General features: G+C 39.4%; 1 protein-coding gene and 2 long non-coding RNA genes across 3 annotated transcripts in view; 1 reads left to right on the top strand and 2 right to left on the bottom strand.

Annotated features, from left to right (window-relative positions):
• The window catches only part of LOC141600691 (uncharacterized), a 1,056-nt gene extending 442 nt beyond the window's left edge, over positions 1-614 (bottom strand). The window contains exon 1 of the mRNA XM_074420935.1: positions 1-614. This exon is cut by the window's left edge and continues 442 nt beyond it. Within this exon, the coding sequence (XP_074277036.1) occupies positions 1-614 (614 nt within the window).
• Positions 615-37,728: 37,114 nt separating this feature from the next.
• On the bottom strand, positions 37,729-40,008 carry LOC141602493 (uncharacterized). Its single transcript, XR_012524476.1, has 3 exons — positions 39,898-40,008; positions 39,693-39,800; positions 37,729-37,911 (listed from the first exon to the last, which is right to left on the bottom strand). It is a non-coding gene; the product is annotated as an uncharacterized LOC141602493 (long non-coding RNA).
• Positions 40,009-51,845: 11,837 nt separating this feature from the next.
• LOC141602492 (uncharacterized) lies at positions 51,846-56,448 on the top strand. The gene is made up of 3 exons (XR_012524475.1): positions 51,846-51,903; positions 52,001-52,109; positions 56,256-56,448. It is a non-coding gene; the product is annotated as an uncharacterized LOC141602492 (long non-coding RNA).
• Positions 56,449-72,089: the final 15,641 nt, after the last annotated feature.

Here is a 72,089-nt window from a genome sequence, read left to right as displayed (position 1 = left end):
AGAATTTGTGAACGAGCAGTATCAAAAAGATCGTCTAAACCCATTAAAAAATCACGTACCCGATCCTTTTCACGGCGAGACTCAAAAAGACTTACCCAATCGCAAGGACATACCTTGCATGAGCAGGAAGGGAGAGCATCGTGCTCGATCAGTTCGTCCCAGAGACTTGTGAGACGGCCGTAGTAGAGCATTAGAGTTTCGTTTGGACCTTGACGACACGCACTGATTTCAGCCTTTAAGCGATAGATACGTGCTTCGTTTTCTTGACTAAAGCGTTGTCGGATATTGTCCCAAACCAGTTTGGCCTCGGGACGATAAGAAATCGATTTGGCTAATTCAGTAGCAATGGAACTATAGATCCACGCTGTAACAAGGGCGTTGGTGGAGCGCCAGATCTTGAATTCTTCAGCCGTATCCGACGGTTTGGTTATTGTCCCGTCGATGTAGCCCAACTTATCTTTAGCGAGTAGGGCGAGACGGAATGAACGAGACCATTCGTCATAATTATTTCCATTGAAGGTAATATGAGTGATTTTGGTACCCGGATTCTCGAGTTGGACAACCGAGACAGAGGATTGAGAGGTTTGTGATGTGGATTGAGAGGCAGTTGCCATAGTGAAAGAAGAAGGATGCACGATTAGACGGAGATTAGAATTGTCTGGTTCCTGATACCATATTGTAAATTACAGAGAATATTGACTGATGAGATATTGTATTCACTTGTGTTTATGCGTTTGATACAGGCAAAATATATATACATAGGTTTACAAAGAAATAAGGAAAGAATTGCTAACAGCTATAAAATATGCTAACTATGGTAAATATACATTCTTGGCCAAATATACAAAGTAGCCGTTTGGTGTAAGATCATGGAGATCATATTATCTTAAGACGAATAATATTTCTTTTTTTAAAGGAGACCAACTTAGCTGCTATAGTGCTATGTATATACAAGGAGGTGCTTAGTATTTACAGAATTACAGTAGTATCTCACATGAGTTAATTTTAGTAATGACGTGCTTATAATCAGGATGGTGAAACCTTATAGTAAAATCAATATCAATATATATATAACTAAAAGAGACTTTTTTTTAAACTTTCCTATATTAGGGAAAAAACAAATATACCTCGGATTTACTATCTCACGCCTTATTTATTTTTGAGCATATGCATATTTTTTTCTAAACTCATTAAAGTTTATGATCTATCCCTTTAGAATCTACAAATAACTCGTTACAATCTACAAATACTATTTCTTCGTGGACATGGGTCATAAATAACAAGGCAACCTTCATTTCAACGACTAAACTCCACTCTTCAAAATTTATTTTTCAATAATAATCTTTAACAATAAGTCTCCCTTGTGACAGTCACAAGCTTGATTGCGGTAATGTTTACCAATAAGATTTGCGTCATTGCGTGATTGCGGTATATGACTTGTTACTTGTAGTGTCGAGTTGTGGACACACACAATTATATCATGCACGATAATGTGATACTAATTTAAATGGGTATAGGGCTGTAGGACAATCATTAATCATGATACTTAATCATGTGGCTAAAGCAGCACACTTCTGTATAATTTGTTCTCACTAGTCAATAGTATGACATTCTCCTCATTTTTGATACATGTAATATTGTAATCTCATAGGACTATATAAAAACAATTACAGTAATAAATTTTATACTTCTTTTGTTATGCCCAATTCGTTACGTCTTATTGACTGTTTCCGTCATTTATCTACATTTTTTTTTTTTTTTTTTTTTTTTTTTTTTTTTTTTTTTGCGAATGAGGGGCAAAGTCCCGAAAATTAACTACTAGCTATTACACGGAGAATAGCTACCCAAAAAAATCCTCCCTAAGGATGGATCTCAGCTCATTCGTCGGACTATCCAGGTTGGTAGAAATGGTACTCGCGTTAACTCCTCGATTAGCTAAATGGTCAGCCTGCCTATTTGCTACTCTATATGTATGTTCCAGCTTGACCCTCCAGTGGTCTTCCTGCATTAATTCTCGGCACCTTTTGGCAATAACTTTAAACTGTTGCCAACGAGCTGATCTTCGTTGATTAGATTTACACACAAGGAATTCTCCATGTTGATAATAAGTCTCGTAATATGTATCGACTTTGCCTTTTCTAATCCCGCGAGGAGTGCGAGGAGCTCAACCTTCATCGAGGTGCAATTACCACATGAGAAGTAGTATGCAGTAATAAAATTACATGTCTCATCTCGGAAGATACCACGACCTCCTGCTGGACCCGAGTTGCCCTTTGAGGCACCGTCAGTGTTCAATAAAATCCAATTATGCGGGGGTGGAAGCCACCGAATAAAGATGTCCGTGTTCGACATACGAGGCATTGGCATAAATAAATCGAAACGATCAAATGCTTTTTTTTGACATTTCGAATTGTTGATAGAGAAAAGGTCGGGGATTTGTCGGGTTCTCATTCTCTCGTCCAAAGATGATATTATTTCGCTATATCCACCAACAGGTTATGGCGAAATAGATTGGCCAATCCACCTCCATTGTTAACACATCAGTACTTTCACTCTTAGACAACCATTCCGAAAAAGACGAATTATAAAAAGAGGGGTTTGAAGCATCGATATCTACAAGGCTCCAAATATGGCATGAAATCGGACATGAGCGAAGAAGATGGTCCGTTGTTTCTTCTTCTATTTTACATCTTGGAAACAAAGGATTATCTCCCATATTTTTTCTAACTCTATTAACATTCACCATTATTCTTTCATGAGCTACTAACCATAAGAACTTACAGATTCGTTGCTCGACCGGTAAACGCCAAATAGTACACCGTATTATAGGTTCCAGAGCATTTGAAATATCATCCCCTTGCAAGAAACCCAACGCATATTTAATAGTGAATTTTTCCGTTGACGTTCCAGCCCAATAAAATGTATCTTCAAGGTCGGGATCATTAATAAGAGAAATGGAGGCTATTTTCTGCAAGCAAGTCAGAAAATGTATCCTACTTTCATTCGAAATTATCACTCCACATCTCGCTAACCGTCGCTCCCATAATGGCATCCGGTATTGGAACAATGTTATGCTCAGACAAGCAAATCCCGTCTACCCATGCATGATCCCAAAATAAAGTGCGTCGTCCATTACCCACCGCAGTTGCCGTACCTCGTACTATAGTCTTAGCTTGTGACGATATTCCGGCCCATACATTAGACATATTACTCTTAGCTTGAAAAATGTCAATATCGCACCGATTATTGCAATATTTAGCTCGTAATAACCGGGACCAAAGGCTAGTGGGCTCGAATAATGCTCTCCACCCTAGTTTTTGGTGAGGAAAGCTGCATTAGCTTGTCTCGCAGATAAGATACCATGTCCCCCAAGCGATTTTGGCTTTTGGATATTTTCCCAGAATATGAGATGTACCGACTTCTCCTCCCCATAAAAAAACATCGGGATTTTATATCAATGGGCCACATACCTATTTTGGAATTTTAGCCGATTGCATACTATGATCGGCGATAGCCGACAGTGTAAATTGGACTAAAGTAGATCTGCTAGCTAAGGAAAGGCATTTAGTAGACCATCCTGCAAGTCGCTTATTAATATTATCCTCTAAGTGTGTGAATGTCTATCAAGTAACACAACCATTTATAGTAGGCATATCGAGGTAGGTCCCTAAATCATCCGTCTCTTCGAAACCCAGCGCAACACTAACCGCATTTCTGGTCTCCATACCCGTATTTTTAGAGAAGAAAACTCGATATTTAGTAGCACTAATCTTTTCCCCTAAGGCTTTACAGAAATTATCAAGCACATATTTAATAACCAAGGCTTGCTCTTCTGATGCTTCCCCGAAAATTACCATATCATCCGCGAAGAAAAGATTAGTAATTTCGGGAGCATCCCGACAAAGGATAATCGGCTTCCAATTATTATTACGAACTTCTAAGTTTATGGCTTGTTGTAATTTTTCCAAACACATGTAAAAAAGATAGGACGATAAAGGGTCACCTTGACGGACGCCTTGAGATGGAGTGAACTGTTCCGTTAGCTCACCATTCCAAAGGATGCACATACGGGGCAAAGTAACACACTCCATAATTACGTCAATAAGAAGCTATGGGAAATCCATGTCGCGAAGTGTGGCGTGAATGAAGTCCCAACGGAGCCTATCGTACGCTTTTTCTAAGTCAATTTCTATAGCCATTAAGCCGGAGTGACCCTTCTTTCTATTCATAGAATGAATAGCTTCTTGAAAAACCACGATGTTATCTGGCGACCCGGGACGAACCCACTTTGTATCCCGAAATAACATGAGGTAACACTTTCTTAACCCGATTAGCAAGAGACTTACTAATAATTTTGTACGCTACATTACATAAGCTAATCGGACGGAATTGAGTAATCAATTCTGGAGAGAGAAGAACGAGATGAGTATGATTTAACCCCTCCGGCATCCCTTTTCCTTCGAGTGCTTTTATAACCATGTCACATGCAGAAGATGCAATAAGAGGCCACTTTTTCTGATAAAACAAAGCTTGAAAACCGTCTGGGCCTGGAGCTTTTAACGATCACATATGATTAATGACTTGCTCAATTTCAGCGGTATAAAACGGTCTTATTAGCCACTCCCAATCTTTGTCGTTGAAGTCTTGAATAAATCCCAAGGGATATTCTCCAATACACGTTTTATCATCAGTATAAAGATTTCTCAAGTAAACGACAATAATTTTCTTAAAATGATATGCTTTAAATGCGGACGTTTGGGTCACACTATTGAGGCTTGTACAAAGGATGGTGCTAAGTGTCACGTCTTGATTTATTTGAGCACGAAAAGACGTGTGCCACTCTGCCAAGTACACGTTATGGACGAGTCAGGCAACCCTTCACGAACAAGTATCACTACGGAAATAATATTGAAAGAACGATATAATACGAAACTAATAAAGTGCGGAATAATCGTAGAATATCGATAAAGAAAATGTATTATTATTATTGAGAATGGGAAAATATAAATATAATTACAAGAGTTTCTATACATAGATTTTGTAGAAGGAAAAATGATTTGTAGAGAGAAGAGATTGTGGAAAAATGAAGGCAAATGCCTTCTTATATAGGCAAGGGGAAGTGGCGGTTGGGAGTTAAGGGGTGCGAGAGACACCTCTTGGTGCATTTGGCGGGAGGAACCAAGGAAAAGGGGCCTTGGTGTCCCTTGGTGTTGGCGGGAAGAAAAGGGAGGGAGGAACCATTGGTTCCTCTCCAAAATGGCGCCAAAATGGAGGTGTCTAAGGGGGGTGTATGTGTGTTTGTGAGAGAAAGGGATAAGGATGAATGTGGGTGTAACACATCACCATCTCATGTGCCTCTCATGTGCCGCCACCCTTGCTATCTAGTGTGGACTGGGGGTGGACTAGGTGGTGAGCTGCCTTAGTGACCCCCGAGTACTTGTAAGCTGACTTCCACTTCTCATGAGCTAAGTGAACTTGAGTGAGCTAGTCGTGAGATGAGTGAACTAGCGTTGAGCTGCATATAGTTGCCTTGAGCTTGCTTGAGCTTGCTTTGAGCTTTGATTTGTGTTTGTATGCGGATGTTGAGCTACCCGAGCGTTGCTAGGCCATGAAGCTTGCTCATATAACCTCAAAATGGCTAAGAAAAAAGTGACGGGTGACATAAGGATTCAAGCATGATGCTAGATAATCAGAGTCAGTCACAAGGAGTCGGTCGAAAACAGCACAATGTGACCTCGATAGAGGTCGGTCTCCGTCCAGAAGAAAAAGACAACTTTGGCGATTGGATGGTGGTTAAAAATTCACCTAGAAGAAAAGTGCAAAGATCCCCTGCTCCGCAGGTCTCAAATCCGAGTAAGGAAGGTAATATTTCCAGCTTTGGTCAAAGTTTGAAAAACTCGGGCTTGAGATTCGAGATACTTTCAATAAATCTCGAATCTTCTGATAATTCTAATATTATTCCTCTAATTACCATTAATAGTGTTCCGGGTGTAATTCCGAAGCAGTTATTTGTTACCACTCGTAGCTTGTAGAATGACGTCTTTGATCGAATCCTCCTCTTCGCCTCTCCTGAAATAATGAACAAACTGAGGGCTCGGCTTTGGCCGAGCGTACTCACTCCGACGCTCAAGTCAGTGAACTTAAAGAGATAAGTTGCGTGTTACTTGGGGAAGTATATGTTGTAGAGAGATAAGGAAGATATTACCAAATTATGAGGTATTTAGGTTATATTGTGGATCCTTTCCTCAATGAGGGTTGAGGAGTATTTATAGACTTTCACCTTTTGTCACGTAGTGGCCAAGTGGCTAGCAGGTGAAAAGACCGTTCTACCCTCGGCCGATGGACCCATGCCGGGCCGGCCGAAGGGTCTTGGATGTGAGTACGCGGATATGTGACCCAGCTGCTAGTTGCCTGGCCGAGACCCAAGTGACAGGCCGACAGGTTGCGTCGGCTAGGCTGTCCAAGGTGTTGACTTGCTTTGGATATCTTTGACCTTGCTCAATATGTTGACTCGGTCAGCGGGTGCAGAATATGCCCCATCAATTTGCCCCCAGCGTAGTCTATGCCGTGGTATGGGCTCCGATGTATGTTGAGCGTATATTCTGCGCAAGTAAAAATTTTCTGCCCCAGCTTCGTCTACCTCGGCTTGGTTCTGCTTAGGCCGTACTATATCCCCCCTCCACATGGATGTGTAATGGACATCAGATGTGGAGAAAAAAATAATGTTGGCTGAGACCGAGGTTGTGAGTGCCGTGTGCTTCTGATTGCCCCCAGTCGGTGCTGTCTAGCTCGGTTGATCAGCGGGCCGTTTGGCAAGTAGATACCAAGGGTCGTGTTGAAGAAGATGCGTCGATTGGCATTCTGCCAAGGAGCGTGTTGAGGAAGTTTCGTAACTGTTTGTCGATTGACATTCCATGGCTGCATGCTTGACACGTGGCTCGGCGTTGATTGGTTGACGTTTCATGGGCTTTGCCCTGATTGGTCTGTCTTCGTTGGCTTTGCTCTATAAATAGAGCAATATGCCTCTTAATTTTCGCACAAATTTCATTTTCAAAAATTTTATTCTTTCTTAGATTTTCAAGGGTTTCTTTCTTTTCAAATCTTCAGAATCGTTAATTCGGCATAGCACTTTTTCTTCAAGGTAAACAATCAAATTTTTCAACTCTTATTTGTTAAGTATTTGTTGTTATGTCTTCTGCTGACGCTGGACCTAGTAACCCTGCGCCGGGGGGCTCCCTGTCGCGTCTCGTTGAAGAGGAGGCGCTGGCTGCCGTTCCGATAAGGTCTGGGGGTCCCAGGTCTCCTTCTCCCGAAGTTGATCCACAAGTTTTGGAGGAATGGGAGGATGATGATGATGAGGTGACTAATTCCGGTGGTGAGGATGTTGGTGATGATGGTGAGGCGACACCTTCTGTCGTACAGAGGCCGCTTGTTATGCATCACGGCGAGGCCTGCTCGACCGGTCCTGATAGCGCTTGGATAAGTAAGTTTGCTAGCAGATCCGGCTCTGAGCTTTTTGAACACCATTACTCCTTTGGCAGGGAGTAAAGAATTGTTGTCCCTCGGGAGGGTCAGTCGGTCTGTTGTCCTCCCGAGGGCCATATCGGTGTGTACATCAGACACCTGGAGTATGGGCTCCGGTTTCCTCTGAATGTACACGTTGCCGCCATTATTAAGGCTATGAACGTCACCGTGGCCCAACTGCATCCGTTGGCCATCAGGACGATTGTGAGCTTTGTATGGGTTTGTTTTTTTAGAGGGAGGTTCCAACGGTTAACTTATTCCGCCGGCTTCATCACCTGCGGCAATTCACCCAGGGTGGCATGGGGTGGTACAGCGTGCAGACGGAGCCGGGTTTCATTACCGTTTCCAAGTTGACTTCTTGTAAGGACTGGAAGGGACGGTGGGTATACGTCGAGGTGCCAGAGGACTATCCACTGCCGCGAACATTCCAGAGCCGCGTCAACTTGCGATGCGAGAATAGGGGGAGCGTGAGAAATACGTCTCCCGGAAACACGTTAAGATGGATGCCGCGAAGGTCTATCTTGAGGAGGACGAAAAACGGGCGATGGGGCTGTTTGTGGCTGAGAAGGATGGCACGCCGAAGGAATGGATGCCCCCGACGCAGATCATTCTTCAGTACGAGCCGCTATGCCGCGTTGGCCTCATACCGGCCCTTAACCAGGGTGAGTAGGGTCGGTGTGAGGCCCACCTTGCTGTTATGCTTCTGTTCGAGCTTTGTTTTACTTCTTTTATTTAACTCTTGTCTGGTTTCTTGCAGACCGGTTTGGCCCGGAGCTGTCTGAGGAGGTCTTGAAGAGGTTGGGGCTTGATAAGGACGAGAACGTTGTTCAGCGGCACCCTAAGGCTGATACGCGTGATCGCAGACCGGCCCCCCATGACCTAATGGAGGAGAAATTGAAGGTGCTGGACGTGACGGCGGCTCAAGCAAGGGTAGCTGGTAATGTACCGCGCCGGACACGAAAAACGACGTCCACGGCGGCGGCTCCGTCAACCCCGGCTCAGCCTTCTATCCCCGTGATCCAAAAACAGCCGGTGGTCATCGATGTTGAGGACGAGGTCACTGTTGTGAAGGCTCCTCCTTCGAAGAAGAGAAAAGGACCAATGTCTGCTGCCACCGTCACCGAGGTAGGGGAGGAGACGGACTCAGCCGACCCTTCTTTTAAGAAGGTCCAGACCGGTACGGATCTAACCCACGGCTCGGACTTAGGTGGTTCATTAAGCATTCCTGATGATAGGCTATCCGACATGTCCATGACTATTGACATGGATGCTTTGTCTGAATTTTTTGTAGATCAGCCGTTGTCCGCCGTCGCCCTCACTGAGCAGCAAGTGGGGAAGAAACCTGTGCAGACTGGTGATCAGAACGTCACCGTTGATTCTTCATCCCAGAAGGCTTCCCCTGCCCAGCTTGTGGCGGAAGGCACGAGGTTGGTCAAGAGGCTGGCGAGGTGGAACGAGCTGGCCGGTGCTCATATTATAGAGCAGGAGAAGGCCGTGGCTCAATCCACTCCTGAGCTTGAAAGGCTTAGGCTTGAGCTCTCCGCCACTAAGAAGGTGGCCGGGAAGGCGAAACTAGACCTCCTCGATGAGCGGAGGCTTAGGGAGGATGCCGAGAAGGCGCTCTTGGCTGAGAGAGCCAAGGCCGAGTCTGATGCTGCTAAGTCGTTGGAGGAGAGAGCCAAATTGCAGAGTGCTTTCGACGCCGCCGTTCTTAAGAGGGAGGAATGAAAGTCTGTACATTTAACCGAGACAAAGGCGCACAAGAGCACAAAGGTTGTCCTTGCCCAGAGGGAGGAGGACATTGAGATGCTGCAAACTGAGGTCATCCCTAAAATGTGTGCCCAGTACCGGGACCAAGCTGAAGAGGCTAGCAGGGAGGCAATAAAGAAGCTCGTTCCTGAAGGCTCCTTCCCATGGGAAGAATTTGACCGGCATCTGGATGAGATGGCCGATGCTTCAGAGAAAGCAGCTGCGGAGAATGCGGAGGCAGCGAAGGCTGCTCAGGTAACTGAGGCCAAGGCGGCCTACGATGCAAAAGTGAAGGAGGCCGAAGAGGAGGCTGAAAGGGTAAGGGCGTGTGAAGCTGCCAAGCCTTCTTCTGGGTCGGCCACCAAGGATGATGCTGCTGCCGCTGGTGGAGGGCAGCAACAAGCATAGGGAGACGGGCGGTCGTCACCAGACTCACCTGGCATCTCGGATAGCTTTAGCTGTTCGGGGGCCAACTATTGAGCCTTTTCTCCCTGCCATAAATTTTGGCGCTTTCAGTTCTCATGTCTGTAACCTTTTGCTGTACCTTACTTTTTTTGTAAAACTTTGGTAGGTTGAGTTTGGGCCACCTTCATTGGGACGACCGTCGAATCCTTTCTTTGTATTGCCTGCAAATATTTTAATAAGAGTTTGTTTATTTTGCCCCCGGCTTGGCCGAGGTTTTTATCTCATATTTCTCTGAGTTGTCTTCATGCGTTATTAGTTGAGACTTTCGGTTTGTCCGAGGCAATTTAGAATGCGTATCTCAACTGTATTTAACGTCTTTTTAAACATGTTGGCATGTTGGTCGCTTCCTCTTTCACTCTCGGTCAAGCCGAGGCGTCCGATTTGCGCTTCCCAACCGCCGTTGTGAACATGTTAGCGTATCGACCGTTGTGTCCCCTGCCAGGCCTTTGGTTGGCCGAGGCGGCTAGAGGTTACGGCTCGACAGCGTTCGTATCTGTAGACATATTGATCGCTTCCTCTGCCAGACCTTCGGTTGGCCGAGGCGGCTAGAATTGCGTCTCAACTGTACTTATACGTTCCTAAGGCATGTTGGTCGCTTTCGCGAGTATCAACTGCGCAGGTAGTGACTGCCGTGGCGTCTACTTCTTGGGGTGACTGCCCGGCTTGGGCCGTGGCGTCTACCTCAATATGGCTACGGAGGGGATAAACACTTTGATGGAAAACTTAGATCATTTTTTTTTTATAAGGAATAATCATGCGTTGGGGTGTCCACAACGGTTTCGGACATCTCCACCGCTACACAAAGTGTTTCCTGAGAAAATCTGTGGTCCAGTGGCATCCTCCATGTCCTTTGTGCTCCCCCCCCGGTCCGGATGGGCGTTACTGGATTACTCTTATCCGTTGAAAAACGGATTTTCTATCCGTCCCCTCGGAGCTCGTTCCTGGGTCTCCAGCTACATACTTGCTGAGGCTCCCCTTTTGGATTAGCTCCTCGATGGCGTTCTTCAGATGCCGACAGTCGTCGGTCTTATGGCCGGGCTGGCCGTGGTAATCACAAAATTGGCTTGTGTCGCCTTCCGCCTTTGTCTTGGAGGGTCTTGCCCACTTCTGCCCTTCGTTTTTGCTCAAGGGAAAGACCTCGGCTGGTGATTTAACCAGGGGGGTTAGATTGCCGTACCGCCTCGCAGTGTATGGTCCGGAAGTCCCCCCGGCGCCCGCCGAGTTCTGCTTTCTATTATCTTTCTCAGGCCGTGACCTATTATTGTCACGGCGTCCTTCGTCTCTATTATCCTGGTGGCTGCTCCTCTCTGGGCGCCCGGTTTCGCGGTCGCTTACCCAGGTCTTGTGATAGTCCTCCACCTTTACGGCTTGGTCGGCCATCTTCCTGGCGGTGTCCAGGTTGAGGTCTTCACACTTGATGAGGTCATTTTTGAAGTCGCCTCTCGGTAGTTCCTTCATCAGTGCGAAGGCCGCCAGTTCGGTGTTCAGCTCTCGGATCTGTTGAACCTTAGCATCAAATCTCTTGACGTAACTCCGGAGGGACTCGTCATCCCCCTGTCGGATGGTCAGGAGATCTGATCTTTCCACGGCTCTTCTCTTGTTGCAAGAGTACTGGGCTATGAAGCTATCTCTTAGGTCGACATAGCAGTATATCGACCCATTGGGTAGCCCCTTGTACCAACTCTGGGCCATTTCATGGAGAGTTGTTGGGAAGACTCGGCACCACACCTCATCGGGTTGCTCCCACACCGACATATACGACTCAAAGGCCTCGACATGGTCGGTGGGGTCGCTATCCCCTTTGTATGATATGGCCGGCAGCTTCAGCTTAGGTGGCACCGGGACTTCGAGGACAAAGGCGTTGAGGGGCTGTCTGACCACGTGCCGAATGACACGCGGCGATCGGCTCCTCGCAATCCTGGTCCGGCTTCTCTCTCCATGACGGGGAGGGCTTCTTGTTCTTCGACTTTGTAAAGTCGGGCTTCTTTCTTCATTTCTTCGGGGGTGACCTCGTTGGTGCCGCGGCGACACTGTCCTCCCGCGAGTGTGGGAAGGACTTTGGTCACTCACTGACAACACGGGCACCGCTGGCGTTTTGGTACGCCCGACCTCTAGCATTGCTCCGGTTAGGTTGTTCTGAGTCACCTTCTGGGCCCTGGTCTCCTGTGTGGGTGCCGCTGCTCTTGTCGTCGTGACAGTGGGAGCCGGCGTGCTACCCAATAGGTCCAGGAATAGTTTCAATTTTGCGGCATCGACCACATGTCCCATGACAGTGACTTGGTCGGTGGGCAGCGGTGTATCTTGTTCTGTTGGCATCCCGTACGCCATGTCAGTGACTTGGCCGGTGGGGGACTGCCTGGTTGCAGAGTTGTGGAATGCGTCATCCTGGTAGAATGCGATTTCGTCGGTCACTATTACCTCTGGTTGTTTCGACATCTTCTTAGCTTGTTGGGTGGGTTTTTGTTTTTTTTTTGTTTGGGAATGAATGTGACTAGCTTCTAGTATCTTCTCCCCACAGACGGCGCCAATTGTTCCGGGTGTAATTCCGAAGCAGTTATTTGTTACCACACGTAGCTTGTAGAATGACGTCTTTGATCGAATCCTCCTCTTCGCCTCTCCTAAAACAATGAACAAACTGAGGGCTCGGCTTTGGCCGAGCGTACTCACTCCGACGCTCAAGTCAGTGAACTTAAAGAGATAAGTTGCGTGTTACTTGGCGAAGTATATGTTGTAGAGAGATAAGGAAGATATTACCAGATTATGAGGTATTTAGGTTATATTGTGGATCCTTTCCTCAATGAGGGTTGAGGAGTATTTATAGACTTTCACCTTTTGTCACGTAGTGGCCAAGTGGCCAAGTGGCTAGCAGGTGGAAAGACCGTTCTACCTTCGGCTGATGGACCCATGCCGGGCCGGCCGAAGGGTCTTGGATGTGAGTACGCGGATATGTGACCCGGCTGACTAGTTGCCTGGCCGAGACCCAAGTGACAGGCCGACAGGTTGCGTCGGCTAGGCTGTCCAAGGTGTTGACTTGCTTTGGATATCTTTGACCTTGCTCAATATGTTGACTCGGTCAGCGGGTGCAGAATATGCCCCATCAAATAGCGCTAGTAATTCTACTACCAATGTGGACTTAACCCCACGAAATATCGCTCAAAACCCAAAAATCAAGCAAAAGATTACTCTTCTGAATAGACGTACTAACAAACTTATCTCGCAATCTAATTTTTCCAAAAATTCCACCAAATATGCTAAAAAGATAATACTATCCAACCCATTTCTAATCCTAATGATATAAAAAAATCGTAATTTATTTTCGCAGTACATTTTTTACTCATTTCACTACTTTTTATCTCCTATTTTCCATTTGTCTACACCTCCCAAAAAAATGTGAAACCTAATTCTCTCAATTGTTCACTACCACCTTTTCACAAAATAAACCAACTCTTTTCCATTGGATGATAATTTAAGTGTTGAACAAGTATTTAATTCGCTGATTGTTTTATTATAATGAAAATAATCGTTCTCACTCTTTCAATGCTTTTTTTTCTAATTGATTTGGTTTTTATGTTAAAATTACTTTAGGGTTTATTTTAATTTATAATGGAGGGATGGTGGTTGTTGATGGCGGCCTGCCGCGTCGCCGACAAGAGTGGTGGGCGTCGCTGGTGAGAGGAGCGGGATATAGGTTCCGGTTCTCGGGGAGGGTGTGGGGATAGGTGATTGCCGGTGGCCCCTCGACGGAGATAGGTGTGTGAAGAAGAGGACGGGGTTGTGCGTGAGGTTTGGGTTATGCGTGGGAGGTAGGACTAGTGGAACGCGGTTGTGCGTGCACCGGTGACCGGCGCGATGGTGGTGGTGTTGGTGTTGGCGGTAATCGGTAGTATTTGCCTATTTGGTGGTGGTATATTCATATTGGTGTTGGTAACAGGAACATGTATCGTGTAGTATCTGCTATTGGTGGTAGCAATTTGGAAGATGAGTAGTAACTAGTACGCCCCTTTGTTCATAATTTGTGATTTCATATAGATTTCTCCCCCTTTTTTTTCTTTTTAATTCATGTACTACCTAGTACATTTATCCGGCAAATTTATTAGATGCAATATTGTAAAAGTAATTTAGCAATGCATTAAATGTGTGTAAAAATAATTTATCAACGAAGTACATAATGTAGGACCTAATTACATGTGTTTATCAAAATAATTTATCAATGCAGTACATGAAATTAGAGGAGAATGCGTCAGGTAAAGTAGAGAGAATAGATTAGAGAGAAACTAGAGAGCGAAAGTGAGAGGGAAATGAGAGGAGTATAATTGTCAACAGTGTACTATAATGAGTAAAACGTATACTGCGAAAATCAGCACCCTAAAAAATATTCCCATTAATAATAATCAAGCCCTTAGAGATATTTTCAATCTTCCCATAGTTACAAAAAATTTAAAAAATACTGCTTCTTCCATTATTGCTCCCAATTCAACGATTGATATCACACATACAGGAACGAGTAGCAGAGCGCCCTAATGAACCCACACCCGTACTTCTATCTAGACCACCCCTTACCTAAGCCCCGATGCCTCCCTCAAAACCCCAGATCAAAGTGGTACCGCCAACAACGAAAGTGACGATATCAACCTGGCCGGAGATAGCTGCCCCATACTTGGGAATAATGATATCAGAATGTGCAGTGTAATGCCTAAGGGTTTAGACAAATACATCAAACAAACCAGCAAACCAAAGATAGTTTCTCAGGAATGCAATAAATTTGTGCTATTTATTAAAATTATCAAATGACCTTCAAAAATCATGAAACTTGGCAGTAATTAACTTTAATATAAGACCTAACTCTGAGCAGAATTCCAGGATTTTTAAGGGACTCAAAGTATTTTTAAGACTCAACTGAACAGAATAACAGACACCGCTGACTGTGAATGAAGCAGTTCTGAAAGAGTGATTGAAAAGAAAGGATCTTTGGATATAATTATCAACTAGAAACTCACAGAATACTCACAGGGAGTTAAGTTAATAATTTGGGAGGACTTACGCCAAGAATTTCCATAGATTAACACAGGAAAAACTCAACTGAAGCAAACAGCAAAGCCAAACAAACCACAGACCCATCACAGGAAAGTTTAGACTCTACTAACAGGTACTTAATCAATAACCACAGTCTAAGCCCATGTTATTATCAAGCCTGACTCTAATCTACAGACTAAGCACAAGATTAAGAGGTTTAAATTTGAGAGAATTCTCAGGTTTCATTCATAAAATCAGCTGTGTTACAACAGTCTGAGTTGAGGTCCTTATATAGGCCCTTTTAGGTTACAAACTTGAAAGGAAAATACATCCAAGGGTCAGGATCCTTACTCACATGCTAGTAAGAGTCCAAATACAATATTACAACGGTTTAAAAGCTCTTAATTGTAAACTGGAATGAAAACAAAAGAGAAATGCAGGTGACAGTGACAGGTTGTTGTCCTTTGTTGCATTGCTGACTTTTCTGTTGAATGTAAGCACTTGAGGACAAAATGATTTGCTCCTTGGCATCAGAGTTGGCTCTAGGTTATACCTGGTAAACAGTGAGACAAGCCAAAAGTTCCTTGAGTGCTTTTTCCTCATGGTTTAGCCAGAAATGGAAAGGTTGCTTTTTGTTGTTTGTCATTTGCTGCATTTCTGTCCAGCTTGAATTTCTAGGACTTGCATTGTGGTTTACCCTTGAACCCCTAGGACTTTTCTGAGCCTAATTTAGTGGACAACCAGCTGGCCATAGTGGCAGCTGGTGGTTGGGCTTGTACTCATACTTATTGACCATTAAACTTAGCTCAACTGGACTGGTTCCTGAGAATGGTGTGGTGTTGCCTTGACTTGCTTGCTGATCTGAGGTGGCCTGGTCAGTGGCTCCTGCTACAACCTCCCCTGGTTGAACATGGCTTGTTTTGACTTTGGCATTTGTTTTGAAGGATTGTACAAATTCGTTGAGCAATATAGAAGGGTATTATTGTTATAAAATTAATTCTTCAAAGCCAGTTCTTTTTCTCGAAGCATGATTTCTTATGGTGCAATGTGCTTATATGAAATGTCACAGAAAGTGGATCAAGGATTCAGGGGGTAGATGAATGGAGTATGAGAGATCTTGAGGGAAAAATGCAGTAACTATAAGAAAAAAGGAGAGAAAATTTTTCATTACATTTGCAGCCGTTGATTCCTTACTAGAGCACGTGGCACAATCTGGAAGAAGGTACTGGACCCTCTAGTTCCCCGGGAACTTGAGAGGATCCGCTCGCGTATGGAGGAGGGGGTGTAAAGTCTAGCATTTAAAGAGTGGATGGTAGAAGAAAGCAGCATGTGGTATATAATTTAAAAAAGAAAAAAAATACATCTTATGATTCTTAACAACACAAAGACGGAAAAGATGGCTCAGGTCGACCTTACTAATAAACAGATAAAGTTTGGGTCCTTGTCGCTAAAAAAACTGAAAGTTTAGACCCTTCTTGTAGGGTTGACTCCTAGAAAAACAAATCCTAGAATTCATATCTAGGGACGTCAGTAAATATTTTCTCCTATAATAAGACATTATACTATACGTCTATACCTGTTTAATCAATATGGGTGTGTGCTTATTTTATTTTTTGGTTTTTTATTAGTGATAACTTTTTTACATTTTGAATCTCAGGTGTGTACGTGTGCTGGTCTGCTGTAGTACGATTGCTCCCAAATTTTGGGTTGCGATTCGTAGTTGCCGATTCATCTATTTTTGGATATCAGGTACCACAAATGAAATAATTCTCTGTTCTCTCTTCTTCTCTTCTTTTGTTCAGTTTCCTATTGGAGTTTTTCATGTTTGTGATCAACTTCGGTGATTCTCGTTTTATGTCCATTTTCTTTAATTAATTAAGTCATGTTCACTTATTTATCTAGCTACTTAAACATACAAAAACTCACATGACCTCACCAATTCAAGCCACTGCATCTAGAAAGAAAGATAGTTGTACCACAACCACAAAATTTCCAATCCAGAACCACCACTTTTTCTCCTTCTAATACTACTGAACAAGTACCTGCTGCTACAAAATCAAATCCTATTTGGAGAGAATCTTCAATTAGACCATCATTGCGACAGACTACCACTTCTCCTCAAACCAATAATTTGATGTCAAAATCTTCATTGCCCTTTGTTACTAATCAAGCGCACACTGCCAACTTCTCATCTGCTGCATTATCCCAAGTTTTAATTGCTACACAAGCAGCTAGTACAAAGGCTACACAGGCTGCTACTTCTCAAACCATTAAGTTGAAGTCAAAATCTTCATTGCCCTTTGCTACTAATCGAGCGCACACTACCAACTTCTCATCTGCTACATCATCCCAAGTTTTAACTCTTACTGAACGAGTATTTACTGCTACAAAATCAAACCCTATTTGGAGAGAATCTTCAATTAGACCATCATTGGGACAGACTACTACTTCTCCTCAAACTAATAATTTGAAGTCAAAATCTTCATTGCCTTTGCTACTAATCGAGCGCATACTGCCAACTTCTCATCTGCTCCATCATCCCAAGTTTTAACTGCTACATAAGCAGCTAGTACACAGGCTGCTACTTCTTCTCAAACCAATAAGTTGAAGTCATTATTGCCCTTTGCTACTAATCATCTGCACACTGCCAACTTCTCATCTGCTACATCATCATGTCCATCTACAAAAGTTAAAACTGCTACACAAGCTGCTAGTACACAGGCTGCTACTTCGCCTCAAACCAATCATTTGAAGTCCAAATCTTCATTATAGATAAGGTTATGACTGTAGGTGAATTTCTTTATTTTACGCAATCTATTAAAGACTATATATATTTCACTCTTCTTATTTACTAAATTTGCTTATTTTCCGATGGTTTTGCATCCACTTGAATTATTCATTGTCTATTTTTGTTCTCTTTTTAAGAGTTTTGTGATCTTATTTGTTCTTTACATATCATCAATCCATTTGTGATGGATTGTTGACAGATAAGGAAGGAAACTATAAGACGGTCAGTGATGCTATTCAACTGCATGATGTTTGGCATGTTGATGGTACTAAGTACTTTGTGACGTTTAATGAGTTTTATCAGCCACTCAAAATGGCAGGACATATTCTTCTTAGATTTATCGGCCATGTTGCGAAAATCTATCACATTCTATTAACGAATTAGATTGGCGCCATGTTAGTGCACAATTGAAAGTTGACATCGTAAAGCTAATTCGAGTATGTTTTTAGTATATGCGGATAGTTTGGATTCTTATTTTTGTCTTAATTGACAATATAATAATTCTTAATAGTTTATTTTAAGTATCTTCTTTACTTCTCCTTTTCAAGGATCCTTTTGTCATACCTGATGGAGAGTTATTTGACCAAGCAATTATCAAGCGGACGGGTAATAGCGTGAGGCAATATAGATATCACTTGAAGAAGATGTTTTTTAAACCAAGGACTAAGACCAAAGAACAGATATGAAGCAGTGCCTGATGACCAAAAAATGACGACACAGTTCACTCAAGTGTTTAGTACGTCAAAAGCTACGACTGAAGTTATAGACATGGCAAAATCAGTCTTGAACATGAACATGGCTAGTACATAGGTATACTTAATTTTTTTACTTCTCTGTTTTATTTGATAGAGGGTATGCTATTTTCCTCTATGGTGCTCGAATGATGCCGGATCATTTAATTTGTAAAGCTATTCTGCCAGATTTTAGCTTCTAATATGTTCTGATGAGTTTCGTTTCAGATGACCCGTTTAGTGTTTCTCCATACTATACCATGGCCGAGAGCCTTGCTTTTTTTATTACGGTGTGAGTGTGAGTGTGAATGCCGCTTAAATGCGTAATGCCTTGCTTTGTTTATTATAGTATCTCTGCATACCAAGCATTAAACATCATAGATTCATAGTATATTATTACTACAGTATATACTACCACTGCAAGTATGAGTTAACCCTGCACTGTTGCACATGTAATTGGAGCCGGTCATCAGAAACTGGAGCTATGAAAGTGAAAGTAAAATGTGACCTATCCAACCCCCCCCCCCCCCCCCCCCCCATCATAGTACTACTCAATTATTTGTCACATAACTAAGACCATATATGAGCCTTTATGTGCAAAGAATCAATCATGTAGTGTCGTTTATTAATTATAGCATTCTTTAGAACATATAACATAATAAAAATATAAACTTTTGCCTTTTAAATGCTGAAGTAGATTATAAAAAGCCATATTCCTAGTTTGATTATTGCTTTATGTTATTCATGGCTTTAGTGTATATGTAGTATATACTTATCAAATATATTCATATAAATTATATTTTGTTTGTCTGTTATAGATTTCAGATTCATCAGATGGTGACGACCCGTCTTCATATGTTGATTGAATCCCTTTGACATTTTGCCTACATGATTGAAGCCCCAATGACGTTCAAATTACTAAGTGTCCTTGTCTAGCTAGTTACGTAGCATTATTTATGATTTTTTTGGACAACTTTATGTTACGTTGGATTTTACTATCATTCGAATTCCTTATGATATTTTTGATTTTGTCGTACTATAGAGTCCGTACTAGTTAAATTGTCAATGCTATAGTATTTGTGACGGAGACGATATATGTATCAAGTTTACGATTATTTATAAAAGTACGTAGGTGCATACTACTTCATTATATATTGCATTATGTTTTTTCATAGTATAGCTAGTAGTACTACTAATTAACCTCTACGATTTTATAAAGAAATCAAATTCTCAAAAATATAATAGCCGACATTATACCGTGAGTGTCTCATCGAGTGACACATAAAAGCATCAATAGTCGCTTAAGACGCTTAAAAGCGTCAAATTTGTTGACAAACAAAAGCGTCAATAGTTAATGATGACGCTTAAAAGCGTCAAATTTATTGACAAATAAAAGCATCAATAGTCAATGAAGACGCTAAAAAGCGTCAAACTTGTTGACCCAAAAAAGCGTCGACGTTCATTGAAGACGCTTAAAAGCAACAAATTTATTGACAACTAAAAGCGTCAATAATCCACGAAGACGCTTAAAAGCGTCATAGTTGTTGACAAAAAAAAGCGTCAAAAAATAACGGCCCAAAAATTAACGCTTTTATAAAGCGTCAATAAACAAAAAATTGACGCTTTAAAGCGTCAAAAAACGCTTGAAAAAGCGTCATTAATGCATGGTATGTGTAGTAGTGCTTCCCTTCAGCATCATCATAATATGGACTTAGGTCACCCACATTGAAAGTGAAAGATTATTGATCCATATTACACTCTCTAATAAAATAAATTTATCTCATAAATTGTTGTTTATGTGATCTATGTAACATGCATGCTAATATGAAAGCATAAAAACAAAGTATAAGGAAAAACAATTTCCTTACATTGAATATAAGGTAAAATGGGCACAAATTAGTTCTCCTTACTAATTTGTTCTTGAGCTAAAATAATGTGGATGATCCTCCTTGAAAAACCTTCAACTAGAAAGTCTCCTCCAAGTAGCACCCAAGAACTACCCAACAATATTAATAAGTATGAACTAGTAACTTATTAATATGAACCCTTGATCATAATATTAGTAATATTACTAACTTATCTTAGTAATGTATACTTGTGTTCTTACTAACAAGTTTAGTAGTAAGGATAAATATTTTAGAGATATGTAGGATGTTTTTATTCACATGCAAAAGTTGTTGAGTGAAGTAGTGAGGTTGAGTGAATAAAAGAACAAAAGATGGAGTGTAAAAGGAAGGGAAGTGGCGGGTGGAGATGCATCAAGTGGACAATTTTTGTTTTACATTTTTATCTTACATCACATGCAAAATGTAGTATAAGACATATATTATGGTAGTATACAAAATAAGGTAAAATGATTATGTGAGTAATCATCCATTACACTTATTTTACACGGTCCACATGACCATATACGGGTCCATGTTGGTTTTTACATTTATCGCACAAATCCGTGTAATTTTCATTTTAAACATCGTATCATGTTTAAATGCTTCCACAATAAATTCGTCCAATTCACTCCGTAAATATACGTGTACCACTACACATATTATTTACGTACTAATATTAATCGCATTAATCAATTAGTACAATTTTAGTAAATTAACAGTTAATTAACTAAAACCCGTTTCCCAAAACTTATTATTTAATTATCGCATAATTAAATAATAACTGTCGCTCCTCGAAATCTCTCTAATAATAATCGACTAACCTCTTAGTCTATAAATCAAGGGACTAAATGAATTGTATCTCATACAATTAATTAGTTATCAATTGGGGTTCGTTCCTTTAGGTGTGACCGAAAGGGGTCAGTTGATCACCGCCGTCTCACGACAATAACGTCAAACTCTAGTCAGCCAACCGTTATCAATTTACGTTAATCAACTGACGAGGATCAAATAATTAAATATTTGATGATATTCTATTCATGAGATTTATTATGTTAACGCACTATTGTGGAGGACACTAACTCCAACAATCTCCCACTTTTCCGACACAAGGTGTGCACTACCAATTCTCTTGTCCGTTTTAATCTCCCACTCAATGCAAGGTGTCTTTCAGGTCGCACTTGCACATGAACACATCACGAGTGGTTTTCTCGATCGGGAGTGTGACTACCTGACCGGAAAAATCTCTCACAGATTACTTCCGAGCGTGGCCACGCATTTGTAGTCATTAACTCCTCGAGTGGCCTTGAGATATAGTTACCCAACGTGGGTGGACAATTCCTGTATGCCCTATCTATCCTATTGCACAATACAGCTCACCATGACCTAGTAAATGCCATTTTGGCCTCCTTTCACGGCACGACCTAGGACAAAAACCAAAGTCACTCGGAAACTGCACCTGCTCAGATAATAGTCTCCAGTCAAAAGAATCGACTCATTAGAACATTTTAGAGATCCCTGCCACGACCAGGCGTCTATAATAGAACTTAGGGACTCTCTAAATGGTCACTGTCCGGCAAAGTGTCACACACTATGCCTATGTAATCGACCAGTCATCACATATGACCTTATGGTGTTGAACAACCATCAATCGACTTACAATCTAGTCACTCCGGGACGTCACTTCATTAAGTGACTAGGGACAAAATACAATGTTCATCATATTCACTTGAATAGTGTTCAACATTGTCTCCACAACTTGTTCAGATAAACAAGGTATTAAAATTTAGTCACGCTAAATAAAAATTCATAAAAGAATGAATACGAAAAAAATGAATATGATTATCATATATATAATAAAAGATACACTATCCAATTATTACATATCCATAATCTAAAGAAAATCTGGTACTCGTCTCAATCCCATAGAGACGACATGACCATCATGCTTAGCCTTTGATAAAGGCTTGGTTAAAGGATCAACAATGTTGTCATCTGTCCCAACCTTACAAATGTCAATTTCCTTCCTTTCCACATAATCTCTAATCACATGGTATTTCCTTTCAATGTGTCTAGATTTGTTACTAGACTTAGGCTCTTTGGCTTGAAAAATAGCTCCAATGTTATCACAATATAGAGTGATAGGATCTTTGGCGGAATGGACTACTCCTAGCCCCTCCATGGATATCCTAATCCAAACAGCTTCCTTGGCAGCCTCAGACGCTGTAAGGTACTCAGCCTCTATTGTAGAAGCCGCAGTAACACTTTGCTTGAAGCTCTTCCAGCAAACAGCTCCTCTATTTAGCATAAACACGTAGCCGGATTGGGATTTCATATATTCCCGATCGGTTTGGAAACTTGCGTCCGTGTAACCTCTTACACACAACTCAGTTTCTCCTCCAAACACTAAGAACGAATCCTTAGTTCTTCTCAAGTACTTAAGGATGTTCTTTACGGCTATCCAGTGACTCTCACCAGGCTTGGCTTGATACCGACTTGTCATGCTCAAGGCATACGCAACGTCGGGACGAGTGCAAATCATAGCATACATAATAGACCCAACAGCGGAAGCATAAGGGACGGTCTTCATGTGTTCAATTTCCTTAGGGGTAGAGGGAGACTGTGACTTGCTCAAAGTAATCCCTTGGCCCATAGGTAGAAATCCTCTCTTGGAGTCTTTCATATTGAACCGGTCAAGAACTTTGTCAATATAAGCTTCTTGACTCAATGCTAGTATCCTCTTGGACCTATCCCTATAGATCCGGATACCTAAGATTCGTTGTGCCTCTCCCAAGTCCTTCATTTGGAAGTGTTTTCCTAGCCACTCCTTAACGGAAGTGAGCGATGGAATGTCATTCCCAATGAGCAATATGTCATCCACATATAGGACAAGGCATACAACCTTACTCCCACTAAACTTCATGTATAAACACGGTTCTTCCACACTTCTAGTGAAACCGTATTGTTTAATGACATGATCAAAGCGATGATTCCAACTCCTAGATGCTTGCTTAAGACCATAAATGGACTTCTTGAGCTTACACACCTTCTTAGGGTTAGATGTATCCACAAAACCTTCGAGTTGTATCATGTACACCTCTTCTTCTAGAATCCCATTCAAGAAGGCGGTTTTGACATTCATTTGCCATATCTCATAATCATGAAATGCGGCCACCGCTAAGATTATCCTAATGGACCTTAGCATAGTGACTGGAGCGAAGGTTTCGTCATAGTGTAAACCATGAACTTGGGTGAAACCTTTTGCCACCAATCTAGCTTTGTAAACATCCACATGTTTATCCACACCGAGTTTAATTTTGTATATCCATTTACACTGAAGAGGTCGCACTCCCTCAGGTAAATCCACCAAGTCCCATACTTGGTTCTCGTACATGGAATCCATTTCGGACCGCATGGCTTCTAGCCAAAGCGAGGAGTCGGGACTAGATATGGCCGATTTGTAGGTAGTGGGTTCATTACTTTCAAGAAGTAACAAAACACCATCCTCTTCGATGTTACCAAGGTAGCGATCAGGTGGATTAGAAATCCTACTTGATTTTCTAGGAATAATTACCGTTTCAGAGGAAGAGGGAATGCTATCCTCCACATTCTCCTCTACCTCATTCTCAGTTTGTGGCTCTCGAACTTCTTCAAGTTCAAATTTTCTCCCACTCTGTCTCCTAGAAATAAATTCCTTTTCTAGAAAGACAGCATCACGAGCCACAAACACTTTGTTCTCGTTTTTATTGTAGAAGTAATAGCCACGTGTTTCCCTTGGATATCCTACAAAAAGACATTTGTCGACACAGGTGCAAGTTTATTGTCAGACTTGATCTTAACGTACGCTTCGCAACCCCAAATACGCATGAATGACAAATGAGGGACTCTCCCTGTCCATATCTCATATGGAGTCTTATCGGCCACTTTAGTCGGGCTTCAATTTAGTGAAAATACTGCAGACAAGAGTGCAAAACCCCAAAATGAACTAGGAAGCTCAGTTAGACTCATCATTGACCGAACCATATCAAGTAAAGTTCGGTTTCTCCTTTCGGCCACACCATTTAGTTGCGGTGTGCCATGAGGAGTCCATTGTGATACTATACCACAATCTTTTAGGTGTGAATCAAATTCAATATTTAGATACTCACCACCACGGTCGGACCGTAAAGTCTTTATCTTTTTATCCAATTGGTTCTCTACTTCTTTTTAAAACTCTTTGAACTTGTCAAAGGCTTCACTTTTGTTCTTCATTAAGTAGACATACCCATATCTACTTAAGTCATCAGTAAAAGTAATGAAGTAGTGAAAACCTCCTCTAGCGGTGATGGTTAATGGTCCACACACATCCGTGTGTATGAGAGCCAAAACCTTACTAGCTCGTGTCCCTTTTCCCGCAAAAGGTGCACGAGTCATCTTGCCTAAAAGGCAAGACTCGCATGTACCATAAGATTCAAAACCAAATGGTTTGAGCACTTTTGATGAAGCAAGTCTCTTAATGCGTCTTTCGTTTATGTGGCCTAAACGACAATGCCAAAGGTAGGATTCGTTTGGATCACCCTTTTTGAGTTTTTTAGTTTCCTTATGATAAACGTCATTAACATCATTTAAAACATAAATGCCTCCAATTGAAATGGCCTTGCCATAAACCACATCATTTAAAGAAAAAGTACAACACTTGTCCTTAATCATAAAACAAAAGCCTTCCGTGTCTAACGCGAAATGGAGATGATGTTCTTAGTTAAAGTTGGTACAAAATAACACTTATTTAAATACAACTCTAAACCACTAGCTAAAGTGAGCACATAGGTCCCTACGGCAACGGCGGCTACTCTAGCTCCATTGCCCATGCGGAGATCCACATCACCTTTTGCTAGTGCTTGCACGTCCCTTATACCCTGCAAATGGTTACAAAGGTGAGAGCCACATCCGGTATCAAGTACCCAAGTGGAAGTACAAGCATAATTTGTGACACCCTTAAATCTAGCCTTAATTATATACGTAAATTCTACAGAAAAATTGGTAGGATATGTTTGTAAATGGTTCAACTAGTCCAAAAACCTGCAATTTCAAAAAAATTTCTAACTAAACCATTCACAACCAATTCCAACTCAAGAAGAGTGTCAAATACCCTGCAACAACTGATAAACTAATTTACATACATAACTTAAGATGCGGAAATATAGTGATACAAACCCAAAATAGAAAAGGGAGACATATGTCCCTTCAAATTATATACAAATCAAAAGTGTAAAGGGTTTACTAATAGAATAGCCAAAACTAGGTCCAAGGTTCCTTGCTCACTAGCCGTCTGTGACCCCAACTAAGCATCAACAACCTGTCAATCGCATTTTATACAAACACGAAAGCCACAATTCAGTGGGGAGTAACTTCGAGTCCTCCCAGCCACGAATCGTCATAATTAATGTAACATGTAGTAAAACATGTAAACAATATGATAATTCATCTAATTTCCAAGCATCCTAACATATGACCCCTAAACTGACCAAACTAAACTATCATGTGAACCATATAACAAATTGTAATCCAAACTCTATCAACCATAGCCGGCTTGCATCTCACCTTCTATGATTCATAGAATCATCAAACAAGAAAGGGCAATATATCAAAGACAGGCATAAGTTCTTAGCACCGTCAATAGTCACTTTGTAACTCAAGTCCATACCACGAGGTAGGGAAGGTAATCGAACCGGTATCTTGGCTCAGCGGTTACTATTAAGAAAACATGGCCAAGAGACAACACAACCCTAGCCTAAAATCTGCGCAGACCTAGACATGCGGATACACACCACCGCACCCAAGACTCACAACTTTTTTTAAAACAAAGTGAAGTGAGTACCCTAAGGACACCACCGAAGGGTCGGCTAGTACTTAAGCTGACCCCATACTTTCAAAATAAGTACCTGAGGTCATGCCCCAACTTGGATAAACATCCACTAGTCAGGAACACAAAGGCTATCAAGCAGTGAACATATACTCGTCAAAGACTATAAAGACCTATCTATGATGAAGGCCGAAATACTCACCTAGGACCTAGTCACAGCTAGTCCCAGCTTGAATATTTTAGCCCACACCACCCAAGACTCACCACATAAGTCAAGTAAGACACCCACTTAACCTTAAGAGGGCAAAAAGTCCTACTTACCAACATAAATTCTAACATTCTATCATGTGAAAGCTATATAAATGTCTATTTACAGCATACAATCCCAACAGTTCCTCAATAAGAATTCAATACTAACTTTCAATTCTAGCAATTTTAACAATATTAAAGGCTTTAGGGGAATCTAGGGCCATTACTACAAAATAAGAAGCTATTTAAATTCAACTAACTAAATAAGAAGCTATTTAAATTCAACTAACTACACATGTGAAATAGAGATATAATAAATGGCCTAAAACAAGAAAAAGGCCGATTATCTAATTCATTCAACCGAATTTTTACCCGCAACCCCAGCCCTGCGACAGGTACGGGTCAAATTGCGGCTGACCAATCACTCAATTAACTGACATCGCATCAGTCAAAGGGACTAAGGCTCAGTTTTCGGCACAATCAACAAAACATTACAATTATAGCTATAAAATTCATTTTGAGCCTATTAATTACAAATTTCCTTTTGTAAACTACCCTAACTTGTGATAACTATTAATATAAGCACAATTTTTCCATTAACATAATTTTTGTTACTAGTATATTTCAATTCAACTTACTACTCTTTTTGTTACTTATACTATTCTAATTATATCCATGATGAACCTAAAATGACGGACAAAGCATGAAAAACCGCGAAACAAGCAACGGACCGACCCGGGCCAACCCCAAGACCGGCCGAGGCTGCCGTGGGCCTGCCGGCTGCTGCCGGGCCCGCTGCCGCACCATTTCTTCTCTTTTTTTTCATTTTTATACATTATAAGACCGTCTGAAAATTAATTAATCGTCCCCAATTCAATTTTGATAATTTAAACTACCAAAAGGCACAAATTAAGCTTGCATGCAACTAAGTTTAACATGTGAAAATTACTACCCAAACAAAAATTCACCAAACATACAAAAATCAAAAACATGTGACGATCTTTCGTCGAGTAACTCGAAATATGTTACCTTAAACTAGAAAATGAGCAATTAGTCTTCAAAACCGAAACCCTAACCACAACTAACCGCTATCCTCTACAATATACGAGTCCCCGAACTCGTCTTCCAAACCTTCACCTAAATAAACAATTAAACACAATAAATAAGCACCAAAACCGATTCAACCGAAATTTGGTCTTAAAATAACTTAATGAAAATTAAAATTAGAACATACTAAGTCGTAGATCGCGGCGAGGGGATTCCAGAAAGGTAAATTATGCGAAAAACGGACAAGAAACGAAGATTTTATGGCGATTTTGAGCTTGATTTTATATAAATGGTGTTTTGGGTTGAATTTGTGAGATGTTGATGATGATGATGGAACAAAATCAGAAAAAAAAGAAAGAAAAGGAAGGGGGTGTGCCGTGTAAGAGGAAAAGAAAGGAGGAAAAAGTACGTGCGGAATTTTTAGTCGGGATTTTTAACGAGTCGGTTTTGACTCGTTTCAAAAATAATTAAATCCGTAAGTCAAATGCAAATTCCGTCAAGTCCAAAGTCTTTAAACACGAGATTACAATAAAATTGAGTATTCATTCGACCCATTTCCAAATTCGTTTACCCAACGTTCAAACGAATCGTCATTTTCCCCCGATACGCCCTTATTTCGAAATAAAAGATTTTACACGGTTTAAACTATTTTTAAACATTTCCAAACTATCAAAATAAATACTTTTCTTCAAAATATAATAAAATTATATTTCTTTGAATTATTTTTACTTTAAATACATTATTGTCAAATTTTACTTGATTAATTAATTATTTTCGAAACCTATTAACGGTCCGAAATTTACGGGGCGTTACAATCACCCCTCCTTTTAAAAAGTTTCGTCCTCGAAACTTAGAAGGAGAAATTATAGTTATTAGAAAATATAGGTATCTTTTCAATGAAACGGTGATACTCTTGTTGATCAGACAAGAATATCCATATTCATATCAAGATATAAAAATATTTCTACACCAATAAATGAGAAAACCCATTATTGGGACGTCTCCAACAACGAGATTTAACATTCACAAATGTTAAAACCATTGAAAATCATAAAAGCCTTTTCAACCTTTTAGTTTAAAATTCTATAGTAAGAATACTATCTTTACTAGAATCTCGGAACAAAAGTAAGAAAAAGGAATACCTTACGGAAATAAATCAAAATTTCATTTTCAAATCCTTAAAAATAGGTTAGGTTTGCAGAAGTGACATAAACTTTCAAGAATGAATCGAAACTGGTAGCTTGAAATATTTAGAAATTCCCCGAAGTGAAAAGTAACTTAGACCTCATAGGAGCAGGTATGCTAAAAGGATTCAAGCTTAACTGATCAAAAAGAGCTATGATGAATTTTATGGGGTAAGAATTGAAGTCATAATTACAAGGATGTCAAAGATAGAGTTTCATAGGTTATCAACATCAAACTTACGAGAGGAGTATGATGATGTAAGGAAGAGAGATATGAGCGGTAACGCTCATGATCAAGGAAGAAGGGAGATTAGACACCAAGGAAACGCCGGACACTCATATCTCCAATAACAACATCACTCCCAAGAGTCTCCTCAATCGCTTATGTTACTTCTTCCTAACATATTCCCTGGAACAAGATATTTCACTATAAGTGTGATCTCAACGCTCCAAATTCTCAAACATCCCGAAACGACTTTCACAAGCCTAAGGTCAAGACTTCCAACAGAGTCAGTATTTGTATCCCACTAGTGTCAACTATGGGTTCCTCAAAAAGTAAACCTTCAATCAAGAGTCCCAATACCATGCTCTAAACTCCAAGAGAAGGTTCCTCAAATATTCCACAAGGTTCTCATTTCAAAACAAGGTAGTAACATACCAACCTCAAATTATGAAAAATCAATAAGATCTCAAGTTTCTCTATCCTTTTACTCATTAAGGATTCTCAAAAGCAAAACTACACCCAGCTCCAACATTGTCTCATCATCTCAAGCACTCAATGCGACCTCAAGGTCTATAAAACTATATGATTAACAAATTCTTCTCAACACTAAGTCTCTCTAAACTCAAGAACTCTCAAGAGTCAACTAGAATGCCAAATCACATCACCAAACCATTCTGGTCATCAACATCCCCAAGGAGTATTCTTTCAAATTTGATATCCTAAACTTACTTACCATCAAATTCTCAAGGTACAAGGTCATAATTGTAACAACACTTTATCACCTCGAAATTTCTAAAACCATAAATTGAAATTAGGTTCCTTAGCCTAATAATTGGTGTCATCCATACCATTACCATTTCTAGTTACCAAAACAAGTGCTAAGACTTCCCAACAATGTAGCTTACTCTCACTCTCACAACATACTTCAAGTAGTAATCAATATCACCCTCTAAAACCAACAAATAATCCCACATTTAACATTTCCCACATGATAACATATACACTATCAAACCCTCATATCCAAAATGATTATGGAAGCCCAACCCAAACTCGGCTACTTAGTCAAACCTATATCCTCAAATCACATCTTACAAACTCTGTAAACATGGTCAACAGGGTACCAACTATACTAAGGAGGTAAGGAGTGATAACGGAATAGAGAAACAGTAAAACATTTCTGAAGGGTGCATGCATCTGACAAGTTAGGAAACTAAGAAGTCAGACCGTAAAGATAACGGTTGACAAAAATAAGAGGTATTCGAGTTAAGAAGATATCTCGGGAAAGAAGAAGATACGTAAAATTTAGCATAAAGACAAGGTTCAACGATCGTTAAAGAGAAGGAACGGAGAATAGAAGCGGCACAATGAAAGGGTTACCGCTTACTAAACACTCATCAAAGCTTATGATTGATATGATAAGGTTACTTCACTAAGGTGCTCAACAAAGCCCTAAATGTCTACTACATCGTAGGACTAACAAGGATTCCACAATGGTAAGTATTCCTCAACTCAATTGATTCTAAGAGCCAAAATCAATTCACCACACAAATTCATTGGTTACCATCCATGTCCCAAAGTATCTCCTTTACAATTCTCGTCATTGAACTTCACTTACTATGTCATCTCCAAGTACCCTGGCTTGTTTACTCCATCATCTCACCACTTAATACTTCTAGTTTCCGATACCATAAATTGGAATCACATCCTTGAACTCACGAACTACATCGAACAACTTTCCACCAAAATTCCCAAATTCAGATATGATTAAAAAGGTCAACAAGGGCTACTCTATACTAGATTTGGTCAACTCAAAAGGTTTAACAAACTAACTAATTCCAAAGTACAATACCAATCCATTAATCAACATCAATGTCCTATTGTATTCTTTTCAAGGCCCACAAGGATTAGGGCTAACTATCATACCTTTAATTCTCCACAAGAAATATCGAGACTCTCAAATGAAGTAGCTTAGGTTCATTCCATCCTACGTGCTAAGGTAGTACCCATGCTTAATCATCTATAACAAACAAGCTCTCTATAGACATAAATCCCAAGGTATTTCTCAATTCACTAAATTCTCATATCAAGCACAACTAACAAGACTAACCGAAGGATCCCAAATTATATTCTCCTATACAACTCAAACCTTAAACAATCAATTTCTCCACTCGTTCACGCCCTCCAATGATACATTCTCTCAAAACTGGGTTCTCTTGAACGAGGGAACTATCCTGCGGAATAAAAGGAAGGTGTCCACATGGACTTTATTATAAGAAGAAAACGAACCTAAAATGAATCGGGAGAAAGAATTGAAAGGTAGTTACCAAGGCGAAATAAGAGGAATTTGAAAGACGAATGACCAACGAAAATGGAAGATTAAGGTAAGATACACTGAATACGAAAAGAAATATCAAGAAAGTGTAAGCATTCTACATTTGGCATAACCAACCTTTAGCGGCACCAAAACTAATAACTAACAACCAACAAACCTAACAATTAGCAATCACAAATAGACTACCACATAAAATCCTAATTCTACCCATCCTACCCTTCTCTCAAGTTTATTATTTAAAGGTCAAGTGATTCTAAGTGGGGTGCACAAACGTGCGTCGGGAGCAATAGGCTCTGATACCAACTGTGACACCCTTAAATCTAGCCTTAATTATATACGTAAATTCTACAGAAAAACTGGTAGGATATGTTTGTAAATGGTTCAACTAGTCCAAAAACCTGCAATTTCAAAAATTTTTCTAACTAAACCATTCACAACCAATTCCAACTCAAGAAGAGTGTCAAATACCCTGCAACAACTGATAAACTAATTTACATACATAACTTAAGATGCGGAAATATAGTGATAAAAACCCAAAATAGAAAAGGGAGACATATGTCCCTTCAAATTATATACAAATCAAAAGTGTAAAGGGTTTACTAATAGAATAGCCAAAACTAGGTCCAAGGTTCCTTGCTCACTAGCCGTCTGTGACCCCAACTAAGCATTAACAACCTGTCAATCGCATTTTATACAAACACGAAAGCCACAATTCAGTGGGGAGTAACTTCGAGTCCTCCCAGCCACGAATCGTCATAATTAATGTAACATGTAGTAAAACATGTAAACAATATGATAATTCATCTAATTTCCAAGCATCCTAACATATGACCCCTAAACTGACCAAACTAAACTATCATGTGAATCATATAACAAATTGTAATCCAAACTCTATCAACCATAGCCGGCTTGTATCTCACCTTCTATAATTCATAGAATCATCAAACAAGAAAGGGCAATATATCAAAGACAGGCATAAGTTCTTAGCACCGTCAATAGTCACTTTGTAACTCAAGTCTATACCACGAGGTAGGGAAGGTAATCGAACCGGTATCTTGGCTCAGCGGTTACTATTAAGAAAACATGGCCAAGAGACAACACAACCCTAGCCTAAAATCTGCAGAGACCTAGACATGCGGATACACACCACCGCACCCAAGACTCACAACTTTTTTAAAACAAAGTGAAGTGAGTACCCTAAGGACACCACCGAAGGGTCGGCTAGTACTTAAGCTGACCCCATACTATCAAAATAAGTACCTGAGGTCATGCCCCAACTTGGATAAACATCCACTAGTCAGGAACACAAAGGCTATCAAGCAGTGAACATATACTCGTCAAAGACTATAAAGACCTATCTATGATGAAGGCCGAAATACTCACCTAGGACCTAGTCACAGCTAGTCCCAGCTTGAATATTTTAGCCCACACCACCCAAGACTCACCACATAAGTCAAGTAAGACACCCACTTAACCTTAAGAGGGCAAAAAGTCCTACTTACCAACATAAATTCTAACATTCTATCATGTGAAAGCTATATAAATGTCTATTTACAAAGATACAATCCCAACAGTTCCTCAATAAGAATTCAATACTAACTTTCAATTCTAGCAATTTTAACAATATTAAAGGCTTTAGGGGAATCTAGGGCCATTACTACAAAATAAGAAGCTATTTAAATTCAACTAACTAAATAAGAAGCTATTTAAATTCAACTAACTACACATGTGAAATAGAGATATAATAAATGGCCTAAAACAAGAAAAAGGCCGATTATCTAATTCATTCAACCGAATTTTTACCCGCAACCCCACCTGCGCGAGTGCAGTCAAATTGCGGTGACCAATCACTCAATTAACTGACATCGCATCAGTCAAAGGGACTAAGGCTCAGTTTTCGGCACAATCAACAAAACATTACAATTATAGCTATAAAATTCATTTTGAGCCTATTAATTACAAATTTCCTTTTGTAAACTACCCTAACTTGTGATAACTATTAATATAAGCACAATTTTTCCATTAACATAATTTTTGTTACTAGTATATTTCAATTCAACTTACTACTCTTTTTGTTACTTATACTATTCTAATTATATCCATGATGAACCTAAAATGACGGACAAAGCATGGAAAACCGCGAAACAAGCAACGGACCGACCAGGCCAACCCCAAGACCGGCCGGGGCTGCCGTGGGCCTGCCGGCTTGCCGGGCCACATTTCGATTTCTTCTCTTTTTTTTTTTCATTTTTATACATTATAAGACCGTCTGAAAATTAATTAATCGTCCCCAATTCAATTTTGATAATTTAAACTACCAAAAGGCACAAATTAAGCTTGCATGCAACTAAGTTTAACATGTGAAAATTACTACCCAAACAAAAATTCACCAAACATACAAAAATCAAAAACATGTGACGATCTTTCGTCGAGTAACTCGAAATATGTTACCTTAAGCTAGAAAATGAGCAATTAGTTTTCAAAACCGAAACCCTAACCACAACTAACCGCTATCCTCTACAATATACGAGTCCCCGAACTCGTCTTCCAAACCTTCACCTAAATAAACAATTAAACACAATAAATAAGCACCAAAACCGATTCAACCGAAATTTGGTCTTAAAATAACTTAATGAAAATTGAAATTAGAACATACTAAGTCGTAGATCGCGGCGAGGGGATTCCAGAAAGGTAAATTATGCGAAAAACGGACAAGAAACGAAGATTTTATGGCAATTTTGAGCTTGATTTTATATAAAAGGTGTTTTGGGTTGAATTTGTGAGATGTTGATGATGATGATGGAACAAAATCAGAAAAAAAAAGAAAGAAAAGGAAGGGGGTGTGCCGTGTAAAAGGAAAAGAAAGGAGGAAAAAGTACGTGCGGAATTTTTAGTCGGGATTTTTAACGAGTCGGTTTTGACTCGTTTCAAAAATAATTAAATCCGTAAGTCAAATGCAAATTCCGTCAAGTCCAAAGTCTTTAAACACGAGATTACAATAAAATTGAGTATTCATTCGACCCATTTCCAAATTCGTTTACCCAACGTTCAAACGAATCGTCATTTTCCCCCGATACGCCCTTATTTCGAAATAAAAGATTTTACACGGTTTAAACTATTTTTAAACATTTCCAAACTATCAAAATAAATACTTTTCTTCAAAATATAATAAAATTATATTTCTTTGAATTATTTTTACTTTAAATACATTATTGTCAAATTTTACTTGATTAATTAATTATTTTCAAACCTATTAATCTGGTCCGAAATTTACGGGCGTTACAATCACCCCTCCTTTTAAAAAGTTTCGTCCTCGAAACTTAGAAGGAGAAATTATAGTTATTAGAAAATATAGGTATCTTTTCAATGAAACGGTGATACTCTTGTTGATCAGACAAGAATATCCATATTCATATCAAGATATAAAAATATTTCTACACCAATAAATGAGAAAACCCATTATTGGGACGTCTCCAACAACGAGATTTAACATTCACAAATGTTAAAACCATTGAAAATCATAAAAGCCTTTTCAACCTTTTAGTTTAAAATTCTATAGTAAGAATACTATCTTTACTAGAATCTCGGAACAAAAGTAAGAAAAAGGAATACCTTACGGAAATAAATCAAAATTTCATTTTCAAATCCTTAAAAATAGGTTAGGTTTGCAGAAGTGACATAAACTTTCAAGAATGAATCGAAACTGGTAGCTTGAAATATTTAGAAATTCCCCGAAGTGAAAAGTAACTTAGACCTCATAGGAGCAGGTATGCTAAAAGGATTCAAGCTTAACTGATCAAAAAGAGCTATGATGAATTTTATGGGGTAAGAATTGAAGTCATAATTACAAGGATGTCAAAGATAGAGTTTCATAGGTTATCAACATCAAACTTACGAGAGGAGTATGATGATGTAAGGAAGAGAGATATGAGCGGTAACGCTCATGATCAAGGAAGAAGGGAGATTAGACACCAAGGAAACGCCAGACACTCATATCTCCAATAACAACATCACTCCCAAGAGTCTCCTCAATCGCTTATGTTACTTCTTCCTAACATATTCCCTGGAACAAGATATTTCACTATAAGTGTGATCTCAACGCTCCAAATTCTCAAACATCCCGAAACGACTTTCACAAGCCTAAGGTCAAGACTTCCAACAGAGCTGTATTTGTATCCCACTAGTGTCAACTATGGGTTCCTCAAAAAGTAAACCTTCAATCAAGAGTCCCAATACCATGCTCTAAACTCCAAGAGAAGGTTCCTCAAATATTCCACAAGTTTCTCATTTCAAAACAAGGTAGTAACATACCAACCTCAAATTATGAAAAATCAATAAGATCTCAAGTTTCTCTATCCTTTTACTTATTAAGGATTCTCAAAAGCAGAACTACACCCAGCTCCAACATTGTCTCATCATCTCAAGCACTCAATGCGACCTCAAGGTCTATAAAACTATATGATTAACAAATTCTTCTCAACACTAAGTCTCTCTAAACTCAAGAACTCTCAAGAGTCAACTAGAATGCCAAATCACATCACCAAACCATTCTGGTCATCAACATCCCCAAGGAGTATTCTTTCAAATTTGATATCCTAAACTTACTTACCATCAAATTCTCAAGGTACAAGGTCATAATTGTAACAACACTTTATCACCTCAGAGTTTCTAAAACCATAAATTGAAATTAGGTTCCTTAGCCTAATAATTGGTGTCATCCATACCATTACCATTTCTAGTTACCAAAACAAGTGCTAAGACTTCCCAACAATGTAGCTTACTCTCACTCTCACAACATACTTCAAGTAGTAATCAATATCACCCTCTAAAACCAACAAATAATCCCACATTTAACATTTCCCACATGATAACATATACACTATCAAACCCTCATATCCAAAATGATTATGGAAGCCCAACCCAAACTCGGCTACTTAGTCAAACCTATATCCTCAAATCACATCTTACAAACTCTGTAAACATGGTCAACAGGGTACCAACTATACTAAGGAGGTAAGGAGTGATAACGGAATAGAGAAACAGTAAAACATTTCTGAAGGGTGCATGCATCTGACAAGTTAGGAAACTAAGAAGTCAGACCGTAAAGATAACGGTTGACAAAAATAAGAGGTATTCGAGTTAAGAAGATATCTCGGGAAAGAAGAAGATACGTAAAATTTAGCATAAAGACAAGGTTCAACGATCGTTAAAGAGAAGGAACGGAGAATAGAAGCGGCACAATGAAAGGGTTACCGCTTACTAAACACTCATCAAAGCTTATGATTGATATGATAAGGTTACTTCACTAAGGTGCTCAACAAAGCCCTAAATGTCTACTACATCGTAGGACTAACAAGGATTCCACAATGGTAAGTATTCCTCAACTCAATTGATTCTAAGAGCCAAAATCAATTCACCACACAAATTCATTGGTTACCATCCATGTCCCAAAGTATCTCCTTTACAATTCTCGTCATTGAACTTCACTTACTATGTCATCTCCAAGTACCCTGGCTTGTTTACTCCATCATCTCACCACTTAATACTTCTAGTTTCCGATACCATAAATTGGAATCACATCCTTGAACTCATGAACTACATCGAACAACTTTCCACCAAAATTCCCAAATTCAGATATGATTAAAAAGGTCAACAAGGGCTACTCTATACTAGATTTGGTCAACTCAAAAGGTTTAACAAACTAACTAATTCCAAAGTACAATACCAATCCATTAATCAACATCAATGTCCTATTGTATTCTTTTCAAGGCCCACAAGGATTAGGGCTAACTATCATACCTTTAATTCTCCACAAGAAATATCGAGACTCTCAAATGAAGTAGCTTAGGTTCATTCCATCCTACGTGCTAAGGTAGTACCCATGCTTAATCATCTATAACAAACAAGCTCTCTATAGACATAAATCCCAAGGTATTTCTCAATTCACTAAATTCTCATATCAAGCACAACTAACAAGACTAACCGAAGGATCCCAAATTATATTCTCCTATACAACTCAAACCTTAAACAATCAATTTCTCCACTCGTTCACGCCCTCCAATGATACATTCTCTCAAACTGGTTCTCTTGAACGAGGGAACTATCCTGCGGAATAAAAGGAAGGTGTCCACATGGACTTTATTATAAGAAGAAAACGAACCTAAAATGAATCGGGAGAAAGAATTGAAAGGTAGTTACCAAGGCGAAATAAGAGGAATTTGAAAGACGAATGACCAACGAAAATGGAAGATTAAGGTAAGATACACTGAATACGAAAAGAAATATCAAGAAAGTGTAAGCATTCTACATTTGGCATAACCAACCTTTAGCGGCACCAAAACTAATAACTAACAACCAACAAACCTAACAATTAGCAATCACAAACAGACTACCACATAAAATCCTAATTCTACCCATCCTACCCTTCTCTCAAGTTTATTATTTAAAGGTCAAGTGATTCTAAGTGGGGTGCACAAACGTACGTCGGGAGCAATAGGCTCTGATACCAACTGTGACACCCTTAAATCTAGCCTTAATTATATACGTAAATTCTACAGAAAAACTGGTAGGATATGTTTGTAAATGGTTCAACTAGTCCAAAAACCTGCAATTTCAAAAAATTTTCTAACTAAACCATTCACAACCAATCCCAACTCAAGAAGAGTGTCAAATACCCTGCAACAACTGATAAACTAATTTACATACATAACTTAAGATGCGGAAATATAGTGATACAAACCCAAAATAGAAAAGGGAGACATATGTCCCTTCAAATTATATACAAATCAAAAGTGTAAAGGGTTTACTAATAGAATAGCCAAAACTAGGTCCAAGGTTCCTTGCTCACTAGCCGTCTGTGACCCCAACTAAGCATCAACAACCTGTCAATCGCATTTTATACAAACACGAAAGCCACAATTCAGTGGGGAGTAACTTCGAGTCCTCCCAGCCACGAATCGTCATAATTAATGTAACATGTAGTAAAACATGTAAACAATATGATAATTCATCTAATTTCCAAGCATCCTAACATATGACCCCTAAACTGACCAAACTAAACTATCATGTGAATCATATAACAAATTGTAATCCAAACTCTATCAACCATAGCCGGCTTGCATCTCACCTTCTATGATTCATAGAATCATCAAACAAGAAAGGGCAATATATCAAAGACAGGCATAAGTTCTTAGCACCGTCAATAGTCACTTTGTAACTCAAGTCTATACCACGAGGTAGGGAAGGTAATCGAACCGGTATCTTGGCTCAGCGGTTACTATTAAGAAAACATGGCCAAGAGACAACACAACCCTAGCCTAAAATCTGCGCAGACCTAGACATGCGGATACACACCACCGCACCCAAGACTCACAACTTTTTTTAAAACAAAGTGAAGTGAGTACCCTAAGGACACCACCGAAGGGTCGGCTAGTACTTAAGCTGACCCCATACTATCAAAATAAGTACCTGAGGTCATGCCCCAACTTGGATAAACATCCACTAGTCAGGAACACAAAGGCTATCAAGCAGTGAACATATACTCGTCAAAGACTATAAAGACCTATCTATGATGAAGGCCGAAATACTCATCTAGGACCTAGTCACGCTAGTCCCACTTGAATATTTTAGCCCACACCACCCAAGACTCACCACATAAGTCAAGTAAGACACCCACTTAACCTTAAGAGGGCAAAAAGTCCTACTTACCAACATAAATTCTAACATTCTATCATGTGAAAGCTATATAAATGTCTATTTACAAAGATACAATCCCAACAGTTCCTCAATAAGAATTCAATACTAACTTTCAATTCTAGCAATTTTAACAATATTAAAGGCTTTAGGGGAATCTAGGGCCATTACTACAAAATAAGAAGCTATTTAAATTCAACTAACTAAATAAGAAGCTATTTAAATTCAACTAACTACACATGTGAAATAGAGATATAATAAATGGCCTAAAACAAGAAAAAGGCCGATTATCTAATTCATTCAACCGAATTTTTACCCGCAACCCCACCTGCGACAGTGCGGGTCAAATTGCGGTGACCAATCACTCAATTAATCGACATCGCATCAGTCAAAGGGACTAAGGCTCAGTTTTCGGCACAATCAACAAAACATTACAATTATAGCTATAAAATTCATTTTGAGCCTATTAATTACAAATTTCCTTTTGTAAACTACCCTAACTTGTGATAACTATTAATATAAGCACAATTTTTCCATTAACATAATTTTTGTTACTAGTATATTTCAATTCAACTTACTACTCTTTTTGTTACTTATACTATTCTAATTATATCCATGATGAACCTAAAATGACGGACAAAGCATGGAAAACCGCGAAACAAGCAACGGACCGACCCGGGCCAACCCCAAGACCGGCCGAGGCTGCCGTGGGCCTGCCGGCTGCTGCCGGGCCCGCTGCCGCACCATTTCTTCTTTTTTTTTTTCATTTTTATACATTATAAGACCGTCTGAAAATTAATTAATCGTCCCCAATTCAATTTTGATAATTTAAACTACCAAAAGGCACAAATTAAGCTTGCATGCAACTAAGTTTAACATGTGAAAATTACTACCCAAACAAAAATTCACCAAATATACAAAAATCAAAAACATGTGACGATCTTTCGTCGAGTAACTCGAAATATGTTACCTTAAGCTAGAAAATGAGCAATTAGTCTTCAAAACCGAAACCCTAACCACAACTAACCGCTATCCTCTACAATATACGAGTCCCCGAACTCGTCTTCCAAACCTTCACCTAAATAAACAATTAAACACAATAAATAAGCACCAAAACCGATTCAACCGAAATTTGGTCTTAAAATAACTTAATGAAAATTGAAATTAGAACATACTAAGTCGTAGATCGCGGCGAGGGGATTCCAGAAAGGTAAATTATGCGAAAAACGGACAAGAAACGAAGATTTTATGGCGATTTTGAGCTTGATTTTATATAAATGGTGTTTTGGGTTGAATTTGTGAGATGTTGATGATGATGATGGAACAAAATCAGAAAAAAAAAGAAAGAAAAGGAAGGGGGTGTGCCGTGTAAGAGGAAAAGAAAGGAGGAAAAAGTACGTGCGGAATTTTTAGTCGGGATTTTTAACGAGTCGGTTTTGACTCGTTTCAAAAATAATTAAATCCGTAAGTCAAATGCAAATTCCGTCAAGTCCAAAGTCTTTAAAAACGAGATTACAATAAAATTGAGTATTCATTCGACCCATTTCCAAATTCGTTTACCCAACGTTCAAACGAATCGTCATTTCCCCCCGATACGCCCTTATTTCGAAATAAAAGATTTTACACGGTTTAAACTATTTTTAAACATTTCCAAACTATCAAAATAAATACTTTTCTTCAAAATATAATAAAATTATATTTCTTTGAATTATTTTTACTTTAAATACATTATTGTCAAATTTTACTTGATTAATTAATTATTTTCGAAACCTATTAACGGTCCGAAATTTACGGGGCGTTACATAATTAACGTCTATCACATAGAGAGAGGAAATCATACCAATAGGCGTCACACGCCCTTCCTTGAGATCCTCCAAGTATTTGGGACAACTCCTCCTATAATGCCCCTTCCCATTACAATGGAAACATTCGGCCTCGGAGAGTTTGACACTTTTTGCCTTGGGATTGCCATTCACAACGGCCTTCCCCTTTCCCTTGTCAATTTTCTTTGACGATTTCTTGAATTGGGACTTTTCTTTTCCCTTTCCTTTCTTGACTCCAAGAGACATGTTCTTTAACTTCATGGTTAAAACATCTCCCTTTTCACTCCCACTAGCCTCCATATCCCTCTCCGCTTGGGTGAGGAGTGCATGAATTTCATGGTAACTCTTATCCATGTCATTCATGTTGTAGTTTACCCTAAAGTGGGCAAACTTGGTGGGGAGTGAGTGAAGGATACGATCCACCACAAGAGTTTTAGGAATCTTACACCCTAGACGCTCTAGGATGTCAACACTCAACATATTCGACCATTTTAAGGACATGGGGACCAACCTTTTGGCCCCTCTCAAGCTTAGCTTCAAAGAAGCGTGCCGCCGCATCGTATTGACGGACTTTAGGTGTTTGTGAAAACATAGTGATCATACGAGTGAATATCTCGTAAGCATTTAAAGAAATGCATGAAAGCTTGAGCTTTGGCGATATTGACCATATCAACACATTCTTGATATCATTCAACATCCTCACATAGTCATCATAGGCGGTCCGCACCGCCGATGAAGCTCTTGCACCGGGCTCGATAGGAGGAGCATCGGTCAAGTAAGTGAGCACATTGTCGGACAACGCGACACTTTTGATGTTGGATTCCCGTTCAATAAAGTTACTACCGTCATCTTTTAAAATACATTTGTCCATTACGGACCTTAGCCATGAATCTTTGCCTAATGAAGTAGTCGATGGAGTTGATGAAGTTGCCATTGCGAATTAAAATGCTACAACAAAAAGGAAAAATTAACATTCATTGTTTTTAAAAATTACTTGTAAAAACATGTTTAGCAAGTTTTAGCATTTATATAATGACCTCCCACTAAATAATATAAATGATTCCAAGACCCAAATATTAAACAAAAATGAGCATCGCTTGGGCGAAACATCCCATAATTGCGTAAATTCGGTAAGTCACGTTGACTAATTCTACCTCTAGAACTCTTGGTCGACAAATTTCCTCAAATTCATCTACTAGCCCCGGAACACAAGACCGTCTTATATCCCGTTGAGTCCAACCAATTTTGGCGTGTGATAACCGCTTACCACTCTACTTACCCAAGGTAAAAAGAGAACACCCCGCTTGGGCGAGCGTGGCTCTAATGAACAAGAGATTCATAGGTGTTACTAATTGGTAAGGCTAATCTCAATTTTAGTTATGTGAGAGATCTTGTCAATTTAGTCATAAATTCCTTATAAGTGAATTAATTCGGTGAATGTAAATGACGTGAATTGACAACCGCGAAAAATAAAATGCATGTGAATGGCGATTATGGCATGCGCGAAAATAAAACAAGCAAACATGTAAGCATATGAATAAATCCTAGTATGGCCTCCTAGTTAATAAAAACTAGTCTATTACATTTCGGAAACCAACTCCTTGGTCCCTTGCCTCTTCATTCCATAAATGGCTCTTCCTTGTGGGATTTGGAACACCTTCCAAAAATATACTCCGTCTCGTTGTAATCCGTCTTTTGGAAACGCCGGTAAAATAACTATTACAAATGAATTACATAGCTATTCCTATTATACATTAATTAATAAAATAAATAAAACTATTAATTAATTACAAACCGACGATACGAGATCGTATTTAATTACAAACAAATAGATATTCCCATTCATTTCGGGTAATAACGATTAAAAATAACTAGGCCATACTAGGTACAAAAGATAAATACTTTAAATAAATGACAATCATTCATTCCACTTAAATAAATATGCTTAAAATGCTGTAAATATGATGCCAAAATCGCCCTACCTATCATTTATTGGTATCCATCTCGGTTTTTGTGGATTTAATCGATTTTTAACATGTAAAAATCAATAATTAACTCTTAAATCTCATTTAAGTCCAAACTAATTCCAAACTGTTTTGAACCTCAAAATTAGTCCTCACTAATTTTATGATAAATAATTAGTTTGATTTGGTGATATTTTGCTAATTTAATCGGTAAAATCATAATATTTAAGTAAACATCCAAAATCATTGAAAAATTACCCAAAAATTGAAACAAAAATTTTTAGTATTCTGGACCACTCCCAAGAACACCAAAATGTCAGAAAAATTGCCCAAAAATTCCGGATAAATTTTGTGAAGAAAAAGATCGATATTTATCGGTTTTTAACCACTAAAACCAATAAACATCAAAACAAAGTGAAAACACACATGCAAAGTCACTTTTGACATTTAAATAATATTCTTAAATGTACATAAATTTATCATGGGCAGAATCAAAAATTTAGAAATTATGATTAATTAATAGGACTTTTATCGACTTTTTACTCAAAAATCAATAAACATGTAAAAATCCGAACCAACCTTCAAATTTTTGCATACAATCAGTAGAAAACATGTATGAATTACCATAAAAAAAAAAGTCATGCACCGAATCAACATTTAACTAATTTTAGTCAATTTTTCACTAAAATGCGACATTTTGACTCGGTTTTCTACCAAAAATCATTAAAATTAGCAAAATTACTTCATAAATCACCAAAAAATTCCACAAACCTTTTGAGATCAGTAGGTATGCATGTCCCAAAAATTTCGTGCTAAAACCTATTCTAACACAATTTTTGAGTTTTTACTAATTATCTCATAATTCATTAAAATGCTTAAAATCAACATGCAAATTACAAGCCTTAGCTCTGATACCACTTGAAAGATTATTGATCCATATTAGACTCTCTAATAAAATAAATTTATCTCATAAATTGTTGTTTATGTGATCTATGTAACATGCATGCTAATATGAAAGCATACAAACAAAGTATAAGGAAAAATAATTTCGTTACATTGAATATAAGGTAAAATGGGCACAAATTAGTTCTCCTTACTAATTTGTTCTTGAGCTAAAATAATGTGGATGATCCTCCTTGAAAATCCTTCAACTAGAAAGTCTCCTCCAAGTAGCACCCAAGAACTACCCAACAATATTAATAAGTATGAACTAGTAACTTATTAATATGAACCCTTGATCATAATATTAGTAATATTACTAACTTATCTTAGTAATGTATACTTGTGTTCTTACTAACAAGTTTAGTAGTAAGGATAAATATTTTAGAGAGATGTAGGATGTTTTTATTCACATGCAAAAGTTGTTTAGTGAAGTAGTGAGGTTGAGTGAATAAAAGAACAAAAGATGGAGTGTAAAAGGAAGGGAAGTGGCGGGTGGAGATGCATCAAGTGGACAATTTTTGTTTTACATTTTTATCTTACATCACATGCAAAATGTAGTATAAGACATATATTATGGTAGTATACAAAATAAAGTAAAATGATTATGTGAGTAATTATCCATTACACTTATTTTACACGGTCCACATGACCATATACGGGTCCATGTTGGTTTTTACATTTGTCGCACAAATCCGTGTAATTTTCATTTTAAACATCGTATCATGTTTAAATGCTTCCACAATAAATTCGTCCAATTCACTCCGTAAATATATGTGTACCACTACACATATTATTTACGTACTAATATTAATCACATTAATCAATTAGTACAATTTTAGTAAATTAACAGTTAATTAACTAAAACCCGTTTCCCAAAACTTATTATTTAATTATCGCATAATTAAATAATAACTGTCGCTCCTCGAGTTCGCAACTCGAAATCTCTCTAATAATAATCGACTAACCTCTTAATCTAAAAATCAAGGGACTAAATGAATTGTATCTCATACAATTAATTAGTTATCAATTGGGGTTCGTTCCTTTAGGTGTGACCGAACGGGGTCAGTTGATCACCGCCGTCTCACGACAATAACGTCAAACTCTAGTCAGCCAACCGTTATCGATTTACGTTAATCAACTGACGAGGATCAAATAATTAAATATCTGATGATATTCTATTAATGAGATTTATTATGTTAACGCACTATTGTGGAGGACACTAACTCCAACAGAAAGTACCATGGACCTCATACTCTCTTGGCAGATCCACTTTGTAGGCATTAGGACCAATTTTCTCAACAATTTCAAAGGGGCCATCAGCTCTTGGCATTAACTTGTTCTTTCTTCTTGCTGGAAAACTCTCTTTTCTTAAGTGAACCCAGACCAGATCCCCTGGAACAAATTCTTTCTTCTTTTGTTGCACCTTGGACTGTCTCGTGTATTTCTCATTGGCTTTCTCAATTTCCCTTTCACAGTTTCATGGAGCTTCAGTAGCTGTTCTGCCTTGACCTTAGCATCAAAATTCATTTCATTTCTTGGCACAGAGGTCAAGTCTATAGGCATTAGAGGATTAACCCCATAAACAACCTCAAAAGGACTGTGACCAGTAGCAGTTGATGGTGATCTATTGAAAGCAAATTCTGCTGCTGCTAACTTGATGTCCCAATCTTTTAGACTCTTGTTGACAAGACATCTCAGAATCCTACCCAATGTTTTGTTGGTGACCTCAGTTTGGCCGTCTGTTTGAGGGTGGTGAGATGTGCTGAACAACAGTTTGGTTTTGAGCAGCTTCTATAGAGTCTTCCAAAAGTAACTCATGAACTTTGTATCTCTATCTGAAACAATTGTCTTTGGAACTCCATGAAGCCTCACAATTTCCTTTAAATATAGTTCAGCAACACTTGCAGCATCTTCTGTTTTCTTGCAAGCTATAAAATGGGCCATTTTACTGAACCTGTCAACAACAACCATGACTGAATCCTTTCTCCTTTGTGTCCTTGGCAATGCAACAACAAAATCCATGCTCACATCCTCCCATGTCTTACTTGGTACTAGTAATGGAGTGTATGGATCTGTTTGGAAAGAACTCTTAGCCATTTGACATGCTGAGCATCTCATGAGGACATTTTGGACATCTCCCATCATTTTTGGCCAACAGAATTGTTCCTGCAGTATGTCCAGTGTCTTTTGAACACCAAAATGTCCTCCCAAGCCTCCTGAGTGGACTTCCTTGATCAGGAGATCCCTGTAGGAACCTCTTGGCACACAGAGTTTGTTTTCTTGGAATAGAAACCCATTTTGTAGAAGATATTTGTTCCTTGGAACCCTATGCCCCTCCACTTGTGTGATCCACTCTTCAGAGAAGTCAGGGTACTCCTTGTACATTTCTTTCATGAACTCAAAACCAAGAACCTTATTCTCCATAGTTGACAGCAAGGAGTGCCTCCTTGATAGAGCATCTGCCACTACATTTTGTTTCCCTTCATTATACTTGCTGGAAAATGTAAAGGATTATAGATACTCCACCCACTTGGCATGCCTATGACTCAATTTGTGTTGGCCATTTATATACTTCAAAGCTTCATGGTCAGAATGCAACACAAATGGTTTTGGTTTCAAATAATGACTCCAATGCATGACTGCCCTGATAATTGCATAAAATTCTTTGTCATAGGTAGAATATTTCAATTTAGCCCCACTCAATTCTAACTGAAATAAGCTACATGTTTCTGAGCTTGGATCAGGACTGCACCAATGCCTACACCACTGGCATCACACTCCACTTCAAAAAGTTGATCAATGTCTGGCAATTTCAGGATAGGAGTCTCATACATCAATTTCTTAATCTTCTCAAAGAACTGCTGGGCACTCTCAGTCCATTGGAACTCTCCCTTCTTCATACACTCAGTAATTGGAGTAACAACTGAACTGAAGTTCTTGATAAATCTCCTATAAAATGAGGCCAACCCATGAACCCCCTGACCTCACTGACTGTCTTAGGTGTTGGCCATGATTGAATGGCTGCAACGTTTTCCTGATCAACTGTAATTCCCCTCCCAGAGACAATATACCCTAGGAATGCTACTTCTTCAACCATAAAAGTGCATTTTCCAGCTTGCCAAACAGTTTTTGTTCCCTAAGGATCCTGAACACAGCTTCAAGATGTTCCAGGTGTTCATTTTTGTTGCTGCTGTAAACCAAGATGTCATCAAAGTAGACCACTGCAAATTTGCCTAAATATGGCCTTAGCACCTCAGACATTAGTCTCATAAAGGTGCTTGGTGCATTAGAAAGACCAAATGGCATCACAAGCCATTCATACAGTCCATGTTTAGTTTTGAAGGCAGTCTTCCATTCATCTCCTTCTCTTATCCTGACTTGATGGTACCCTTGCCTGAGGTCAATCTTAGAAAAGACCATGGCACCACTGAGCTCATCTAGCAAGTCATCCAACCTTGGGATTGGGAACCTGTACTTGACAGTGATGTTGTTGATGGCCCTGCTGTCAGTACACATTCTCCATATCCCATCTTTCTTTGGCACAAGTAGAGCAGGGACTGCACAAGGACTGAGAGATTCCCTGACAAACCCTTTGCTTATAAGCTCCTCAATTTGACTCTGTAATTCTTTGGTAGCAGTTGGGTCACATCTATAAGCTGGTCTATTAGGAAGCACTGAGCCTGGAACAAGGTCAATGTGGTGCTCAATGCCTCTCAATGGTGGCAATCCACTAGGTAGCTCCCTTGGGAACACCTCCTTATACCTCTGAATTAATGGTTTGACTTCAGCAGGTATCTCAGAGTCCCCTTCCTTACCCACTTCCTTGGATAATAGCACCCAGACATGCTGGTCTTGCTTTATTTCCTTGATCATGGTAGCTTCAGAAAGAAATAGCACACCATTGGTCTCCTCTAGTATACTTGGAATCCCATAGTTCCTCTGATTAGGTGGCAATGGGGTCAGGGTGACCTTCTTGCCTTCATGTCTGAAACTATAGACGTTGTCCTTCCCATGGTGAGTGGTATTCCTATCATACTCCCATGGCCTTCCCAAGAGTAAGGGGCATGCATCCATTGGGACAATGTCACACAAGACTTCATCGTTATATACCTTCCCAATAGAAAATGGAACCAAACATTGCTTGTCCACCCTTACTTCTGCTCCCTTGTTCAACCATCTCAACTTGTAGGGGTTTGGGTGCTCTTTAGTTGTCAAGTTGAGCTTGTTAACCATGGCATTTGATGCCACATTTGTGCAGCTTCCCCCATCTATGATTAGGTTACAAACCCTCCATTGAACTGTGCACCTAGTTCTGAATATCAAGGACCTTTGATCAGTTTCCAAAGGTGTGTGTTGGGAGTGCATAACCCTCCATAAGACCAAAATGTGACCTGTGTCAGGGTGGGCCACAACTTGCTCCTGTTCTGGTTCCTCCTCGGTCTCCTTTTCTTATAATATCAGGGGCTCATCTTCTTCATATTGAACCAAACCTTCCCTATCCCACTGTTCTACCTCCATTGCTGTCAGGGTTCTCTTAGAAGGACAGTCCTTTCTAAAATGGTCATACCCTTGGCACTGGAAGCATTTAATCTTCCCATCAGTCATAGCTGGGTTGGTTTTAGGATTCATAAGACCCTTCCCTTTGTCTGGTGTTGGTTGAGTTGCAGGTTTTGGGTTCTCTCCAATCCTAACCCCAGAAAAAGGTTTGAAAGTAGGCCTGGTAATGGGTTTGGAATTAGTAACCTTAGCCTTTCCCATCTTTTCAATTCTCAATTCCAGGTTGACTCCTCATCAAAGGACCAAACCTGCTGCATTCTAAGCCTCAAGGCAATCTTAGGATCTAAGCCCTCAACAAACCTAGCAATCTTCTGCTCAGGTTTTTCAGTAATTTCACATTGCATGGTAAGTTGTTCAAAGCTCCTAAGGTAAGACTCAACAGATTGTTGGTCTTGCTTTAGTTGGGTTAACTTAATAAACATGTCCTGTGTGTAGTCCTTAGCTATAAACTTATCTTTCAACTTCTTCTTAAGTTTTAGCCAAGATTTAATGGGTTCCTTGCCTTCCCTAATTCTCTGTTTTTTCAGGGTTTCATACCAAAGTGAGGCATAGCCTTTGAATTTAAGGATATAAACTTTGAAAGCTTTCCTGTCAGTATATCCTTTAAACTCAAAGACTCTCTCAACAACTCTAATCCAGTCTAATAAATTTTCAGGGTTTAAACTACCATGGAAATCAGGAATTTCTACCTTTATATCTTTGTCTCTTTCCATGTAGATGCCCTCTGCCATAGATTCATTAGTATCTGAGATATCTTCCTCTTGTTCTTGGTAGTACTGCTATCCTCTTCCTGCTCCAACAAAGCCCCTAACCCTGCCTTTGCCTCTAGGGGGTGGTCTCCTTGGATCATGGTTAGGAATCCCTTCTACAAGAGTGTTGACAACATTTACCAAGTCATTAATTATTCCTGCTATCTGTTCCACTCTGGTTTCAATGCCAGTAATTCTCTCTTCACTTATTGGGTTATTTTTTGTGTTTTTGTTGTAGTTAGGGTAAAAATGAGCTCACTGTCCTCTCCCAAAACTAACACAAGATGGAATTGTGTTATAACCTTGCTCTGATTACCACTTTGCAGTGTAATGCCTAAGGGTTTAGACAAATACAGCAAACAAACCAGCAAACGAAAGACAGTTTCTTAGGAATGCAATAAACTTGTGCTATTTATTAAAATTATCAAATGACCTTCAAAAATCATGAAACTTGGAAGTAATTAACTTTAATATAAGACCTAAATCTGAGCAAAATTCCAGGATTTTTAAGGGACTCAAAGTATTTTTAAGACTCAACTAAACTGACTGACAGACACCACTGACTGTGAATGAAGCAGTTATGAAAGAGTGATTGAAAAGAAAGGATCTTTGGATATAATTATCAACTGGAAACCCACAGAATACTCACAGGGAGTTAAGTTAATAATTTGGGAGGACTTAAGCCAAGAATTTTCATAGATTAACACAGGAAAAACTCAACTGAAGCAAACAGCAAAGCCAAACAAACCACAGACTCAGCACAGGAAAGTTTAGACTCTACAAACAAGTACTTAATCAATAACCACAGTCTAAGCGCAGGTTATTATCAAGCCTGACTCTACCTGTAATACTACGGTTTTATGAGTCTCTCGGTACTCTATCGAGTAGGCCTTACTCTGTCGAGTAAGGGTGAGTTGCAGTTTAAAATAGTTTCTGACCTGTTGGGTACTCGATCGAGTAACGTAGATACTCGATCGAGTAAGGGGGCACTCGATCGAGTACCTCAGCGACTCGATCAAGTAGCCGGTTTACGAGGGATGATTTCTCGGGTTTTGTTAATAATGCGATTAAGTATATAATAATTTCCGTCATTGTTCTTTAAACACTTTTCAAAACCTAATTACTGTCAAAAAGAGAAAACAAAGTACGTTCTTCGCTTCAATCGCATTGTTGGCAAATCCCGGAGTTTGGAAGGTCGGATTTCACCTTTCTTTATACCGTTGTGATCCTTGCGTCGAGGGTAAGATCTACGTACCGTTTTTATAGTATTTCATTAAAGTTGGTTAAACCCTAGTATTGGGATTTGGGGGTTTTGTTGTATTCTGTGATTGGTAGTGATTATATGTTTGTATGTTAGGAGGAGGATTCGTAGAGGAAGCTTTTTGATATCAGCTGTGAGACCGTCTGATTGTGTGTGCTTTCCAGGTAGGGTTTCCCTACTCAGTATTAGTCCCATAATGTATTGTTGATGTGTTGTGGTTGTTGAATATTATCATAATTGTATTGTGACGGTTGTTGGTTGTGATTGTTTGTCTCTGGTTCTCGAGATGCGTTCTCGGCTGAGTGGAGTCACTTGCGGAAGTGGCTTCATGCCCTAGTTTTGCCCTTCGTGAAACCCGCCAGGGAAGGGGATGTGCACATTAATGGGACAGGGTTATCGCTCGGTATGATGAGCGGGGCTTAGGTGGGAATGGTTGCGGTCCCCCACTGGCAGGGCTGGTCTAGTGGACAGTCGGTGACGGAGATTGATGGGAGTGGTGTGATTGTGTGTGTGACTGTATGAGCTGCCTGATTACTGTATTGTTGGTTTATATATATTGTGTGATTATTACTGACCCCGTTTAAATGTTTTAAAAACTGTGGTGATCCATTTGGGGATGGTGAGCAGTTATTGAGCAGGTATGAGTCGAGTTACTGGTATAGCTGGGATGTGCCACTGTCTGATGATAGAAGTCTTCCGTTATAGCTTAGTAGTTTAATAAACTGTTCAGTTAGCTGATTAGACAGTTGGTTTGAGAACTTGTATTTGTATTTTGGTTTTGGTTTTGGATTGTAATCTTTCACTAAAGTTATACTTTTAAAGTACGTTTCGTTATTGTCTATTTGACTATCATTGCCTCGGGTAACCGAAATGGTAGCATCCTTTTACCTGAGTGGTCCTGGTAAGGCACTTGGAGTATGGGGGTGTTACAAATGGTATCAGAGCGACGATCCTGAAACCTGTAACCAATGAACCTAATGAATATATGGAGTCAATTAAAATGAACCCGGGGTAAAGGTTGTAGGAGCTAATGCAAAGGCTTGGGAGACGTCCTAAAGTCGCGAACTCGCCCTACAATTTTGAACCGGTCACAGGGGGTGTATGTCAAGGTCGTATGTGATGCTTGTTAGTTTGTATGTGATTGTGACGAAGGATGTTGTAAACTGTTGGATGTTGGAGTAAAAAGTTGAGTTTGTGAATGAAAGGTTGGTGAAGTATATAGAAATGTTGTTTGAATAAGAAGCATGTTAGATATTTACTATGTGGCATTTAATCACATTATGTAACGCCCCGTAATTTCGGGTCATTAATATATTTCGGAAATAATTTAGTAATCAAATAAAATTTGATAATAATGTATTTAAAGTAAAAATAATTCAAAGAAATATAATTTTATTATATTTTGAGGTAAAGTATTTATTTTGATAGTTTCGAGATGTTTAAAAATAGTTTAAACCGTGTAAAACTTTTTATTTCGAAATAAGGGCGTATCGGGGGAAAATGACAATTCTTTTGAACGTTGGGTAAACGAATCTGGAAATGGGTCGTATGAGTATTCAATTTTCTTGTAATCTCGTGTTTAAAAACTTTGGTCTTGACGGAATTTGCATTTGACTTACGGTTTTAATTATTATCGAAACGAGTTAAAACCGACTCGAAAAATCCCGACTCAAACCCGCACTCCTCCTTTCCTTTCTCCCTTTCACGCGCACCACCCCTTCCTTTCTTCATTTTTCTGGTTTTTCTTTGTTCATCAACATTCAAACTCAACCAAAAACACCATTTTATCAAATTCAAGCTAAAAACCGTCACATCTCCCTCGTTTCTTATCGGGTTTTCACGAAATTTACCTTTCCGGAATCCTCTCGTCGCGATCTACAACTTGGTATAATTTAATTTCAGTTTTCTTGAAGTTTTTTTAAGACCAATTTTTGGAAATTTCGGTTTATATACTTATCTTTGTGTTTTAATTGTTTATTTAGGTGAAGAATTGGAGGACGAGTTCGGGGACTCGTATATTGTAGAGGATAGCGGCTAGTTGTCGTTAGGGTTTGGGTTTTGAGGTGCTAATTGCTCTTTTTCTAGCTTAAGGTAACATATTCGAGTTACTCGACGAAAGATCGTCACATGCTTTGTTGTTTTTGTTATGTTTGGTGATTTTTGGTTAAGTAGTAATTTTCATATGATTAAATTGTTGCATGCATGTTTAATCCATAAATTTTTGTTAGTTTAAATTAACAAAGCAACTGTGACACCCTTAAAAAAAACTAGCGTTATCTAATTACTTAAATGCGTAAATTTTACAGAAAAACTGGTAGGATATGTTTGTAATTGGTTCAACTAACCAAAAACCTGTAATTTCAAATATTTTTCTAAACCAATCACAACATCTCCAACATTCCCAATAGACGGGTGCCAAAACCTGCAATTGCTACAATCTAATTTACTTAATACCGCTAAAGGTAAGAAAATACATAATGATACAACTCAAAATGGAAAAGGCAGACATATGTCCCTTCAAATTATATACAAAACCAAAAGTTAAAAGGTTATATACATAACCAAAAGATAAAAGGTTTCTACAAAAGAAAGCCAAACTAGGTCCAAGGTTCCTTGCTCACTAGCTCGTCTGTGACCCCAACTAAGCATCAACAACCTGTCAATCGCATTTTATACAAACACGAAAGCCACAATTCAGTGGGGGGTAACTTCGAGTCCTCCCAGCCACGAATCGTCAAAATTAATGTATCATGTAGTAAAACATGTAAACAATATGATAACCAATGTAATTATCATGTAATCTAACCTATGACCCCTAAACTGACCAAACTAAACTATCATGTGAATCATATAATTCAAATAGTAATCCAAACTTTATCAATCAGAACCGCTTACATCTCACCTATTACAGTTCATAAAATCACCATACAAGAAAGGGCAATATATCAAAGACAGGCATAAGTTCTTAGCACCGTCAATAGTCACTTTGTAACTCGAGTCTATACCACGAGGTAGGGAAGGTAATCGAACCGGTATCTTGGCTCAGCGGTTAATATTAATAAAACATGGCCAAGAGACAACACAACCCTAGCCTAAAATCTGCGCAGACCTAGACATGCGGATACACACCACCGCACCCAAGACCCACAATTTTTCTAAAACAAAGTGAGTACCCTAAGGAGTCCACCAAAGGGTTGGCTAGTACTTAAGCTGGCCACTTACTATCAAAATAAGTAACTGAGGTCATGCCCCAACTTTGATAAACATCCACTAGTCAGGAACACAAAGGCTATCAAGCAGTGAACATATACTCGTCAAAGACTATAAAGACTTATCTATGATGAAGGCCGAAGTACTCACCTAGGACCTAGTCTCAGCTAGTCCCAGCTTGAATACTTTAGCCCACACCACACAAGACTCACCACACAAGTCAAGCAAGACACCCACTTATCCATAAGAGGGCAAAAAGTCCTACTTACCAACCTAAATGCTAACATTCTATCATGTGAAAGGCTATATAAATGTCTATTCAGCAGATAAACCAACAGAATCCTCAATACAAATTTCCAATTCTATCAATTTTAACAATATTAAAGGCTTTAGGGGAAACTAGGGACATTTCTACAATACAAGACACTATTAAATTCAATAAGCTATACATGTGAACTAAAGCTTGATAAATGGCCTAAAACAAGAAAAAGGCCGATTATCTAAATCATTCAACCGAATTTTTACCCGCAACCCCAGGTCATGCGACAGTGCGGGTCAAATTGCGGTGACCAATCACTCAATTAATCGACATCGCATCGATCAAAGGGACTAAGGCTCGATTTTGACAATCAACAAAACATTACAATTATCGCTATAAAATTCATTTTGAGCCTATTAATTAAAATTTCATTTTGTAAACTATCCTAACATGTGATAACTATTAATATCAGTACAATTTTACCATTAACATAATTTTTGTTACTAGTATGCTTCAATTCAAAATACTACCCATTTGTTACTTATACAATTCTAACATTAATTAACCCGAAATGACCAATATTGTACGAAAAACCGCGAAACAAGCACGGACCAACCCGGGCCAGCCGTAGGCTAGCCATGGGCCTGCCACGGGCCTGCCGGCCTGCTGCCGTGTAACGCCCCGTAAATTTCGGACCGTTAATATATTTCAGAAATAATTTATTAATCAAATAAAAGTGATAATTAAGTATTTAAAGTAAAAAAAATTTAAAGAAATATAATTTTATTATATTTTGAAGAAAAGTATTTATTTTGATAGTTTCGAGATGTTTAAAAATAGTTTAAACCGTGTAAAATCTTTTATTTCGAAATAAGGGCATATCGGGGGGAAAATGACAATTCGTTTGAACGTTGGGTAAACGAATTTGGAAATGGGTCGTATGAATACTCAATTTTATTGTAATCTCGTGTTTAAAGACTTTGGACTTGACGGAATTTGCGTTTGACTTACGGATTTAATTATTATTGAAACAAGTCAAACCCGACTCGTAAAAATCCCGACTAAAAATCCCGCACTTCCTTTTTCTCCTTTCCTTCTCCCTTACATGGTTGCATGCATGTCAATTGTTAGCTTAAATTGTACCTTTTGTTAGTTTAAATTATCAAAGTTGAATTGGGGACGATTAATTAATTTTCAGACGGTCTCTTACTAAACAAAAATGGAAAAAATAAAGTGGTGTAGGGGGGACGGGCAGCAGGCCCGTGGCAGGCCCACGGCTAGCCCACGGCTGCCCGGGTTGGTCCGTTGCTTGTTTCGCGGTTTTCCATGCTTTGTCCGTCATTTTAGATTCATCAAGGATATAATTAGAATGAGTATACATGGTTAAACTTGTTAAAGGGAATCGTAAAAGTAGCTAAAAGTTATGCTAATGGTAGAAAAATTATGTTATATCGACAATTATCACATGTTAGGATAATCTACAAAATGAAATGGTAATTAATAGGCTCAAAATGAATTTTATAGTGATAATTGTAATGTTTTGTTGATTGTCTTGCAAAACCGAGCCTTAGTCCCTTTGGTGATCGATGCGATGTCGATTAATTGAGTGATTGGTCACCCGCAATTTGACCCGTACTGTCCGCAGGTGGGGTTGCGGGTAAAAATTCGGTTGAATGATTTAGATAATCGGCCTTTTTCTTGTTTTAGGCCATTTATTATATCTCTATTTCACATGTGTAGTTAGTTGAATTTAAATAGCTTCTTAATTAGTTAGTTGAATTTAAATAGCTTCTTATTTTGTAGTAATGGCCCTAGTTTCCCCTAAAGCCTTAAATATTGTTAGAATTGTTAGGATTGGAAATTAGTATTGAGTACTTATTGAGGAACTGTTGGATTGTATGCTGTATATAGCCTTTCACATGATAGAATATTAGATTTTATGTTGGTAAGTAGGACTTTTTGCCCTCTTATGGTTAAGTGGGTGTCTTACTTGACTTGTGTGGTGAGTCTTGTGTGGTGTGGGCTAAAGTATTCAAGCTGGGACTAGCTGTGACTAGGTCCTAGGTGAGTATTTCGGCCTTCATCATAGATAGGTCTTTATAGTCTTTGACGAGTATATGTTCACTGCTTGATAGCCTTTGTGTTCCTGACTAGTGGATTTATATCCAAGTTGGGGCATGACCTCAGGTACTTATTTTGATAGTATGGGGTCAGCTTAAGTACTAGCCAACCCTTCGGTGGTGTCCTTAGGGTACTCACTTCACTTTGTTTTAAAAAAGTTGTGAGTCTTGGGTGCGGTGGTGTGTATCCGCATGTCTAGGTCTCAAGATTTTAGGCTAGGGTTGTGTTGTCTCTTGGCCATGTTTTCTTAATAGTAACCGCTGAGCCAAGATACCGGTTCGATTACCTTCCCTACCTTGTGGTATAGACTCGAGTTACAAAGTGACTATTGACCGTTCTAAGAACTTATGCCTGTCTTTGATATATTGCCCTTTCTTGTATGGTGATTTTATGAATCGTAATAGGTGAGATGTAAGCGGTTCGATTGATAAAGTTTGGATTACTATTTGTTATCTGATTCACATGATAGTTTAGTTTGGTCAGTTTAGGGGTCATTTGTTAGAATACATGATAAGTAAATGGTTTATCAAATTGTTTACATGTTACATTACATGTTACATTAATTTTGACGATTCGTGGCTGGGAGGACTCGAAGTTACTCTCCACTGAATTGTGGCTTTCGTGTTTGTATAAAATGCGATTGACAGGTTGTTGATGCTTTGTTGGGGGTCACAGACGGCTAGTGAGCAAGGAACCTTGGACCTAGTTTTGGCTATTCTATTAGTAAACCTTTTACACTTTTGGTTTGTATATAATTTGAAGGGACATATGTCTCCCTTTCTATTTTTGGTTTGTATCCTTATATTTCCGCGTCTTTAGTTATATATGTAAGTTAGTTTATCAGCTGTTGCAGGGTTATGACACTCTTCTTGAGTTGGATTGATTGTGAATGGTTTAGTTAGAAATTTTTTTTGAAATTGCAGGTTTTTGGACTAGTTGAACCATTTACAAACATATCCTACCAGTTTTTCTGTAGAATTTACGTATATAATTAAGGCTAGATTAAAGGTTGTCACAGTTGGTATCAGAGCCTATTGCTCCCGACGCACGTTTGTGCACCCCACTTAGAAATCACTTGACCTTTAAATAATAAACTTGAGAGAAGGGTAGGATGGGTAGATATAGGATTTTATGTGGTAGTCTGTTTGTGATTGCTAATTGTTAGGTACTAATTGATTTTCTCTTTTGTAAGATGGCTCTCCAATAGATGTAGATAATGCAATCTTACCTTAGTTTTCCAATCTTGTTGTTTATTCGTCTTTCCAATTCCTCTTCTCTCGCCTTGGTAACTACCTTTCAATTCTTTCTCCCGATTCATTTTAGGTTCGTTTTCTTCTTATAATAAAGTCCATGTGGACACCTTCCTTTTATTCCACGGGATAGTTCCCTTGTGCAAGAGAACCCGGTTTTGAGAGAATGTAACTTTGGAGGGCGTGAACGAGTTGATAAATTGATTGGTTAAGGTTTGAGTGGTATAGGAGAATATAACTTGGGATCCTTTGGTTAATCTTGTTAGTTGTGCTTAATGTGAGAGTTTAGTGAGTTGAGAAATACCTTGGGATTTATGTCTTTTGAGAGCTTGTTTGTTATAGGTGATTGAGCGTGGGTGCTACCTTAGCCCATAAGTTGAAAGGAACCTAAGCTACTTCATTTGAGAGTCTCGGTATTTATTTTGGAGAATTAAGGGAATGATAGTTAGCCCTAATCCTTGTAGGCCTTGAAAGGAATACAATAGGAGATTGACGTTGCTTAATGGTTTGGTATCGTACTTTGGAATTAGTTAGTTTGTTAAACCTTTTTAGTTGACCAAATCTAGTATAGAGTAGCCCTTGTTGACCTTTTTAATCATATCTGAATTTGGGAATTTTGGTGGAAAGTTGTTCGATGTAGTTCGTGAGTTCAAGGATGTGATTCCAATTTATGGTATCGGAGACTAGAAGTATTAAGTGGTGAGATGATGGAGTAGACAAGCTATGGTACTTGGGGATGACATAGTAAGTGAAGTTCAATGACGAGGATTGTAAAGGAGATATTTTGGGACATGGATGGTAACAAATGAATTTGTGTGGTGAATTGATTTTGGCTCTTAGAACCAATTGAGTTGAGGAATACCTACCATTGTGGAGTCCTTGTTAGTCTTATAATTTGGTAGACTTTTGGGGCTTTGTTGAGCACCTTAGTGGTGTAACCTTATCATATCAATCTTAAGCTTTGATGAGTGTTTGGTAAGCGGTAACCCTTTCATTGTGCCGCTTCTATTCTCCTTTCCTTCTCTTTAACGTTCGTTGAACCTTGTTTTTATGCCAAATTCTACGTATCTTCTTCTTGCCCTAGATATCTTCTTAACTCGAATACCTCTTATTTTTGTCAACCGTTATCTTTACGGTCTGACTCCTTAGTTTCCTAACTTGTCAGGTTCATGCACCCTTTGAAAATATTTTACCGTTTCTCTATCCCGTTATCACTCCTTATCTCCTTAGTATAGTTGGTACCCTGTTGACCATGTTTACAGAGTTAGTGAAATGTGATTTGAGGATATAGGATTGACTAAGTAGCCGAGTTTGTGATTGGCTTCCATAATCACTTTGGAGATGAGGGTTTGATAATGTATATGTTACCGTGTGAGAAATGTTAAATGTAGGATTATTAGTTGATTTTAGTGAGTGATATTGATTACTACTTGAGGTATGGTATGAGAGTGAGAGTAAGCTATATTATTGGGAGGTTTTAGCACTTGTTTTGGTAACTAGAAAGGGTAATGGTATGGTTGACACCAATTGTTAGGCTAAGGAACATAATTTCAATTTATGGTTTTAGGAACTCTGAGGTGATAAAGTGTTGTTACAATTATGACCTTGTTCCTTGAGAATTTGATGGTAAGTAAGTTTAGGATATCAAATTTGAAAGAATACTCCTTGGGGATGTTGATGACCAGAATGGATTGGGGATGTAATTTGGTATTAGTTGGCTCTTGTGAGTTCTTGAGTTGAGAGAGACTTAGTCTTGAGAAGAATTTGTTAATCCTATAGTTTTATAGACCTTGAGGTCGCGTTGAGTACTTGAGATGATGGGATGATGTTGTAGCTGAGTGTAGATTCGCTTTTGGCAATCCTTAATAAGCAAAAGGATAGAAAACTTGAGATCCCTTTTGATTTTTCAGAGTTTGGGGTGGGTATGTTACTACCTTGTTTTGAAATGAGAATCTTGTGGAATTTTTGAGGAACTTTCTCTTGGAGTTTATAGCTTGGTATTGGGATTTTTGATTGAAGGTTTACTTTTTGAGGAAACCATAGTTGACACTAGTTGGATACGAATATAGCTTTGTTGGAAGCTTTGACCTTGGCTTGTGGAAGTTGTTTCTGGATGTTTGAGGATTTGGAACGATGAGATCACACTTATAGTGGAATACCTTGTTTCAGGGAATAGATTTGGATAAGGTAACATAATCAATTGAGGAAACCCTTGGGAGTGATGTGGTTATGAGTTTTGTTGTTAGGAAGTTTTTGGAACCGTTTTGGGTGTTGTTGTAGTTTGTGATAAAAGTGTCTGACATTTCCTTGTTGTCTGATTTTCCTTCTTCCTTGATCATGAGCGTTACCGCTCATACCTCTTTTCCTTACTTCATCATACTCCTCTCATAAGTTTGATGTTGGTAACCTATGAAACTCCATCTTTGACACCCATTTAGGTTCGACTTCAATTCTTACCTCATGAAACTCATACAGCTCTTTTGGTTATTATTCTTATTATAGAACTTTAAACTAAAATTTTGAAAATGCTATTATGATTTTCAATGGTATTTAACATGCCGCCCCATTACTCCTCTTTTTTTTTTTCCATTTTTTTTATTCAGTATGAGACCGTCTGAAACATAATTATTCGTTCCCAATTCAACTTTGTTAATTTAAACTAACAAAAATTTATGGATTAAACATGCATGCAACAATTTAATCATATGAAAATTACTACTTAACCAAAAATCACCAAACATAACAAAAACAACAAAGCATGTGATGATCTTTCGTCGAGTAACTCGAAATATGTTACCTTAAGCTAGAAAAATAGCAATTAGCACCTCAAAACCCAAACCCTAACGACAACTAGCCGCTATCCTCTACAGTATACGAGTCCCCGAACTCGTACTCCAATTCTTCACCTAAATAAACAATTAAAACACAAAGATAAGTATATAAACCGAAATTTCCGAAAATTGGTCTTAAAACAACTTCAAGAAAACTGAAATTAAATTATACCAAGTTGTAGATCGCGACGAGAGAATTCCGGATAGGTAAATTTCGTGAAAAACCGATAAGAAACGAGGGAGATGTGACGATTTTTAGCTTGAATTTGATAAAATGGTGTTTTTGGTTGAGTTTGAATGTTGATGAACAAAAAAAAACCAGAAAAATGAAGAAAGGAAGGGGTGGTGCGCGTGAAAGGGAGAAAGGAAAGGAGGAGTGCGGGTTTGAGTCGGGATTTTTCGAGTCGGTTTTAACTCGTTTCGATAATAATTAAAACCGTAAGTCAAATGCAAATTCCGTCAAGACCAAAGTTTTTAAACACGAGATTACAAGAAAATTGAATACTCATACGACCCATTTCCAGATTCGTTTACCCAACGGTCAAAAGAATTGTCATTTTCCCCCCGATACGCCCTTATTTCGAAATAAAAAGTTTTACATGGTTTAAACTATTTTTAAACATCTCGAAACTATCAAAATAAATACTTTACCTCAAAATATAATAAAATTATATTTCTTTGAATTATTTTTACTTTAAATACATTATTATCAAATTTTATTTGATTACTAAATTATTTCCGAAATATATTAATGACCCGAAATTACGCGGCGTTACAATCACCCCTCCTTTTAAAAAGTTTCGCCCTCGAAACTTAGAAGGAGAAATATAATTATAAGAAAATATAGATATCTTTTCAATGAAACGGTGATACTCTTGTTGATCAGACAAGAACATCCATATTCATATCAAGATATAAAAATATTTCTACACCAATAAATGAGAAACCCCATTATTGAGACGTCACCAACAACGAGATTCAACATTCACTAATGGTAAAACCATTGAAAATCATAAAAGCATTTTCAAACTTTTAGTTTAAAATTCTATAATAAGAACAATATCTTACTAACTATGATTAAATATGGCTTAGTAGCTCGGAAAAAGAGTAAGAAAAGGAATACCTTACGAGAATAATTCAGGATATTTAACTAACATAGAAGCTTCAGTTTCCCAAGTCTCTTCTTCGACATTTCCACAACGCCAAAGAACTCGGACTAGAGGTACAACTTTGCTCCTAAGTTGCTTATTAGCTTTTTCAAGAATCCGAATTGGCCTTTCTTCAACCACCAAGTTAGGTTCCAATTCGAGAATCTCCTCTTGGATGATATGGCTAGGGTCACTAATGTACTTCCTCAATTGAGAAACATGGAAGACATTATGAACCTTGCTCAGATTTGGAGGCAATTCTAAACGGTAAGCAACTGGACCAATCTTTTCAATCACCTGAAAAGGTCCAATATATTTAGGGCTCAGCTTCCCTTTAACGCCAAACCGTTTCACCCCTTTCATAGGTGACACTTTAAGGAATACTTGATCATCAACCTCAAAGGAAAGTGGTCGACGACGGACATCAGCATATGATTTTTGACGGTCCTGAGCGGCTTTCATCCGCTCCCGAATGATATTAACTTGTTCAATGGACTCGGTCACCAAATCAGGTCCTAACATTGGAACATTTTGGGTTTGATCCCAACAGACTGGAGTACGGCATTTTCTACCATACAGAGCTTCATATGGTGCCATTTTAATGGAAGCTTGATAGCTGTTGTTATCAGAGAATTCAACCAAAGGTAAACATTTCTCCCAAGAAGTTTGGAAATCTAAGGCACAGGCACGAAGAAGATCCTCCACGGTTTGAATTGTTCTCTCAGTTTGACCGTCAGTGGCAGCGTGAAAAGCAGTGCTCATCAATAGTTTACTACCCAAGGCCTCCTGTAATGCAGTCCAGAAACGAGAACAAAATCGAGGGTCTCGATCTGAAACTATATCTTTAGGAACCCTATGATAGCGCACTATCTCATCCACATAGGTACGAGCTAGAACTTCTAAACTCCAGGTTTCTTTGATGGGAATAAACCGAGCACATTTAGTCAATCGGTCCACAACCACCCAAATAGCATTCTTCCCAGTGGAAGTCCTGGGTAAAGCCATCACGAAATCCATGGATATAGACTCCCATTTCCAAAAAGGAACATCCAAGGGTTGAAGCAAACCCCCGGGCTTTTGATGTTCTATCTTTACTTTCTGACAGGTGAGGCATTTACTGACATACTCCGTAACTTCAATTTTCATCCTAGGCCACCAGAATTGTAATCTCAAATCTTTGTACATCTTGGTAGTTCCCGGATGAACGGAGTAAGGAGAAAGGTGTGCTTCATCAAGAATTCTTTTCCTCAAATCAGCTGCACTCGAAACATAGATTCTACCATGATAACGAAGATACCCTTCATCATCAATCTTACAATCCTTAGCTTGCCCAAGTTGAATTTTAGCTCGAATGGATATGAAAGTAGGATCATTAGGAAGGCAAGTACGGATCTCACGGTGGAAGTCAGGTTCAGCTGACATGGCATCAAGATGATGAGAGCCTCTTTTTACAAGGCTTACTCCCAATTTTTGAAGTTCTAAAGCAAGTTTAGGAGGTAATTCTCGAAAAGAATTCAAAGAATGACAAGATTTTCTGCTAAGAGCATCAGCCACCACATTAGCTTTTCCTTCGTGATAAATCAAATTGGCATCATAGTCATTCACCAATTCTAACCATCTTATTTGTCTCATGTTCAGATCTTTTTGGGTAAAGAGATATTTCAGGCTCTTGTGGTCGGTGTAGATGTTGCAATGGACTCCAATGAGGTAGTGTCTCCAAATCTTCAAAGCATGCACCACCGCAGCTAATTCAAGATCATGAGTCGGGTAATTAACTTCATGAACTCTAAGTCACGAGAGGCATAAGCAATGACTTTCCCTTTTTGCATCAAGACACAACCTAAACCATGCTTAGAAGCATCACAGTAAACATCAAAGTCCACTCCTTCTTCAGGTAAGGTCAACACCGGAGCGGTAGTCAACCTCTTTTTCAATTCCTGGAAGGCATTTTCACACTCTTCAGACCACACAAACTTAGACTCTTTCTTCAACAGCTGAGTCATCGGCCTAGCAATCTTTGAAAAATCCTTCACAAATCGTCGATAGTAACCCGCCAAGCCAAGGAAACTACGGATTTCAGAAACATTGGTTGGACTTTTCCAATCAACAACGGCTTCAATTTTGGCAGGATCTACCATAACACCCTCTTTTGAAATGACATGCCCAAGGAAGGTCACTTTAGGTAACCAGAACTCACATTTAGAGAATTTAGCATACCATTTTTCACGGCGCAAAATCTCCAAAATAGCACGAAGGTGTTGGACATGTTCTTCTTCAGATTTAGAATAGATCAAGATGTCATCAATGAACACCACAACGCATTTGTCAAGGTGTTCTCTGAAAGTACGGTTCATCTGATCCATGAATACAGCTGGAGCATTGGTCAAACCGAATGGCATCACTGTAAACTCGAAATGACCATATCTCGTACTGAAGGCGGTTTTAAGAACATCAGCTTCTCGGACTGGAATTTGATGATAGCCCGAACGAAGATCAATTTTAGAAAAAGTAGAAGCACCTCGAAGTTGGTCGAAAAGATCATCAATTCTAGAAAGAGGATATTTATTCTTGATAGTAACCCGGTTAAGTTCACGATAATCAATGCATAACCGCATAGATCCATCCTTCTTTCTTACAAAGAGTACAAGAGCACCCCAAGGCGAAGAGCTAGGTTGGATAAAACCTTTGACAATTAAATCATCCAGCTGAGTCTTCAACTCTTTCATTTCAGACGGTGCCAGCCTATAAGGAGCTTTAGCAATTGGGCCGGTACCAGGAATAAGATCAATAACAAATTCAACTTCCCTTTCAGGAGGAATTCCCGGTAGCTCATCAGGAAAAACATCGGAAAATTCACATACTACTGGAATGTTCTCTTTAGGAGGTAGAGAAGAAGAATCAGAAGTTGTCACCATACACAAGAAGGCTTGATGACCCTTTTTCATTGCATTGATAAACTCCATAGCAGAAATTAATTTAGTACCGGTTTGTCTTTTAACCATTTGATAAGACACACGGTGACCTGAAGGGTTTGTAAGAATTATTTTCTGGTCTCGACATTCAAATCGAGCATGATAAGTATGTAACCAATCCATGCCCAAAATGACATCAAATTCTTCAAGTGAAAATTGGAAAAGATTTGCTGGAAATATAGATCCCATAATAGAAATAGGGACTTCCGGATAGATTTTAGAACAGGAAAAGACATCCCCAGAGGGTAAAGATATAGATGTACTTTCTTCTTGTGATGATTCAAGTGATAATTTATTGGAAAGTTTTATTGAAATAAAAGATAAAGAGGCACCCGTATCAAATAGTACCAAACAAGGAACATCAGAAATAGAAAATGTACCAGTAATAATATCAGGGTGTGCCTCAGCTTCTGCTCGGCTCATGACAAAGATCCGACCCTTCGGCCTCACTGGCCTCACTGGGGCGATAGGAGCAGTAGGAGTTGTCACCTTCCTCTCCGGGCAAACATTGGCCTTGTGGCCCGGTTTGTTACAAGAAAAGCATATAATAGGATCAATGAAGCATTTACCAGGGTGTGCTGGTTTCTTGCAGTTATAGCACACTCGGTCTTTAGTACTTTTATTATCATTAGTAGCTGAAGATTGACCACCCCGGTTTACTTGAACATTAGAAACAAATATCCTCTTGTTTGCATCAGAGGGAGAAGAGATGAACCTGGGTGAAGGAGTAAAGGGCCAAGAAGAGACATTGATGATGCTATCTTACTCGTTCTTACTCAAATTCTCCAAAACCAACAAAACCAACAAAATCAACAAAATCAACAAGCTCATCTTCCTCCACCGCCTGATGAGAGTACTCCAGGCACCTATACTTGGGTGGCTAATCAGTTAACCCGAATCAACACTCCCACTTATGGTGGAGAGATTGATCCAGCTGCTCTTACTGGGTGGTTTCGGGAGTTGGAGAAAAGCTTCACATTATATGATGTCAAGGAAGAACATAAAGTGAAGGTTGCCTCTCATTTCCTAGTACGAGAAGCAGACCGGTGGTGGTCCATGACTGGGTCTACCGTTTCAGCTGAACCGGGATTTGACTGGGTACGTTTCAAGGAGTTAGTGGAGGCCCGTTTCTATCCACAAGAGCGGTTTAAACTATTTTTAAACTTCTCGAAACTATCAAAATAAATACTTTACCTCAAAATATAATAAAATTCTATTTCTTTGAATTTTTTTACTTTAAATACATTATTATCAAATTTTATTTGATTACTAAATTATTTCCGAAATATATTAATGACCCGAAATTACGGGGCGTTACACATTATATAGTTGTTTTATCGATCATATGAAGAATTGTATAGAATTGCATGCCTAACTATATTATAATGTTGGATTTATAAAGTTGTATAGTATGTTGGAATATGATATAGCATGCAGGTAGTATATTCGAGTTAGCATGACTCGATCGAGTGGGTCTGACTCGATCGAGTGGGTATTTGACGAGTTTGCAACCAGAATCGTGTTTTTGGGCACTCGATCGAGTACCTGGGGCACTTGATCAAGTAGGGGGTCACTCGATCGAGTAGCTGGGCTACTCGGTCGAGTATGTTAGAGATCAGAAGGTCTGTTTGGGGTCTGATGTCGGGGCACTCGATCGAGTATGGTGGGCACTCGATCGAGTAGCCGCTACTCGATCGAGTAGGTTTAGGCACTCGATCGAGTGTGTTCTGGGCAGCCTGTTTTCGTGTTTTGAGGTGTTAGTGCGTATGTTTATATCTACCCTTTCTTATATAGTTTCAAGATGCCGCCCAAGAGAAACGCTTTGTATGCGAGAGCTGAGAGCATGAACATAGATGATATCATTAAGATGTTGAAGCATCAGGATGCTCTTACCGAGGCCTTAAAGAAAGTGGGAAAGGATAAGGAGGTTGATCACTCTAAGATCAGTCTTTATATAGCGAGGTTTAACCCAAAAGAGTACAAGGGAACCGGGGAACCAAACCTTCTTGACAACTGGCATCGTGAGATGGAGAACATACTAGACCTGGTTCAGTGTCTTGATGAGATGAGAGTAGAAAAAGCTGCGTTCTACCTGAGGGAAGCAGCCGGTGAGTAGTGGGACAAGGTGAATGTGAATGCTAGAGAGTTGTATACGAACTAGGGCTTACCTGCTATACCTTGGGAAGAGTTTCGTAAGGCTATGAGGAAAGAGTTTGTACCAGAGCATGTGAGGAGTAAGCTGAGAGAGGAGTTTGAGGGGTTTAAGATGGCATCTGACATGTCTGTGGCTGAGTACTACAAGCAGTTTAATGAGAAGTCTAGGTATGCTGAGGATATGGGTTTGAGTGAGGAGAACCTAGCGCTGAGGTTTGAAAGGGGGTTGACCCCTAAGATCATGGATAAGCTACCCGTGGGAGTCCTTACTGACGTTAAAGAAGCTTATGAGAGGGCCGGGAGAGCTGAGAGGTTGGTGGAGATCGCTCAGGAGAGAGTGGGTGTTTAGAAAAGAAAGGCTTGAGAGTGAGGGTGGTGGCCAATCTAGTCATAAGAAAGGCAACCACACTCAGGCTAGAGGGTTTCCTTCTGGGTCAAGGTTCAGTGCTGGGGCTTCCTTTGGGCGTGGCCGTGTGAGTAGTAGTGGTAGTTGGGGAATGACTTGCTTTGGATGTGGCGGTGTAGGCCACAAGAGACATGAGTGCACGAGTATGTCTAGGGCTTTTCAGGGATCGGCTTGGAGGAGCTATTCTCAGGGACCTACAGAGAGTTATGCGAGCAATATACCATCTGGGTCATGGTCTAACCGGGGAAGTCAGAGCTATCAGTGTGGAGGTAACCGCAATGGCGGTAATTCTTATCACAAACCAGCTACGAACAACAACAACAATCAGGGGTCGGGTGCTAAGCCGACCACATCAGCCAGTACTGTCCAGGGAGGTGGACAGAAGACCAGTGGAAAGATGTTCATGATGGACAAGAATGCAGCTGAGGATGATGCACATGTTATCACTGGTACTTTTCTTGTTAATGGTATTCATACCTTTGTTTTGTTTGATTCGGGGGCATCTCAGTCGTTTGTATCTTCGAGTCATGTTAAAAGGTTGGGTTTGAGGGTATATGAGTCTGTAAGTGAGAAGGTTTTTATACCTTCGGGTGAGTCTGTATCTTGTGGGAGGTTGTATAGGGATGTACCTATGATAGTTGGGCAAGTTGATCTACCTGTAGACTTGCTAGAGTTTCCTTTTAATGGTTTTGAGATGATAGTCGGGATGGATTGGTTAGGAAAGTATAAAGCTAAGATAGACTGTCATCAAAAGAAAGTGTCTTTGAGAGGTCCTAAGGGAGTTAGTGTGTCTTATCGTGGGTTTCTGGTCAAACTCAAAGTTAAGTTGATTGCAGCTGTTACTTTAAAGTCTTATCTGAGGAAGGGATGTCCTTTGATCTTGTGCCATGTGAGAGATGACCGGATAGAGAGTCCGACGGTTGATCAGATACCAGTAGTGGGAGAGTTTGCAGATGTTTTTCCAGAAGAGATTCCGGGGTTGCCACTGAAGAGGGAGATTTCACAGTTAAGTTGAAACCGGGGACGGGGCCAATCTCTAAGGCACCGTACCGGATGGGTCCTAAAGAGATGGAGGAGCCCGAAAAACCGTTAGATGATCTGATAGAGAAGGGATACATTAGACCTAGTGTATCGTCGTGGGGAGCACAAGTTATTTTTGTGAAGAAGAAAGACGGGAGTTTGAGGTTGTTTATAGACTACAGAGTGCTGAACCGAGTGACGGTGAAGAACAAGTATCATTTGCCAAGGATAGATAACCTGTTTGATCAGTTGAGTGGTGCATCAGTCTTTTCGAAGATTGATTTGAGGTCGGGGTACCATCAGCTGAAGATTAGAGAGGTGGACATACCAAAGACAACTTTCACGTTGAGGTATGGCCATTATGAGTATGTGGTGATGCCGTTTGGGTTATCTAATGCACCGGCGGTGTTTATGGATTTGATGAACAGAATCTTCAGACAGTTTTTGGACAAGTTTGTGGTGGTGTTTATCGATGACATCTTAGTCTACTCCAAGACTAAGGAGGAGCATGAGGAGCATCTGAGGATTGTGTTGCAGACTTTGAGGGAGCATGAGTTATATGCTAAGCTGTCCGAGTGTGAGTTCTGGTTAGAGAAAGTTGCTTTTCTGGGGCGTGTGATCTCTAAGGAGGGAGTAGCTGTGGATCCGGCAAAGATTGAGGCAGTGACAAAGTGGGAAGCACCAAAGAATGTTGCTGAAATCAGGAGTTTCTTGGGTTTAGCTGGATACTACAGACGGTTCATGAAATATTTCTCCAAGATAGCGAGACCTATGACAGCGTTGATGAGGAAAGAGAACAGGTTTCATTGGGATGCGAGTTGTGAGACGGCGTTCCAAACATTAAAGGAGCATTTGACCACAACTCCTATCTTAGCATTGCCTGAAGGGATCGAGAACTTTGAGGTTTATACAGATGCCTCAAAGAATGGGTTGGGATGTGTGTTGATGCAGAACGGTAAGGTGATTGCTTATGCTTCTAGGCAATTGAAGCCGTATGAGGAGAACTACCTTACACATGATCTGGAGTTGGGTGCAGTGGTGTTTGCTCTCAAGATATGGAGACATTACCTTTATGGAGAAATCTTTAAGGTACTTTCGGATCACAAGAGTCTCAAGTACATCTTCACTCAAAAGGAGTTGAACATGAGACAGAGGAGGTGGATGGAGCTGATTGGCGATTATGACATGGAAATTATCTACCATGAAGGGAAAGCCAATGTTGTTGCAGATGCTTTGAGTAGAAAGAGTGTTCATTCTTTGTGTACAGCTCTATCTTTGATGAGGTTGAGAGATGAGGTAGCGAGGTTTGGGATACATATGATGCAGAGAGGGGATGCCATGAGAGATTTGACAGTACAGCCTGCTCTTTATGATGATATTCGAGGTAAACAGGCGCTGGATCCTAAGATAGTTGAGTGGAGAGCTGGAGTAGAGAAAGGGACAGTGTCTCGATTCTCCATTCATACAGATGGTAGTTTGAGGTTTGACGGTAGGTGGTGTGTCCCTAATGATGAGGAGCTGAAAAAGACTATCATGACAGAGGCACATAGTACACCATATTCAGTACATCCAGGTGGTGACAAGTTGTACAAGGATTTAAAGAACACGTTTTGGTGGCCTGGGATGAAGAAAGAAACAGCTGGGTTTGTGGCCCGTTGTTTGACATGCCAGAGAGTTAAAGGGGAACAACGACGACCACATGGTAAGATTCAGTCTTTAGAGGTACCTGAGTGGAAGTGGGAATCCATTTCTATGGATTTTATCGTGGGTTTGCCAAAGAGTCAACAGGGTAACAACATGATATGGGTAATAGTGGATCGACTGACCAAGTCAGCTCACTTTGTGCCAATGAAAGATACATGGACTAAAGCACAATTAGCTATGGCTTATCGAAAGAATGTGCTTAAGTTACATGGAGTCCCTAAGGACATAGTATCTGACAGAGATGCGAGATTTATATCAAGGTTTTGGAAAGAGTTGCAGGAATCTTTGGGAACAACTTTGAAGATGAGTACAGCATTTCATCCTGCGACAGACGGTCAGACTGAGAGAACGATCAAGACTCTTGAGGATATGTTACGAGCTTGTGTGATGGACTTTGGTGGTAGCTGGGAACAGAGGTTGGATTTGATAGAGTTTTCTTATAACAACAGCTATCACACTAGTATTGGCATGGCACCGTTTAAGGCTTTATATGGGAGGAGATGTAGGAGTCCAATTTGTTGGACGACAGTGCTGAGGCAGTAGTTCTAGGACCAGAGATAGTACATGAGATGGTTGAACAGATTAAGGTGATCATGGAACGGATGAGAGCAGCTCAGGATAGGCAAAAGAGTTATGCAGATCTACATCGCCGGGATATAGAGTTTCAGGTTGGGGATAAGGTTCTTCTTAAAGTATCTCCTATGCGTGGGGTTATGAGATTTGGGAAGAAAGGCAAGCTGAATCAGAAGTTCATCGGACCTTATGAGATCCTAGAGCGAGTCGGGGAGGTTTCTTACCGTCTGGCTTTACCAGCTGCGTTAGAGAGAGTGCATAATGTTTTTCATGTATCTCATCTGCGAAAGTATGTGAGTGACCCGTCACATGTGTTAGAGGCCGAGATCTTAGAGCTAGATGAGTCCTTATCATATCTTGAGGTCCCTAAGCAGATTCTTGACCGAAAGGTTAGGAAGATAAGGAGTGGTGAGACAGTTTTGCTTCAGATCCTTTGGTCTAACCACGAGACTGAGGAAGCTACATGGGAGGCAGAGGAGGCCATGAGAGAGCGTTACCCTTTCCTTTTTGATCAGGTATGTATGGTTACGGGGACGTAACCTTGTTTCTTTTAGAGGGGTAGAAGATGATCGCAAAGAGTTTTTAAGAGTTTTATACCCTTTTGTATGTTGTGTCGGTATGTTTGTCGGGTTGATTTTGGGTTAGTAACATGTTTTATGTTGAGTTTTGTTTGGTTGTTGAGTCGGGAGTGTTGTAGTGTGGGTCTTTGTTTTGTTGTGGTTTGAACTTCGGGGACGAAGTTCTTTTTAAGGAGGGAAGACTGTAATACTACGGTTTTATGAGTCTTTGGGTACTCTATCGAGTAGGCCTTACTCTGTCGAGTAAGGGTGAGTTGCAGTTTAAAATAGTTTCTGACTTGTTGGGTACTCGATCGAGTAACGTAGATACTCGATCGAGTAAGGGGGCACTCGATCGAGTACCTCAGCTACTCGATCGAGTAGCCGGTTTACGGGGGATGATTTCTCGGGTTTTGTTAATAATGCGATTAAGTATATAATAATTTCCGTCATTGTTCTTTAAACACTTTTCAAAACCTAATTACTGTCAAAAAGAGAAAACAAAGTACGTTCTTCGCTTCAATCGCATTGTTGGCAAATCCCGGAGTTTGGAAGGTCGGATTTCACCTTTCTTTATACTGTTTTGATCCTTGCGTCGAGGGTAAGATCTACGTACCATTTTTATAGTATTTCATTAAAGTTGGTTAAACCCTAGTATTGGGATTTGGGGGTTTTGTTGTATTCTGTGATTGGTAGTGATTATATGTTTGTATGTTAGGAGGAGGATTCGTAGAGGAAGCTTTTTGATATCAGCTGTGTGACCGTCTGATTGTGTGTGCTTTCCAGGTAGGGTTTCCCTACTCAGTATTAGTCCCATAATGTATTGTTGATGTGTTGTGGTTGTTGAATATTATCGTAATTGTATTGTGATGGTTGTTGGTTGTGATTGTTTGTCTCTGGTTCTCGAGATACGTTCTCGGCTGAGTGGAGTCACATGCGGGAGTGGCTTCATGCCCTAGTTTCGCCCTTCGTGGAACCTACCACGGAAGGGGATGTGCACATTAATGGGACAGGGTTATCGCTCGGTATGATGAGTGGGGCTTAGGTGGGAACGGTTGCGGTCCCCCACTGGCAGGGCTGGTCCAGTAGACAGTCGGTGACGGAGATTGATGGGAGTTGTGTGATTGTGTGTGTGACTGTATGAGCTGCCTAATTACTGTATTGTTGGTTTATATATATTGTGTGATTAGTACTGATCCCGTTTAAATGTTTTAAAAACTGTGGTGATCCATTCGGGGATGGTGAGCAGTTATTGAGTTGGTATGAGTCGAGTTATTGGGATAGCTGGGATGTGCCACCGTCTGATGATAGAAGTCTTCCGCTGTAGCTTAGTAGTTTAATAAACTGTTCAGTTAGCTGATTAGACAGTTGGTTTTAGAACTTGTATTTGTATTTTGGTTTTGGTTTTGGATTGTAATCTTTCACTAAAGTTAAACTTTTAAAGTACGTTTCGTTATTGTTTATTTGACTATCATTGCCTCGGGTAACCGAGATGGTAGCATCCTTTTACCTGAGTGGTCCTGGTAAGGCACTTGGAGTATGGGGGTGTTACACTAATCTACAGAATAAGCACAAGATTAAGAGGTTTAAATTTGAGAAAATTCTCAGGTTTCATTCATAAAATCAGCTGTGTTACAACAGTCTGAGTTGAGGTCCTTATATAGGCCCTTTTAGGTTACAAACTTGAAAGGAAACTACATCCAAGGGCGAAGATCCTTCTTCACATGCTGGTAAGAGTTCAAATACAATATTACAATAGTTTAAAAGCTCTTAATTGTAAACTGGAATGAAAACAAAAGAGAAATGCAGGTGACAGTGACAGGTTGTGGTCCTTTGCTGCATTGCTGGCTTTTCTGTTGAATGTAG

Source organism: Silene latifolia, chromosome 9 (genome assembly GCF_048544455.1).
Source record: "Silene latifolia isolate original U9 population chromosome 9, ASM4854445v1, whole genome shotgun sequence".
Classification (NCBI taxonomy): Eukaryota; Viridiplantae; Streptophyta; class Magnoliopsida; order Caryophyllales; family Caryophyllaceae; genus Silene; species Silene latifolia.
This window is presented reverse-complemented; position numbering and strand designations above follow the sequence as displayed.